Source organism: Esox lucius, chromosome 19 (genome assembly GCF_011004845.1).
Source record: "Esox lucius isolate fEsoLuc1 chromosome 19, fEsoLuc1.pri, whole genome shotgun sequence".
NCBI classification, from domain to species: Eukaryota; Metazoa; Chordata; class Actinopteri; order Esociformes; family Esocidae; genus Esox; species Esox lucius.
In genome coordinates this window covers 13313545-13385633 of record NC_047587.1, presented here as the reverse complement: position 1 = coordinate 13385633, position 72089 = coordinate 13313545, and the positions used below count along the sequence as shown (strand labels likewise).

The 72089-nt window shown below is 41.5% G+C and overlaps 4 protein-coding genes and 1 long non-coding RNA gene across 6 annotated transcripts in view; 3 read left to right on the top strand and 2 right to left on the bottom strand.

Annotated features, from left to right (window-relative positions):
• Positions 1 to 19402: 19402 nt before the first annotated feature.
• LOC105029716 (HMG box-containing protein 1) lies at positions 19403 to 28732 on the bottom strand. Of its 2 annotated transcripts, XM_010903221.4 has the most exons (11): positions 28689 to 28732; positions 27027 to 27181; positions 26394 to 26580; positions 26177 to 26300; positions 25398 to 25509; positions 24185 to 24300; positions 23633 to 23789; positions 23221 to 23365; positions 22483 to 22767; positions 21311 to 21452; positions 20680 to 20790 (listed from the first exon to the last, which is right to left on the bottom strand). In XM_010903221.4, exons 2-11 carry the CDS (start codon positions 27121 to 27123, stop codon positions 20773 to 20775), a joined length of 1383 nt encoding a protein of 460 aa, XP_010901523.1. In that variant the 5' UTR covers positions 27124 to 27181; positions 28689 to 28732; the 3' UTR covers positions 20680 to 20772. The 2 variants fall into 2 exon arrangements, with proteins under 2 accessions (XP_010901522.1, XP_010901523.1); XM_010903220.4 differs by lacking the exon at positions 28689 to 28732 and having other exon boundaries at positions 19403 to 20790; positions 27027 to 27426.
• A 477-nt stretch (positions 28733 to 29209) lies between these two features.
• On the bottom strand, positions 29210 to 45195 carry LOC105029719 (cAMP-dependent protein kinase type II-beta regulatory subunit). The gene is made up of 11 exons (XM_010903223.4): positions 44533 to 45195; positions 42345 to 42380; positions 38653 to 38705; positions 38385 to 38468; positions 37540 to 37646; positions 36398 to 36551; positions 33477 to 33578; positions 33173 to 33247; positions 32967 to 33035; positions 32710 to 32845; positions 29210 to 31263 (listed from the first exon to the last, which is right to left on the bottom strand). Exons 1-11 carry the CDS (start codon positions 44795 to 44797, stop codon positions 31127 to 31129), a joined length of 1218 nt encoding a protein of 405 aa, XP_010901525.1. The 5' UTR covers positions 44798 to 45195; the 3' UTR covers positions 29210 to 31126.
• LOC105029718 lies at positions 43740 to 44668 on the top strand. The gene is made up of 3 exons (XR_829514.3): positions 43740 to 44019; positions 44216 to 44354; positions 44575 to 44668. It is a non-coding gene; the product is annotated as an uncharacterized LOC105029718 (long non-coding RNA).
• An 8346-nt stretch (positions 45196 to 53541) lies between the features above and the next one.
• Positions 53542 to 67177, top strand: LOC105029720 (nicotinamide phosphoribosyltransferase). Its single transcript, XM_010903224.3, has 11 exons — positions 53542 to 53711; positions 61734 to 61890; positions 62333 to 62436; positions 62613 to 62741; positions 63106 to 63264; positions 63513 to 63649; positions 63859 to 64084; positions 65150 to 65269; positions 65672 to 65812; positions 66264 to 66398; positions 66544 to 67177. Exons 1-11 carry the CDS (start codon positions 53664 to 53666, stop codon positions 66655 to 66657), a joined length of 1470 nt encoding a protein of 489 aa, XP_010901526.1. The 5' UTR covers positions 53542 to 53663; the 3' UTR covers positions 66658 to 67177.
• A 4333-nt stretch (positions 67178 to 71510) lies between these two features.
• Positions 71511 to 72089, top strand: part of LOC105029725 (synaptophysin-like protein 2) — a 3894-nt gene continuing 3315 nt past the window's right edge. Inside the window, exons 1-2 of the mRNA XM_010903233.3 lie at positions 71511 to 71650; positions 71752 to 71870. Of these exons, the coding sequence (XP_010901535.3) occupies positions 71579 to 71650; positions 71752 to 71870 (191 nt within the window). The 5' untranslated portion in view covers positions 71511 to 71578. The remainder of the gene's footprint in view (positions 71651 to 71751; positions 71871 to 72089) is intronic.

Below are 72089 nucleotides of genomic sequence, written 5' to 3'. Positions count from 1 at the left end.
GGTCAGGTAGACTAAAAAAATATTTCAGCCAAACTGCCAGAAGAATTGTTCAGGATACAAAGAAAAACCCACAGGTAACCTCAAGGGGAATACAGGCTGCTCTGGAAAAAGATGATGTGGCTGTTTTAATAAGCAAAAAACGATGATACTTGAACAAAAATTAGGTGCATGGTTGAGTTGCCAGAAAGAAGCCTTTTTCTGAGCCAATGCCACAAAAAAGCCTGGTTACAATTCTGCCCGACAACACCATTAAATGCCTCACAGCTTTAGGCACGCTGTATTTTGGAGTGACGAGACCAAAATAAGTGCTGTGTTTGGAGAGGGGTCAACAAGGCCTATAGTGAACAGAATACCAACCCCACTGTGAAGCATGGTGGTGGCTCACTGATGTTTTGGGAGGGTGTGAGCTCTAAAGGCACAGGGAATCTGGTGAAAATTTATGGCAAGATGAATGCAGCATGTTAACAGAAAATTCTGTCCGATAATTTGCATTCTTCTGCACGAAAGCAGACAATCCAGCAGGACAATGTCCCTAAGCACAATGCGAAGTTGACCCTCCAGTGGTTACAGCAGAAAAAGGTAAAGGTTCTGGAGTGGCCATCACAGTCTCCTGACCTTAATATCATCCAGCCACTCTGGGAAGATCTCAAACGTGCCATTCATGCAAGACAACCAAAGACTTTGCATGACCTGGAGGCATTATGCCAAGACAAATGGACAGCTATACCACCTGCAAGAATTTGGGGCCTCATAGATAACTTTTACAAAAGACTGCACGCTGTCATTAATGCTAAAGGGGGCAATACACAGTATAAAGATCTAAGGGTATGCAGACTTTTGAACAGGGTTCAGTAAAAAAAATATCTTTGTTGTCATGTTCTATTTTAGGAGTGTGCCATTCTGTTATGACCTACAGTTGAATGTGAATCCCATAATAAATAAAAGATGTGTGTTGCCTGCTCACTCATGTTTTCTTTACAAATGGTACTTACAGCACCAGAAAAAATTAAGAGACCATTGCACCATTTTCTTTCCTTTCCAAAAAAGTTGAAAAGGAAGGTTTTGAGTGAGGAACAGAAGGGTTCAAATAAAGACACTTCTGTTCCTCACTCAAAACCATCCTTTTCAACTTTTTTGGAAAGGAAAAAATAATGTGCAGTTTTCTACGAAGCTATATATTACCTATTCAAAGGGTATGCAAACTTTTAAGCACAACTGTATGTTGCTTTGGTTTCACTCTCTTCGTTTCTCTTCATTCCTCTTTTTCTGTTGTCATTAAAATCCTGTTCTCTCACTCTTTCCTATACACTCTTTCTGAATTCTATTTCTCGCAGTGAGTGAAAAGTTATAGATTATATTTAATGTTAGTTATTTAGCAGATGCTCTTATCCAGAACAACTTACAGGCGTTAAGTTACATGCACAAGCGCAAGGCAGCAGTCTCTTTAGTTCTTTATCAATTTAGAAATTTTCCTGAAATGTTGTGTTTTCACTGGAACAGAAAGTTGCAGTAGTAAAATGAATCGACTGTAAGAATATGAAAAATGACTGCAGTTTCAGGTCATTGTTTTAAGACTGGTTCCCAGCCAGGTACCAAGCTACAGCTAATGCGAGCTATCCCGAATTCAACTCACAGATCATTCTATAATCGAATATTGTTACGTACACATCAAATTAAAAACCTTTTTGAGTTTTCACAAGCCAGCAGCTGTCTCTTTGTGCCACCTGCTGCAATGTGCACAGATGATCATAAGATATTGCAGAGCAAACATGCTGGAAGGAAGCCAGTAAGGCATTAGATCATTTTGGTGCAGCATTTTTACAACTTTATTATGAACAACAGGAAACGTCCTTGCCCCTTCTTAGAAACTGCTCAAGTATCAAGAATAAACACTTCTGACGCAGTGTCTTCACAATAAAGTGGTTTGTGAGTGGTGCCTATAGCAGAGGTGTCCCATGTTTTCACAGTACCACAGCTGCAGTGAGAGGACAGTAGTCTAGCTGCAGTGAGAGGTCAGTACCACAGCTGCAGTGAGAGGACAGTAGTACAGCTCCAGTGAGAGGACAGTAGTACAGCTGCAGTGAGAGGTCAGTACCACAGCTGCAGTGAGAGGACAGTAGTACAGCTCCAGTGAGAGGACAGTAGTACAGCTGCAGTGAGAGGACAATACAACAGCTGCGTGAAAGGACAGTAGTACAGCTGCAGTGAGAGGACAGTACAACAGCTGCAGTGAGAGGTCAGTATCACAGCTGCAGTGAGAGGACAGTAGTACTGCTGCAGTGAGAGGTCAGTACCACAGTTGCAGTGAGAGGACAGTAGTGCAGCTGCAGTGAGAGGTCAGTACAACAGCTTCAGTGAGAGGACAGTAGAGCAGCTGCAGGGAGTGGTCAGTTTCACAGCTGCAGTGAGAGGACAGTACCTCAGCTGCAGTGAGAGGACAGTAGTGCTGCTGCGGTGAGAGGTCAGTACATAATACAGAACACCCTCAGCCTCCTCTAGTCTTCATGTATACTCCTTAGCCGACATTTATCCAAAGTGAACTTTCAGTAAGCCACAGTGAGTGCATATATTTAACATGTTCTTGACTTAAGCAGGGATGAGCAGTAAAAATGAAGTGTGATGATTCAGCCAAGTATAAGAGAGGAATAAGAGGCTCACTTAAAAAGAGCAAGGTATTTGCACCGCCAGGGTTGCAGGTTTGATCCCACAGAGGCCAGTGCAAAAAAGTATGAAAACGTATGCACTCACTGCTGTAAGTCGCTCTTGATAACGGCCTCTGTAAAATGTTTAAAAAAAAAGTAAGAAGTTATGAGCAGTGACAAAGCCAATGTCCTGAAATGTACACCATGCTGACGGTGTCCTAAAAAGTACACCACATTCCCAGCGTCCTAAAATGAACCATACTGGGTAGGAGCATTGCGTCAGCTGTCATTCATCTATCTGTGTCCCAGACACTTCTATAATCCACCAGGGTGGATGGGGACCTAAACTCGCTGGCCTTTTCTGTATCACATCTGCAGACATCAAAAGAACCCAGTTGGGTAAATTTAACTTGATATCTTTGTGATGTTAATTATTTAATGATCTGAGAGAAGTAGAGCAGCAGTCCTCCTCTCAGCTATGTGGTCACGCACCACCAACTGCTAACCCAGTGTACCCCTCCCTTGGCCCTTCAGTCTTTTCAGATCGGTGTGGAGGCTCCACTATACCTATCCAGACTAGTAGAGATCTGCCAACATGGGCAACGGGAATAGGATGGGGAGAAGAAAATCCAACACGTATCAACATAAACAAGCCAGGTCAGTACAGCTTAGCGGTACTGAAACAGGTATGAGGACCTAGATTCTAGAGTTTACTGGCTGACGGAAATCTTTTTTTTTTTTTTTAAAGGGTGGTTAAAGCTATACAAAGGAAGTGAAACCTCTTGAGCTGACGGCGTTATTTCTCATGGTTTTTCACTGTTGATCTGGTAAACTGGGAAATATTTTGGGTAATGTTGTTTCAACAGGTGAATGTTTATGAAGAAATGTTCACACATTATAATATGTCCTCTATTTCCACAATCTGAGCCTCACACAAAATTAAAAGATAATTAGGTTATAGTACTCATTTTCTGGACTCACTTATAGTACTTTTAGGACATACTTTTTGTATTTGAACTGTGCAGCTTGGACGCGGCTAACAAACAAGGCGGCTATCTTTGGGTTTGTGAAGAGCCGTTTCTGGGGCACTACTGGAATGCGCCGCGGCTCGTCTGGTGGAATCACAAGCATGTGACTTAATCAGTGGCTCCGCGTCGGAGCCGGAACGCACCACAGAAGCACCCCGTGAAATCTAGGCATAATATTCACAGATTGACCCCAGGGGAGGCTTTACCCCTTAGACTTACAGATTGACCCCAGGGGAGGCTTTACCCCTTAGACTTACAGATTGACCCCAGGGGAGGCTTTACCCCTTAGACTTACAGATTGACCCCAGGGGAGGCTTTACCCCTTAGACTTACAGACTGACCCCAGGGGAGACTTGGGCCCTTGCCCTTTAAACCTAAGACTCAACAAGTGCCCTTTTTGTCCATCGGTCATCTGTGACCACATTCTATCTGCGGAACACTCATCATTCCGTCAGACTGGCATGCATTGTCTGTCTGTGCGACGTGAGTCAATTGGGCAGAAGCTGACAGTTGTGAGGAAGCCGAATGGCGCATGGCACCCAGAGTCCATTTTGCTGCCCGCATAACCAAGCAGACCTTTTTGGTCAATTTGGCCCATGCCCCTCTGAAGGTCTGTGCACGAACCGAGCTGACCCTTATTGTTTAGTAAATTCATGAGGACAAAATATTGGGTTTTCTTTTGGTCCATTACAGAGGTATAAGTTCCCATTTTATGTTTCTTTTGGTTATCCATAAATATTATCCTGCCAGGAACAAGACAAAAAAAGCATATATTCAAATTATAATCAAACAAAAATACTGGAAAACCCTTTAGTAAGCATCTTCTCTTGGTGTGCTGGTTTCTTTTAAACAGTGCGTGTGTGTTTGAACATTGTTGTTTGTTATGATGTGAGATGTTGTTAGAAAATAACAGAAAAGCTTGAGGCGCAATCTGAGTTGCTGTTTCCGGGTCTTGCTCTTTGTACCAAGTGGGCAGGGCCTGCCATATATAACCAATGGAATGGTCTCAAACTCTAAATGAGGTGAAAGGGGGAGGACTCCAGCCCAGCATAATGGGAGGGTAAAGCTGTGCAGTCATACAAAACAAAGAAGGTTATGATATGTGAAACAGGCACAATTTGTTACATTAAAAATGCATGGTCCGCTATTTCCGCCTGTAGCTTGACAAATCACTCAACGAATTGAAATACAGTCCCAGTGAAACACGGAATGGAGCAGGTTATCATTTCAATGTATGAACATGGAAGACAGATATTGCTGAGGAGTGGATCTTTATTTGAAGAGGGAGATGATGATGTCCTGTATGTGTGCGGGATGATATCTCAGGGCTGGCTGAACTCTCGGTGGCTCGGACACTGAGGAACGTTCTACTTTTGCACAAAGCACACATTTCTTCCCTGTGTAATGACCTGGAAAAAAGCCTTTACAATGAACCTTAAATATGCTGTAGCTGACCCTGTATTATTGCTATAATTTTTTATAATTGTTACCATAAACACTAAAGCCGTCGACATTGTTCTAAAAAAGGGGGTTTAAAAAATAAATTTTGAAATGTAATGATTGTCTTTACATTTCAAGTATTTCAGGCCTCAGCTTCTAAGGTTTCCAGTATGTCCAGCTCTTTCATGACTCAATAAAGACGATGCCTGACATACAGAGGTCACTTATTGAGACCACTGCCTTGTGTTATTGCATTGCACGTACTGTAGAACCTTAAAGTCTGTTATTTGTGTTATTGCATTGCACGTACTGTAGAACTTAAAGTCAGTTAGCGTCTTTAGGTTACTGAAGGTTGTTTTCCAAAATGCAATCCACTTTATTACCTGTGTCCGACACAACACCCAGCGTTCGGATCTCTGCGTTCCAGTTAAATGGCAATCGCTGCACACGTGAAGATAGACTTGGTGCCAGCTTATTTATAAGTCCCGCTGAGGTAAATTCCCACTTTAGCTCACTCCTCAATATCTCTCTATCCAATAGAATTCTGCACTCCAGACTGTCGCAGCATCATACTCAGGTCATTCCCAAAGGCAGTACTTCCAATGGCCGTCGTTCTGTCCAGTTTTCTGTAGCCAATGACTGTGATGAAGGCCAGGAAACTGTAAAACCTGAAACACTCATCACTTCTTAGTCCTTCACAAAACAATGGCCTGATGAGCTGCTCTCTGATCACTGTACCTGGTAATCAGCTTATTCCATCTGTTTGTATCAGCTTATATGGTGAACGCCTACCTGTCTTATCTCTCTGTAGAGACATACGACCCCACAGGGTGGATGTTATTAGTATCCTTTATTGATGTGACCCTATTGTTCTGCATATAGTATCTTGAGAGTACTCAATACATTATATACACACAGACATAGTATTGTGAGGAACAGATTTCAGATTATAGCCTGGGTATTTCTTAGATGACAGTTAACACCCTCTACCTATATATATACATATATCAAAATGTCAGACCGAACATTCTAGGTATCAAATTACAGTGAGAAAAAAGCATTACATATCTCTAATATCTGTCTTCTATAAAAGGTCAACACCATTATCTTTCATCTCTCAGAGTTGTAAAAGAAATAATAAGAATAGAAGTGCCCCACAGATATTTAAAACATTAATATGAATGAGTGTTATAGTGCCTATGTCCTGTGAGCTCCCCCAGCAGGCACATCAAAACCAACAGGAGTTAATGGAGGACACAGTGTTAACTGTCATCTAAGGAGAAATACCCAGGCTATAATCTGAAATCTATCTGTTCCTCACAATACCCTGGATTTACCCATGAGCACATACAAGCTTAGAGACAGCAGGCTATTAGGTTTACATTGAAAACACGAACAAACAGAAGTACACACATACACACAAACACATTCTCACACGAACACACACACCCACACAAACACACACACCCACACAAATTCTCACACAAACACACATAAGCATGCATACAGACACAAAAATCCACACATATTCACACACACACACACACTCACAGACCCTGCATTTCCAGTTACTTGCTACGGACTGGGGAATTGCTGGGACCTGGCTGATTAAGTCAGGATTTAGATAAGGGAATTAAAGTACAAAAATGATTCATTTCTGAAATGGTAATAGGTTTTCCTGAGTGCCTCAGAGTTAGTGTGTAGTCGGCCCCAGAGAGTGTACCACAGTTTTAGCGTGTGAGAGAGATAAAAGAGAAAGAGAAAAGAAAGAAACAGAGAAAAGAGAAAAGAAAAAGTAAGAAAACTGCTTGGGAAAAAAGAGAAAACGGATGAAAGACGAGAAAGCAAAGGACAGAGAGACGAAACAACACGGACAGAAGACATAGAATTAGAGAAGAGAGGAGCCGAGTGAGCCGAAGGGGAAAAGTGGCATAGCAGAAGAAGGATCCCAGTGAGTCCTCCTTTAGGTCTGTCACATTGTTCCTCCAAGATCCACAAAGGCCTTTCTGAGACCGTGTGGCATCCAGAGCTTTTCAATCAGCACTACAGCAGGTCGCTAACTGCAAATGAATGAATGGGCCTTGGTGTTGTTCATCAGTTTAGCACCGTGGACGAGGTTCTAGTCACAGTACAGATGTTCAGAGTCACGTGAACCCTTTGCCTTTCATTATCTCAGCCCCAGGAAGAACAATTTGTAAAAATTCAAACATCCATTATTGTTTCTTTTTTTTAAACATCAATTTTGTGAAAGCCTATTCATTACAGTGACTCTCAAAGGTGTTCACCCCCCATATGGACTTCTAGAAATGTTTTGATGTTTCAGCATAAAATCTAAATGGACTCAATTGAGTATTTCTACCACTGATCAACAGCAGAAAATAAATCTAAATGTTAAAGTCAAAAGTCAAATCCACAAATTGTTGTAAATTTCAAAAACCAAACATTAAAGAATTCATAAGAAATGCCTTATCTGTTATTATCTAATAATGACAAAATGCATCAGAAAATCACAATACGTTGCTTTTTGTAAGTATTCAGACTCTGTCACTTTCTCCGCAATTTCTTGTGTTATATATTAAAATCGTAATTGATTAAACATTTCTGTTTAGCCATAAACCTACAAACAACCCTGCATAATGACGTAGCAAAAACAGGTTTATAGAAACCTTTTGTTTAAAATGCAATAGATCAGACACTTAGCCATGACTCTACATTCAACCCAGACACATCCTGTTCCTTCTGATCATCACTGATGATTATTGGAGTCAATCTGTGGTCCGTTTTATCAACTGGACATGATTTGGAAAGGACCCACACTTCACAGAGCATGTCAGAGAAAAAGACAAGCCGGGGAACTCTCCGTAGTGCAGCAAGCTAGAATTTTGTCAAGGCATAAATCTAGGTTATGAAAATCATCCTAAAGCATGTTAGTTCTCAGGGGCCTGAAATGGAGAATCTGATGCCCAGGCGATCAGCTTTAGAGTTTCTCTGCAGAACTTCATCAATCAGCATTTTATGGTGGAGTGGCTGGACAGAAGCCACTCCTTAGCAAAAGGCATATGACAGGTCACCTGAGAGCCTGAGGAATAACATTCTTTGGTCTGATGACACCAAAATATTAGGCGTGAATGCTAAGATGAGTTGACAAAATGTGGAGAAAGTAAAGTGAAATCATATAAATGATGTGGTATTGGTTAGATTGCCCTTTGAACTAGGAAGGAGTTGAAGCGTCTGCCGTGCCAGTCTGTAAACTCTGCTAACCCCAACAATGTCTGACGTGTTTTCCTTCATTTGAAATTCATCTTCACAGACTGAGCATCTCTGGTAGAAACTGACAGGTTATGGCTTCTCCTCTGTGGTGTCAGTTTTACCGGTCTACCGATCCTGCCTGAGGCTGACTGCTACTGTCAAACCTAATAACTCTGGTTTATAATCAAAACACTCCAGCCAATCATAATGAGGCATAATTAGAGCCAATCATAATGAACCAATAACAGTGGATGGGTATGCGTCCACAGTGACTGAACAATGAAATCCAATCATCAGATATAATTCCCCCCAGAAGCTTTCAATCATGGCACAATTACCTGTAACTATCCATAAGCCATGATTACAGTGGGCTTACGTGACTTGAGATAATGAGAAGGCCATGCCTTTATGCATATGTAAACACATCCATTTGTGCACACTTGTGTTTGTGTGATGATCCTATCTTCATTTGTGTGTGTGTGTCCTATGTCCATTTGTGTGTGTGTGTGTGTGTATGTGTGTGTGTGTATGTCCAGTGTCCATTTGTATGAGTGTGTGTGTGGGGATGTCATATGTCCATTTGAGCATTTATTTGTGTGTGTGTGTGTGTGTATGTGTGTGTGGGTGTCCTATGTCCATTTGTGTGTGTGGGGGTGTCCTATGTCCATTTGTGTGTGTATGTGTCCTATGTCCATTTGTGTGTGTATGTGTCCTATGTCCATTTGTGTGTGTGTGTCCTATGTCCATTTGTTAGTGTGTGTGTATGTGTCCTATGTCCATTTGTGAGTGTGTGTGTATGTGTCCTATGTCCATTTGTGTGTGTGTGTGTGTGTGTGTGTGTGTATGTGTCCTATGTACATTTGGGTGTGTGTGTATGTGTCCTATGTCCATTTGTGTGTGTGTGTGTGTGTGTGTGTGTATGTGTCCTATGTCCATTTGGGTGTGTGTGTGTGTATGTGTCCTGTGTCCATTTGGGTGTGTGTGTGTATGTGTCTTGTGTCCATTTGGGTGTGTGTGTGTGTATGTGTCCTATGTCCATTTGTGTGTGTGTGTGTGTGTGTGTGTGTATGTGTCCTATATCCATTTGGGGGTGTGTGTGTGTCCTATGTCCATTTATGTGTAAACCAAGACCACCCTTCTCCTGTCATTGATGACTTGCTGTTAGCATTAGCGTTAGCGTCGTAGCTCACTGGAGGGTTACTGATCACTTCTCATGTAACAGACGTGGCTGTGAACCTTCTTCCTTGTGTTTTGTATTTTTAAATGATCCAGCCAGACAGCGATCCCAGTAGTTCTTACATGTTTGTTCTGATGAAAGACACAATGGTTGCAATTAAATGCTGTGCAAGGCAACATGCGTGGATGGACTTAGATGCAGCCGGAGCTGACACTTGCATAGCAATATCAGACTGGGCTTAGTAATTATAAACTAGAATCATATAGGTACCTGATGAAAGACCCAATGGACACAATTAAATGCTGTATAGGGCAACATGCATGGATGCAGCTCAAGCTACCTGTATGTTAACAGGAAGCCAATGTGACCATTGCAATGCTAACGAACAGACAACATATCTACACACACCAAATGTCATCCTGTATGCCACATTATTGTGTAGCAAGTACCAAACACTTAATTATCTCTACATATAACATACATATGAGTATGTTCATAATGCATAATAATGAAATGCCAACAAATTACATGTGAAAATTATAAGTAGCATTTTATAACTTGACCTACTACTTGCAAAGCAATGTCAGACTGGGTAGATTACTACCCCATCTGCAAGCGCGGCCAAAAACAATACGCCTTATTGACATCTGACCTAACCCAGCCAATAACAATGTACACGTTTGTACAGTGAAAAGTGGAAACATAATCAACCCTGTAAAACCCACACACAGGAAGCATTTTGGCGACATCTCCAGCGGTAAACACAGGAAATGACCAGTTTCCTCTGATATTATCGTAGTCGTTGATCTGTCTGACGTTCTTGCAAATTTACACACTCCTGTTCGCAAATCAGCAAGACAAAATGGCTCAGCACTGTCTGACTCAATTATATAAGGGATCGCCTGGAGCAAAACTCTAGGACCCATTTTACAATATCAAAAATTTACTTCATCCAGATACTCACCCATCTTAATGTATTGTTACCAAGTACCTAGCCTTCTAAACAATATGAAAATCAATCTACCAGATACCGTCCTTATAAAACTACTTAAAAAATACATCTTTACCAGACACCAACCCTTCTTGAACTATCAACACCAACCCATGTTACAACATCTTTACCAGACAACCACCCAACTTAATTGGTTTAGCCAAACCCAGGTCTGATTTGGAACTAGGTATGGGACTGCTAGCCAGAGTCTTTCTTAAAATGAGTGTTAGATTGACAGCCATCATCCTTTCTGGCCTCATCTGACCCTATGGCTTGTTAGCTCATAGTTTTCTCTGTGATTTCTTTCTTTCCTCCTGGCTGGTCCAGCTGCCACACAACAAAGGCCATCTTTTTGCGAGGGGAGGTGAGTTATATTCAATAATGCCAGGTGGAGGTAGACCTGTGGACCTGGAAAATTGAAAAATGCTTTCCCCCTCTTTCTCAGTGTTCGCACAGTATCCAATTAGGGCCTACCGAGACGTGAGGGACAGAGGTTGGGACGGGTGGAGGGGGCAGGAAGGCAGAGACATAATAGAAGGCCAGATAGACAGGTATTATGATGGGACAGTCTAGGATTAATATAAAGAGACAAGCTATTAAAGCAGAGAACTAAAAAAAGCAGGGAAGAAACATTTGAATTTGACTCCACTTAAACCTTCTTTCTGCTCTCCTTCAATCATCTCTCTTTCTCCTTCCATCCTCACCTCTCCCTCTCTTTCCTGCATTCTACACCTCTCTAGCTCTCTCTCTTTACATCCCCCCCTCCTTCATCTCTTCCTCTCTCTCCACCTCTTTCTCTTTTCTCTTTCTCTCTTTCTACCATGTTTCATTATTTTCAGTGACTTAGTTTTGTCCCTTTGTATCCCATAACCGACACCTCTGTGCTTTTTGTCAGCAAAGACCCCTGAACCCACTGCAATTTGCAGCCCAGCTGAAATGTCAGACTGGACAAGCAGAGACGTGACACTCTGATGATTTCTAAGACGTTCCCTGAGAGCAAAGAGAATTCACTTCAGATATCTCTCTGTCTGAAGTGCTCTCCAGAATATGAACCGGATGTTTTTTGGGGGGAAACATGTATGGGACTAGGATGGTCTCTGTTAAATGACAAATGAAATGGATGAGATAGGATAAAATTAGTCATGGACAGAGATCTACAATAATCTTCATTAGATTCAGATGTGACAGAAATGTATTAATGTGACAAAAATGTATCTGCTGGAATAGTATAGTTTGAATAAACCTGTTAAGACCAGATGTCAGTTTTGGTTGGTGAAAAGGTTCAAATGACATTCCCTCTGAATGCTCAGCAGATGCAAAGCTCCAAAAACACTTCAACCTTATGGATTTTCAAATAGCTTGTTGCAAGTTGCATTTTACAACAACATCTGCACACATAGCTAGTAAATATCAAAGCATACTGTACACATAAACACACTGACATGCACACACACTCACACACACACACACACACACATACACACACCAAGAGGATATACATACTGAATAACCTCTGGGTGGCCCTTTAAAATTCAGCTGGATTAGCGAGGGTTGGTTTGAAAGCAATCTGATGTTCAATTCACCTAGCATCAATGTATCCTGTAAAATAAAACAAACTTGACATGCAATTATAGGCACTTCAGAAAGTTAAAGGCATCCAAATAATGAAGAGTTACAGCTCTTCCTTATGATACAGAAGAGTGCTCATCATTGCCGCTAGAATAAAGATAAAACAGCGACAAGATTTGTAGGCATAAAAAAAGATTTGCCAACTTGTGAAAAAGTTTGCAAATGTGTGATTAATTCTGTATTTGTAAAGCTGATTTGCATATACAGTTGTGCTCAAAGGTTTGCATACCCTTGGAGAATTGGTAATATATGTACCATTTGTAAAGAAAACAGGAGTGAGCAGGCAAAACACATGTCTTTTATTTCTTATTGGATTCTCATTCACCTGTTGGTCATAACAGAATGGCACAATTATAAAACAAAACATGGCAACAATGAAAAAAATGAACTGACTCCTGTTCAAAAGTCTTTATACCCTTAGTTTTTAATACTGTATTGCCCACATCAATGACAGCGTGCAGTCTTTTGTAATAGTTGTCTATGAGGCCCCGAACTCTTGCAGGTGAACTCTTGCAGGTGGCCCATTCGTCTTGGCAAAATGCCTCCAGGTCATGCAAAATTTGGTCGTCTTCCATGAACCGCACGTTTGAGATCTCCCCAGAGTGGCTCGATGATATTACGGACAGGAGACTGTGATGGCCTCTCCAGAACCTTCACCTTTTCCTGCTGTAACCACTGGAGGGTCAACTTGGCCTTGGGTCATTGTCATGCTGGAAAGTCCAAGAGCGTCCCATGAGCAGTCTTTGTGCAGAAGAATGCAAATTGTCTGCCAGTATTTTCTGATAACATGCTACGTTCATCCTGCCATCAATTTTCACAAGACTCCCTGTGCCATTAGAGCTCACCCCCCACCCCAAATATCAGTGAGCCACCACCATGCTTCACAGTGGGGACGGTATTCTGTTCGCTATAGGCCTTGTTGACCCCTCTCCAAACATAGCACTTATGGTTGTGACCATAAAGCTCTATTTTGGTCTCGTCACTCCAAATTACAGTGTGCCAGAGGATGTGAGGCATGTCGAGGTGTTATATTGTAACCAGGCTTTTTTGTGGCATTGGCGCAATGAATGCTTCTTTCTGGCAACTAGAACATGCAGCTAATTTTTTTTCAAGTATCATCGTATTGTGCTCCTTGAAACAACCACACCATCTTTTTCCAGAGTACCCTGAATTTCTCTTCAGGTTACCTGTGGGTTTTTCTTGGTAACAACTCTTCTGGCAGTTTTGGCTGAAATCTTTCTTGGTCTACCTGACCTTGGCTTGGTATCAAGAGACTTTGGCTTTAGATATCTTTTTATATCTTTTTCCATCTTTATAAAGATCTATTACCTTGTTACGCAGGTCTTTTGACAGTTCTTTTCTGCTCCCCATGGCTCAGTATCTAGCCTGCTCAGTGCATCCACATGAGAGCTAACAAACTTATCAACTATTATTAACACAGACACTAATTGCGATTTTAAAAGCCACAGGTGTGGGAAATTCACCTTTAGTTGACATTTTCACCTGTGTGCGTCACCTTGTGTGTCTGTAACAAGGCCAAACATTCAAGGGTATTTACAATTTTGATCAGGGCCATCTAGGTGATTTCTGTTATCATTAGGATATACAAAGGAGCTAAACAACTATGTGATAATAAATGGCTTCATATGATCAGTCATAATTGCCGGAAGTTCTTAGTAAAGGTAGTTCATCTTTCATCACAAAACAAACATTAAAAATACCTTATGTTTCACGGCCTATGTAATCCTCAATGCTCCTCATCAAGTCAAGTCCAGAAGACAAGGGACGGTGTAGCAACACGGGAACTCAAGAGACCATCAGTCTGGTCACTTCGATATACCTATGTGTATGTGCCTATATCAGTTCTCATAAGTGCCCATAATGTGTAGGTCATTTAACATGAACCATACAGTGAAATGGCGTGTGTTCCCGGGTCTAATAGAAAGTGTATTAAGCCCTACGACTCAGGGATGACTAGAATGTCATGTGTTCCTGGGCCTAAAACTGCTTTGAGAATCCCAGGACTCAGGGACTCCAAGTCTGGTCACTTAGACTTACTTATGTGTGTGTAATTACCAGCAGCCCTGCAAGCTTGAGTATGGAGATGAACGAGGAATGCCGTAGTAATCTGTATTCCAAAGTAATACAATTTATTCCAATCAAATAATAAAGTTACAATACAAAACATAGTTCCATACCAACACGATTCAACGTCCTCCCAGCTAGCCTAACGGTCTACTAATTATACCATAAGTATTTCAGACACTATAGCATGAAGGTATATGCTAGGAGCTTCTGTTAAAGATAAACTCCTGAATATGATTACAACACAACGTGTCGGGAGGTCTCTTTAACGATGACAAACTCCTAAATATGAATACAACATGACGTGTTGGGAGGTCTCTTTCATGAAGACAAACTCAAATACACTTTTGGAGACATGGCTATTTATCCTAAAATCAGACATATCTAAAACACTCCAAATAGTCATTAGCATTACTTTACCTTGGCAAACACAATGAAAACAAAGGACAGGAACTGTCCCACTTAATCAATGCAAAATTATCGAATGGACGGGGTGTTGCTGCCAGTTGTTGTCTGACATGCAACAAGGACAATCATTTCTACAATGTTCTTGTGAAGTTTGACCCATAACCCGTACAGTACAATGGGGAACAGGGAAAATCCAAACACAACAGATAAATGTTCACAATCTCATGCATTTATTTACACTCCAGTTTGCTCAGTTTCACACATCTCCAGGTGAGCTCAAGAAGGTGGGGCTGACAGCTGGTTTTCCAGATCTTTGGAGAAGCAAATGTTACCCAGGATACTGATTAACAATTTGCTATGCAACATTTTTTATACACAGCTTTATTGCGGTTATGACGGTAGCTCACCCGAGGCCTCGATCAGACCTGCTTTAAGTTAAAAAAAAGTTCAACATTCATTGTTCGCTACTACTTCCGCCCTGCTTCCAGGCATCCAATTTGAGGCATACAAGACCAGACGTTCTGCAAGCCAATCGCAGCTTTCCATTTGAAATGAATTAACTTCCAGTGTATCACAGCGCATTGACGCTGTGTCTGATCAAGGCTTTAATGTCAAATGACAATTTCAAAATTAAGGGTGCAGTAATGACACCGTGGATGTTCGTCTGTCGTGTGATTTTAGCTTTAAATGCGTAAAAATTCAGAGAGCGAGAAAAACATGTCCGCACTTGCATTTCAGCTGGTAAATGCTCTTGTTTTACATTTTAATATAAATAATGCTTGCAGTTCTAGTTGAATTCATACAAACGTTTGGTCAGAGAATTTCAATTTTGTAAAATGTTTTCAAATGGCCAATGTACAAACTTGCAAACATAAGCTTGCAAGTGCGTGCCTAAATTTAGGCTACAAGCTTGCAAAATGTAATTACAGATTGGAACATCCGACTTGCGACCATGGTCCTCAATTAACAACCATGAAATTTCTACATTTCGGCGCAGAAATTTTACATGGTTTATATTCCATATTAATTAGGAACTTTGCTTAGTTTTACCCAGGCCAAGCTGTAATATCAAAGCACCCCGCACCCTGCACACACGCGCATCGCACATACACCTTTAAATGTCACCAACAAGGAGTGTTCACGATCTGTCAGTTACCATGGCTAATTAGACCTAACCAAGAATCATTCACAGTGCACGTTGTGATTTACAAAGAAGCCGACGTTGACATTCACTGTCTGACATTATCATGTCCCTACTGAGTGTCAGTGTCTATGCTCCCCTGATGGTTCTTCCCATCATGCGTTTGCGTGACGCATTGTCTCCCCTCAATGCGTTACGCTGGTGTCTTGACTCTGGGGTCGTTGATGATCCCCTTAACCGCGGTGTCATGGACAAATTGTTAACATGGTCCTCGTACCAGCGTGGCTATCTAATCATCGGCAGCTTCTAATTGTCTCACTCTCATTCATCCGCTGTCCGGCCCCTGTAAATAGGCTATTCACCACAAACGTGTTCTAAATTACAATACAAACTTGTTGTAAATACAAACACACAGGAACGTGTTGTAAATTAGAATAATCAAATTGCCTGGTAAATACTAATACAAATAAAGATTAATAATTAGATAAAGCCTTATGTCTTTAGGATCTCTAGACCAGATGTGCCAAGGCCCTAAGAGGAAAAGTAGCATTTGACATGTAGCTGATTGTACTTCGCTAACCTAGAATGCATCACAGAATGACCTTTCAACACATCTTGTTTCTGTCACAAAAACTGAACGACTGTTGACACTAATGACAGTGGTGTTTTTCCCTCGAGTCCCCTTTGCATTACGTCAGTCAGGCACAGTTGGCTTACATGCTCCGTGCTCAGCGCTCAGCTATTCACTGCAAGACGAACCAGTCACACGACAGTGGAGCTGAGCAGTGGTAGCTGGTTCAGTGTGTGTGTGTGTGTGTGGTCTTCTGATACACACACAAACACAAAACATACAGACCCACACAAGCAAGCACACTGACATACAAACACACATGCAGTGTGCCTGGTATTCCTGAAAACCCTGCTTTAGGAAACATGTCTGGATTGCATGATTGTACAACAGAACCAGCTTGTTTACCATATTTGGTGCAGAAAGCCTCAAAAGCTTCCTCTTCACCAGAACTTTTGTTGTTAAAGTGCTTTCATCCTATCCTGTCCTAAGTCTGGCATTAGGGATGTTGAGTCTGAATGGGCTTTTAGAGTGCAGTTCAGTTCATTTTTATTTCATGAGTCTTTAGAGCATGTGAACAGGGTTGCCAGATTTTATTGGCAGCATAACGAACATTCACCCACAGACTTCATAACAAACCTGCCCAAATGCTACTGGACGATAAAAGGTATACAAACTGAGGTGAACCTAAACCCACGGCCCAACTCGGTCAAGAAGTGGAAATCACTGTGTCACTCTCATATCGACAGTTATTTTTCTAATTCATAATCTGTTTCCATGCTGTTATCACAGTCTAATCAACGAACATCATAGCCATCCGACTGGGCCGTTAGCGTGTCATTGCATTGTTTTGTAATCACTGCCTCTTCAGCACAATTACTGTGTTAGAGTCACAGCCAGATTCATGTACCCTTTATCAACCTGTCATGATATTCACCGCTAATTTGGAAAAGACAGGATGTGGCCTGAGGTAGGCCTACAAGATGCAAAGCCGATTGAGGAGATGACGGACAGCCAGCTCCGTCATTCACCGTGCACTGGGGCAAAGTAGGGTGTGAGCACCCCCTGGCGGTGAGAATGAAACATGCATTACCAACACAATAACAGGCCATTACATTAGAAGCCAATCAAATCAACCACCTATTTACAGATGGAGCTCGTGTGATCTGTTGTGGGGGTGGAAGACCTGTGACCTCCGGTGTTGCCAGGTTTGTCCAAAAAACGTCACCAGATAGGTTCAGGGGAGGGGTTAGTGAGCAAACACCTTAGCACTTCTCACCACCACTTAACAGGTTACAGTTTTTCTATCCATAGTTGTGTGGTGTCACTTAAGTTGAAAAGGCACAATGCATATTGTTCTCTACTGATGATGTCTCTATCGTATTTATTCACTTTTAGCTTCTATTTTCTTTATGAACACGTCTATATAGACTTAATACACAGCGAATTCACAAAATCAATCCTTTTGACGACACAGAGGTCTGAATAACTATAGGGGAGATGCCCAGTGTGCAACTCTTTGTGGTGACATTAGGGTCTGCATGGGTGCATTTTGATTTAATGGACCTAAGACAACAGGGGGTCTGAATAAACCTCAATGGGTGGTAGCTAGCAGGTTTCTAGAGTAACATATTGTACTAGGAACATGGTTCAGCTAGTTGTGAAATTATGTGTGTGAAAACAATGGAGATCACCATCTACTGAGCCTTAACCACCTGGGAGATCAGAGAGAAATATTTAGCGCGGCATAGATAATCCTTTAAATGAAATAGCCAGCTTCAGTATAAACACACACGAAAAAAGGCACAAAAAAGGTGAATCAGATTGCAAGTTTCAACTTTTTATTTATAATATGATACAAGGATATTTTGTGCAAGAGTTTGGCAAGGCATCGACCTGTACAATATGAACAAAACAAAAAAACTATATAAACTCAACGCATAGCAACCCGCAAGTAGAACTCCACATGCCCTGTTCTAGCATGGGAGACAGTATCTTTCCAGATCTGTCCCTCAGTCTCACCATAGACCGGAGGGCCCCGAAGGGCCCCTGTGCTCCTCAGGGGTCATTTAGGAATCACTGCCCTAGAGCTAAGACGGGCACTCAGGCTAAACCTGTACAGTTTAGGCATGGTTGTGTCCAAGTCCACACTGATAAGTCTCATCAAGATATAACATACGTCAAGTTATTATTACACTCATAGTTTCTACTAGTATACATTTAATTAACTGTACTGAATAAGATTACATATGTATATAAAGTGCAAAAAAAAAAAAAAAAAGAAATTAAAACAGTGAAGGCTTGGCCCTGAAGTGCTGTTTGGACGAGTGTGCACAATTTCCACGTGCACAAAAATGCCTTCACCGGCACACAGCTACTGTAGTGGAAAGAAATTTCCACTACAGGGCCAAACCAAGCCAAGCCTGTAGCCGAGCTTTATGAGACGGCCTGGTTTTACAGCCAGAAAATGTCGGGTCAGCCCGGCTAAATGATTTATACACCACAGACGACGGAAATCTCAGGCCAACACAAAGCAAGCCAGGTACTCAACTGTAAAACAGATTTGCGCGTGTTAGAAAAAGGCATTTATGAAAAGCATTTGCCACACCTATTCTGTTAACGTACAACCTGGTTGCATACTCTGAAATCAGATTACGTGCCGCTAAATATAAAATTTCTTACACATTTTAGATGAACGTCACTGTTCCCAGTGCCACTGATCCTGGAAACTTGGGACTTGAAATACCATAATAACCTATTCATCGCCATGATGGACTGACCTGGCAGGGAGGGCCACCACTTAAACGGTGGCTTCAAAGTCTGAGCCATAGAATCAGAAGCCTATATTGGCAGGTCCAACAGTGTCAATCAGGCAACAATGTATGAGTGATGGTCATTAGGGCACAGAACAACAAGCCAAAAAGAGGGTTTTGTTATTGGACAGTTCTGGGAGGTCTTTCTCTGTTTCTGACCGCTTTACTAGGTTTTTGTGCCATAATGAACACTACCAGATGAACTGCATGGCCTCAGATAGGCAGTATGTACTTCAAACTGTATTCCCCCCCCCCCATGTTACAGCCAATATGATGCAACATATGAAAGGCTTTATCTGTGCAATATATTGAGTTGTAAAAACATAATCAACGCCTAAGAGAAAATGAAAATAAAATAAAAGAAAGCTTTTTAAAATTCCCCTTATTCTTTCACAATTAAAAACAGACGTTTTGTATCACTGCTCCTTCTTTCTTCACCAAACATAGCACCACTGGGTCTCAAGTAGGGTAGAATAATTCAAGAAACTCTCCCAAAAGTCTATGCTTTTCCAGAAAACCTGGTTGGAGGACTTCAGATTTCCTTCTTATTCCCCTCTAAATCCAGCAGTCTTCCAATTGGTGTTTCCGGAAAACTATAACCTTTTTTTTTGGAAAGATACAAGAATATTGCAACCCTGATTTCAAGATTTTAAGCCTTGAAATATGAAATTACCTGAAGAAATAAAAACTGAGCTATTCCTTAATTATATAGGAACAATAAGGCATCTCTTGTATGTCATTTAAAGTATAACAAAATATAAGCACTGTTAATTACACTACATTAGATGCTTTCTAGTATATAGTTCATAGTTGTTGGCTTTGTCTTAAAACGTGTGTAGGCCTGTCTGTAAGGTCACTAAGTTGTAAAAGTGAAGGTATATTCAGCATCACAGTTAAGTTTCATCAATTGGACAGAAAGAGAAAGAGCAAGCGCTAATAGATGGCCAAGTTTCAGATCAGTTTGCGCTGTCTTATAGTCCAAAGACAATAAGGATTTGGCAGTACAGTACAAACAAACCTAGCACCAGGCTAGAGAGATAGTGGGTTTGCCTGGTTGGTCAGTTCACTTTTGACCTCTCTGCACGCACACACATACACACGCACGCACGCACCCACACCCTTGTATTTCTGTCCTTTTGGAGACCAGAAAAATTCCATAGCTTTTTCCTCTTAGGGACTGGCAGAAGGTGCTAGTAAGGGCAGATTGTTCATGTTTTACTATCCATGGTGGTCCTAGTTCGATATGTGAAACAGAAACAGATGTTTAATTAGCCAACTGGGACAACAATGTTCATTTCCCTTGAAAAATGATTCACAAATCCTTACCCTAATATTAACCTCAACAACCGAACATTTATGCCTAAACGTAACCTAGCCCTGGCGCTTGAACCTTACCAGTAATGCTTAACCCTAGCGATAGTTGTAATTTTGCCTTACACCTAGCACTTAAGCCAAAACATTACCTTCTTCAAAATGGGGACCAGAATAAATGTCCTCATAGTGAACTTTTTCAGATTTAACCACAGTTTGGGGGACATTTTAGTCCCTGTAACATAAAGTCAGAAACACACACACACACATTTCTGTAGGTCAAAGGTCATCTAGGGCTGCTGGGACCCCTGAGGAGAAATAAAGAATAGACAGAGGTTAAAACACACTCAACTTTGAAGGCCTACCATCTGTATCTGTATGTTTTGAATTAAGTTGGATTTTGGCACCAATTGTTCCTATATGAGTTTGTACAGGCTGACTGAGCTACAGAAAACAGGAAGTGCACAGTATTTTAAAATTCTCTACCATTCTATCCCAAAGCATCACAAGTAAGCATAAATCGAGATGCATATCTCTGGGACAGTGTATGTAACAGGCAGGGTCGGTTGTGGCTGTAAGCCTGCCTTCAAATTTAAAAGCTGTGGTCATCAAGGTTAGCCTGCCTTCAGAACTTCAATACTACAGTCTACAAGGTTAGCCCCGACGTCAAACTTCAAAGCCACGGTCAACGAGGTTAGCCCCACCCTCAAACCTCCAAGCCATGGTCAACAAAGTCAGCCCCGCCCTCAAACCGCTAAGCCACAGTCAGCAAATTTACCCCTCCCTCAAACATCCAAGCCATGGTGAACTCCAGCAGTGGCTCCTTACCGAGTTGGTTCTCTTGCGTTTCCAGCAGTCGGGATTGAGCCTCTTCTGCTCGTCTGCCAGGGCCTTGGCCTCCATCGTGTACATCCTCCGCTCCTCGTTCTTCATCTTCTTCCACTTATCGCCCAAGATGACGCTGATGGCTCTGCACGGGGGCACAGTTGGGACAGGGTGGGGGTTATATTGTTCTGGGTGCATTGGTGTGATTTAGCATACATGGTAGAGCCTCCGAGCTTAACTACAGTTCATCAAATGAGTCCAGAAGAGTGAATACCCATGGCATATTTACTGTTTTGTTTGACTACAGTTCCAGACAGGGGCTGTCTTGTCACCCCTAGGTGGGCCTGTGAGGTTTTTTAAACGAGCAGTGCAAAGTGACAAAGGGATTGACTACATTGGAGGGTGTGTGTTGATATTTGATCTTTCCACACAGGATGTAGTTGCAAGAGGCAAGGCTATTAAAAAGAAAGATTTTGTAGAGACTCAATTCAACTACAATTCCCAGAGTGCTTTTGCTCGAAAGTCTTACTTGATAGGTGTACTTATACTTCAGTGGTTGTTAGAACACTCACAGTAAATAACAGTACAATATCAGCTTATGAGGTTGTCAGTTAGTGGTTACATTTCATGTTATCTTGGTGGAAATTGTGTTTTTGAATAAAACTATGAATCAGGTCGCTGTGACAATGTGGGTCTACAAGCAGGGAGAAAGTGAGTGACACAGGAACCACTTTGCTTTATGGCAGTGGAGCGATGGACGAATATTAATCAGATCAATACTACATGGGGGATTTCATCTTTATTTCACCCGCTGATGAAATAACGATGAAACTTTCCATGAATTGATTAGATGAGACTACCCCTCTAAATATCATGAGGGCCTCAGGCTTTGGTCCGGTTCTCCTGCCCAGGGCTCTAGTTGGTCTGAAGGCACAGTCAGCTTAGACACATTCCTGACATAGCGCTGGGTGTGGATTTTGTATACAGTCTCAGAAAAGCACAGCCTGTACTGCTGACTCCCACACACACACACACGCACACCCACTCCTTATTCCTGTTCCAGCTCTGTAATAATGTCAGGTCATTTCATGGCAGCAGACATTCTACAAGACTCTGGAATCTGCATGCACAACCGCACACAACCTCGCAGAACCTCGTTGAGGCACCCTTCGCACCTGTTGTCTTTCCCAGGGTACATTTGCGTGTACTCCACTCTGTACTTCTTGGCGAAGAGCATGAAGGCATTCATTGGCCGCTTGCATTTGGTGGGCGGGGCCCCGCCAGGGGCTGTCGCTGAGGTAATGCTCCGGTTGGACTTGCTGGCAGAGGACTGGTGGGAGCCGGATAGTTTCTCTGGATCGGGGGAGACAGCACCTCCGCTAGACTGGGAGGTCCTTCGTTGCCTAGCCATGCTGCTCAGGACATAAACTGCTGACGAGTCCAGAGGAGTGAAGTCATAGCTGGAGATGAAGGGACAGAGAGACTAAAGTTGTATATTTAAAATACCCTGACCGTCAACACATTATACTTATATACACTGAGGCAATGTGTGTGTGTGAAACAAAGGAATTTGTGTTAACGTCAATGACAAATGTCACTTTTAGAAGTGAATATTTGGTCAACTCCAACCAAAATAGTGTTATGGACTCATTACACTATATAAAAGAGATTTTGTAGACAAAGCAAGAATTTGCCTTTGGGTTTTTCAACAGACTGTTTACACAGAGGGCTGACATTTTGTACCACCATTATACACCCAAACCACTCCAACATAGAAAATCAGCTTTATAACACTTAATGAAAAAGAAAATTCTGAATGAAAACCATTTCCTTCATATTTGAATAATTTCTGAAAATCAAAACACACCGGACAGTTACTTCATGCCTGTATTCTTCATTGTCGTTCTACCTACCTCCTGAAGGTGTCAAAGACAACGGAGTCATCACAGTTAATGGCGTCTCGGTGGCCTGGGGGAAGACAGAGGTCCCCCACCTGCATCTCGTAGCAGGGGATGCCGTGCTGTACCACCGTGAGGCAGGGGTAGAACGAAGACCAGCCTGGGAAGACAGGAAGTCACACGGAGATGGAAACACAACCGCAAACACACACTAACGAACGCGTCGACCTGGCCGGTTCTACAAAGGCCTGTCCCATTGATCCTCAAACACCATCATCAGTAGGCCTGACCACTTACATGGAAAATCCATCAAGGACTAAACATCTGTTTGATCATTTCTCATGATAGAAATTCCAGACAATCCAATTGTGCCTCAGTGTCCTTGACCATGTGCCTTACATTCTGTTTACATGTTGTTTCAGTGTACCTTTGTTTTTCACAAAGAAGGGGTGATCAAATCTGCACTCTGCTGTTAGGAGGCCGTCTTCTGGCGAGCCGGGATCAAAGGTGAGTTTGAGGACAGCCTGGCCGTACGAGACGTTCTCCTCATGGGCCACCAGCTTCAGACCTTCAGAACCGTAGCCCTGAAAACCAATTAACACCCAGGGAAAGACGTGTCAGAGCAGCTCAGCATGGACTGGTTCATCAACACGGTCATGTTCATTAGACATTAAACAACCAAAATGAGAAAGCACTACCTGGTCTAATAACCAAACAGTAATCCTTTATCTAAGCTATAAGGGGTGTGCTATATTGGCCAATATACCACAGCTAAAAGCTATTCATAGGCACGACGTATTCCTGAGTGCCCCGATATGCCTAATAGCATTTAAAAACCAGATACAAACAAATTTAGAGCAGGAAAAACTGACGTGATGTTATACACGTGGTTTACAGTCTCAGACACCACAGCTATCAGCCAATCGGCATTCAGGATTCAAACCACCCAGGTGATATTCCGTTGTAAAGGTTTTCCCACCTTGCGGGAGGTGGACGGCATCATTCTCTCGTCATCTGACTCATCACCGGAGTCCCCAAGGTCCTCTGCCTCCTGCCACTCCTTGTTAGGGCCCTTGTGAAACCGTAGCCGGGTGCCTGGGTAAGATGACCGTCACATGGAAACACACTGTTAACACTAATGGCTAAAGAGAGAGCAAGAGTGAGATGGAAAGAGAAAACCAGTGAGAGAGAGAATAAGAAAAGGAGAAGGCTACATACTGAGCAAGCTTGGACTTCAGAGATGTATTGAAACACCCTTATTCACCACACACAGAGAAGACCGGCTAACAAGAGTGTGACGACATTCCCAGTCGACAGTGCTGTCATACTGGCACCTTTACACCTGAAGCCGTTTCCTTAGGAACGCACTACACTGTCTACGAGGTCATCAGCCCACAGTGAGACAACAAGGAAGTGGAAGAAACCGGATTCGCCGACTCAGGACAGTTGTCACGTTCCAACCATCTGATTGGACCAGGCATCAGCCGGCCTCTATGGAGGAGACACAGGCTCAACGCGGTTCTCTGCACTGGTGTTCTGGCGCCTGATACGGTTCTAACTGCTGACTTGTTATCAATGTGTTATCTTTTCCCACAGCCAACCGGGAAAGGGGACCTGCTGTACTCAAGGCCAATTTCCCTGTCTAGACCACACACCCCCCCAGGGCTATTGTGCAGAAGAAAATGCAGCCAAAGTAGATGCAGGATGTTCAACTTTACAGAGCACACCATATTAGTTGACACCACATGGAACAAATATTTTCTCCCACGGGATTGAATCAACATAATCATCAGACTCTTTTTAATGCACCAAACAAGGAAAATGTACAAAGGTGTTGGGGGATTTTGTTGTAGACAAACCTAGAGTGCACTGGAGTATACTTATATTCACTGTAGCCCAAAAGCGTTCATTCTTCACATTTCTTGATATTTTTGCTGCCCCGAGAGTAATCAGCAGTGTTTAAAGTACGATATTGGTCAGCAATGGAAAGACAACGGCTTCTACAACAGCACCAAGGTCTACAAAATATCAAGGCCGTCTTTGAAACATGAACGATAAAGTAAATATGAATGAATATTAAAGTCAATATTAAAAGTATGACTGAATTCCTCTGAACTCCTGGTGCAATCAACACGGCGGATGGAAGCTCATTAGTCACGTCTGTGTGTGCGTGTGTTCCTGCACATAAACACCTTTCAGGAAGCAGTTCCACGCAGTTGTGGGCCAGGAGTGGGACCAGCCCATGTCCTCGTCATCGGAGAAGGAAGACATGGAGAACACTCCAGATTCAGACTCACTGCTGGCCTGAAAGACGTTCAAACAGAGATGAAAACAGCACAAAACAACAGTCACTAAAGTATGAACAACAGTACAATGTAATGGATTGCAGTGTTAGTGCAGTATAACAAACCAGTTGAATTACACATGTAATTAACCTGTTTCCAATGTTATAATACAACTGCACTGCACATGTTATCCGTCACTAGTGTTGTTGCAGTGTTACAGAAACGGACAAATTTGCACTTAGAATTTTACCACAGAAACGTGGGTTTAGACTTGACTCGAAAGTTAATTCAGCCAATTTACGAAGCCACTTGGAATTCCTCAACTAAGTTTCATTCAACTGAGAAAGAACAGAAAGCGAAAACATGGAGTCATTTAGTTACTTCCTGGACCGCACTGTCTTCTAGAACCAGCTGGGAAGCCTTAACTTCCTCAACCTGTCACTAAACTCTAATGGAATTCTTCACAGCTCCGATGATAATAAATTAGGTCCAAACAATGAATTGAATTGTACCAGATTGTCCACAACCTTGTTTTCAGATACTTCATCTCATTACATGATCGACTCAATGGCAGACAAATATTGTAACGGGTAACAAGGAGACACAGTTCCACCGGCCTATGTAATAATAAAATACAGCTGTGGAGGGTCACAGGGACCACTGAGGTCAAAGGTGAAAGATCATACCCTAACACGTCTGCTGCGCTCCCTGAGGTGACCCCTAGATGGACTGGGGGCACTGCTGGCCAGGGGGGGCCGGGCATAGGAATGTAAACTACGGCTGGTGGCAAAGATGTGTACAGGAGATGACCTGGGAGAGAAACACAGAGAAGAACAATAATCTAGTCACTCTAACATCCTACAACACATACACGTGCGTGTGTTGATAAGCGTTACAGCCAACCTCTGGATGGGAGATGGCTCCTGCAGTAGGGGGCTCTGAGGGCTGGTGGCGATGTTGGCCAGCTCAGTCAGCCAGTTGGTGTCCGGGGATCCGGCTATGCAGTCCTGATGGGATACCCCAGGACCCACGTGGAACACTACTGGGGATGAGTGGCCCTCCTCCACCTCCTGTAGCTCAGGCAGGTCATCTGGAGAGGTCACGAGGGAGTAGAATACCGTAACATTTAATACCAGAACAACACCAGTGTGTGTGTGTGTGTGTGTGTGTGTTTGTATGAGAAATCCAGGTGTCTGTGCACATGCAGGGACCAAATGTCCCCACAAATATAGTAAAACCTGGCCATTTTCCTCCACAAGGTTTTTTTGGCTGGCCTTCACTGGTTATTTCCAGCTAAGGGGTTAGGTTTAGGCAACAAAAGTGGGCATAGTGCTAGAATTAGCGTTAATTCAAGCTATGACAATAGAGGGTTAAAATGTAGGGTTAGGCGTTAGGACTAGGTTAAGTTTAGGCTCTGGTGAAGATTACTTTTACTGCTAGGTTAGAATTAGAACATAGGGAATATGGTTCTCTGGCAAGAAAAAAAAATGTGCGTGTGTTTGTGTGTGCTTGTATTGCATAACAGCAGATATTTACCATACTCCATGGGAATGGGGTGGCAGTCAGGTGAGGAAGGTGGGGCCTCACTGCACTTGATTAGATCAAAGGAGTCTTCCATTCTACTAGCATCCATCTATTGCTCTCTGGTTGTCGTGACTCTCCACAGCACACTACGCCATGTCACACAGACACTGCAATCATGAGGATGTTGTGAAAGGACTAGCTCAGGATTTTGACAATGATGCCCTCAACCGACTTCTCCAAATTATGATGAACTCATTGATAAAAGAAAAACAGTCTGTACGTGTCATACAATTTAGCCTTTGTGCTAATTAGCTTAAGTGCCACCACTGGAAATCTCGTGTAGACTTCCAGTCTTTTGGCTGAGCTAGTTAGCATTTCTGACAAGAATTCTAACATTTTAAAGGTAATATTAATTTAACCAGGTTAAACAGAGAACAAATGTAATTATTATTATTAATTTATTTTAAGTTATATACTATTTAATTTACACAAGTACTGAATATTTAAATAAGAGAAAATATAAGTTGCATTGGTTAAATGTTTTACTGTCAGATTTTTGTCAACATGATGTGTATTATTATACAATCATGACCTCTCATGTAAATAATTATACTGCAATCTTTATAACAATTAATGGGCATAATCAAACTTCGCAGGTAACAATTTCATGAAAGATTTAATTCCTCTGTATGAACTACAAAGAACTGGCATGTGACTTTCTGCATGTAGACCAGTTAATAAACTTTGGAAGCTTTGCGCATGCGCACCAGAGCTCATTCATTCATAAGTGCGTAACACTGGTTTATGACAATAATGTGATCACACAAAAATAACACCCAAAAATCTATTATCAGGGAAGTGCTCAACTTTTTGATACATAACATGGATCATAACTTGCATTGAAAACGTTCTATAAAGCGTCATGGGACGGACATCAATGTTTTTTTCACAACAGAAAACAATAAAGAAGCCTTCTTCTACAATGTAGACGTCGTCGTTACGATGCATTATTTAATAACTTTTATTGCTGAAGTTAATTTAAGACAAAATTATAACAAACTGCTGAACGGTAAAGCGAATGAATGGTTTTTCTAATGTCCGATCTTGCGTAATATTTATTGTCATTTTGAATACTGGAAACTAAAACACAGAATTAAAAAAGATTACTGTCCTATTACTTTCATTTTAGATGTTAACTAACTCTGTTGTCGTTTTGACCGCTGTCACAAGGGAATAGTCCTCGATATAGAAAGGAACCTGCTCACTTGTAAACAAAAGAATGTCAACAAGTTGAAACACGACCGTGCTCGCGCTTCAGTGTTTGCTAATGTCAAATGAATGAAGCGAAACTTGTAAATTATATTAGTTGGAAGTTCTTTACCAAACCTATTTTTGTAAATTATTGTTAGTCTATCTACTTCAAAAAAATTCAGTTTTTGAACACTATCGATGAAACGCGAACAAAGCTGCTAGCCTAGGAAGCTAATGGTACAACCAAAACAACAAACGTCACAATGAAAAAATCTATGAAGAATAAGTTGTCATTCGACATCGAACGGTCGAATGACAACCGTAACACTCCACAAAACTACACGCACCCAAATAAAAGAAATACACAGCATATTTTTCAAGATTAGTTAAATTACTTTGTTTCGTAGAAATCTAGTAACTTACCAATCCTGTCGCCATCAAATAACTCTGGCATTTACTAAAGGGTGGGAATTAATGCTTCCAAACACGGTCATCTATTGGTGAATAGAGACATCAGTCTGGAGAATCACTTCTTGTGATTGGTGAATTTACAGAATTCTTAAAAAGGGCTTGGTTTACTTTGTTGATCAACCTCATATTGGCTGAACATGCACGCCCGTTACTTCCCAGAAACAGCTGATTGGTCATAACAAGAAGAGCACAATAAATTATTTTGTTATTGAAACTCACATTCATCTTCTCACGTCAGCTGTGTTGAATAACATTGTAATATCCGCCTTGACTGAGTTCCTTTGACAAAAGCGTCGTCCATATAATGTGACATACACTTATGCCCTGCTGGGTTGCTGTGGGCTACAAGTTTGAAAGCTTAAAGACCCACTCGTGCACACCTTGGATGAACAGCGCTGTTGCGTACAAATGCGTAACATTATTTCCGTCTTGAGGGATGTTTGTGTCTGGAAATGAGCATAGCAGTTGCTTAATTAAAAAAAAACGTCTTTATTGTGATGAACCAACAACAGACAATTATACTGGAATTAAATGTCCACATGTCCATATTCTGTTATGGCCATTATTTAAAACAATCAACAGCACTGCCAGCACAAAGCTATGATGAGGGTTACGGCATGGTTTCAGAAAGAAAAACGGCTGTGTACAAAACAAATTGTGAGCGGAGCTCAATTTTGTACACAGGAAACAAAAACACAATGGAAAGCAAACAACATGAAATGAGCCTGCCACTGACAGAGAGAATGAGAAAGAAAGAGAATTACAAAGCGACCGAAAGAGAGGGGAGACTCAGAAAAGAGGCAGATCGAACAAGAAGTGAGAAATAGAGAAGCATGAGTTAATGAGAGATAATGAGGCAAAGAGAGGCAGATAGAGGAAAAAGGGGAGATTCATAGATCCATTGTGCACTGCTTCCAGAGATACAGGTTCTTTCTTATTCATCATGTAGAGGTAGACAGCTGGATCCCAAATGACACCCAGTCCTCACACAGAGCACCACTTTTGACCATTGGCCACAGTACTCCGGCGAAAAGTAGTGCCCCGTTGGGGAGGTAATAGGATGACATTCGGGACAGAATATGACCAATTATGGCAAAATAATGCATATATTGTTACACTGGTGCGTGAGTTGAATACCCAAACATTTTAAATTTAAATTACATATGAAAAACATGGTTATGAACTAGCCCAACAAAGGCAGTAATATGTAGGAATATACCTTTTAAGGTGACTAGGATCTACGTGTGCTGCAGTTCTGCGGAATCAGGAGCTTGAAGGTCTAATTCTTGCCTAATATCAAATACTTACATGGTCAGCCAACAGTGTGTACCCTTACAAAACTATTAGCCATGTTTTTTTCATGTATTTGTCATGTACAAAAGTATGCCATTTATAATGTCTTATTCTCACACATTAGAGAATATATTACATTTAGCAATAGATATGTTATTGGGATTAAAATCAAATGTATGTGGAAAAAACACAAAAAATGATATAAGAACAATGGGTATGTCAGGATTAATCGTTGCTCTCTTATTTTCAAATCATTTCTTTTTTCAAAACAGCCATAGAGTGCAACACTAGGAAATCAGCATGCATTTCCAATTCATCCCTTGAATGGCATGGTCATTGGTTTGCACCACTGTTTCCTAGTGGTGATCGCAAAGCCAGGAAGAACAAAGTCTGTTCCCTTTCATCCTTTAGACTACACTTTTATAAACAACATCCTTACGGCAAGTGACTGGAAGTCAACATGAACACATCAAATTACGAACACTTTTAATGTGCAAATGCATAAATGGCAGATTTGTTCACACAGTCATATTTTAACAATGAGGGGATTACCTTTGGCACATGATTTTAAAAGAAACATGGTATTATCAAATGAAGGCCAATACATAAGTTATCAATAACAAGCAAACAAGTGACTTAAAATGTCAATGATAGATTCGATAAAAAGCACAGCAGTGAAAAATACACAGAGGAACATTGAGAGGACAGAAAATATGAACATTAAAGTGGTGGACTAACACATATCTTTGCTTAAAAAAAAATATTACTCCAAGTCCAAACCTCTTTAAAACATACCGTTGTATGTCCTCTGGTTACATCAGCCCAGGTTACTGCACACATCTGGGCAGAAGTGTCTGGGAATGAGATTCGTCATCCGGAATCAACCCTATGCATTTCGCCTCAACCGATTTAAAGCCCTAACGGTAACACACTGCTCTTCCCATCTCCAAAAACAAAATACTCAATAAAATGTGGTCATGAAAAAGACTCATCTTCCATACAGTGGCATGTTTCTCAATTTTCCGGCAGCCGATTTACAACGTCGTCATCTTTTTAGTGCATCCGTCTCAGTCTGCCTACCCGTGCTGGTACAGTAGTCATGGGGTTTTCTCCTCAGTGTCAGTGATGGTACTGTGAAACAGAGTAACCAGCTGTTCTTCATAATTAGCAATGTTCCTCTTCATGATGTCCATGCATGGCCCCAGCAACCTCTCAAATGCTTGTATGTCCATAACTGCCGGCAGAAATGTAAATAAGTGTCACTAATAAAAAAAAACACAAAGTTTGGATGCCAAGTGACTTTTAACCAAGCCCCCGATCCCCATTGATTTGTCAGTACTGGCTTAAAACATATCAACGAGGATAGAAAAAAAATCCCCTTAATGATGATGTGTTTTTACCCTCTCCGGTTTGTACATTAATGTAAAGTGCCGTCACGTCACTTTACAGCTGGCTTTAACGTACAGTGGAGCTTCTCTCAAAAGCGGGTGTTTTCACTAGCTATTATGCATGTCATGGACAATAACAGAAAGTCAAACAAGCCAGCTTGTTGCTTTGCAACCTACACTGCCCTCCTAAAGCATTGAGACGGAAAGCATTTTTCTTCTTTTGGCTGTATACTGTGAAGTGAGGTTACTTTTATTTCAGGGTATTAGTGTACATATTGGTTTCAAAATGCATAAATGATAACACCTTTTTTAATATAGTCCCTCATTCAGGGCACCGACAGAATCGTAAACCATTAGCTTGACACGCGGTTCTGTTTAGTCAAATATGTTCCATCACATCATCCGTGCAGGCAAAGCTGTCATGTCTAGACAGCTTTGCAAATTAACAATTAAATGAATGCCGTCAGGTGCAAAACACAAGCCTCAAAATCAGGAAGGCGAGGTAATACTTTGAGTACAAAAAAAGAGACTCACAGAAATATAGTGGATGGATGAGACAAAGATTAACCTGGACCAGAGTAATGGCAAGACGGAAGTGTGAAGAAAAAAGGGATTCAGTGCATATCACCTCCTCAAATGGTGGAGGGGTTGTTACTGTATATCCGGGCAAGTATGGCTGCCACTCGAAATGGCTCACTTGTCCTCATTGAGAGCAGAAGCAGAATTATTTCTGAAGTGTACAGAAACACCTTGTGTTTACAGCAAGACAATGACTTAAACGTACTGCCACTGCAACTATGGTGGCCACAAAGTGGAAAGTTATCGACTGGTCAAATCTAGATATTTAGTACACAAATACACTGAAATAAGGAGATTGTTTATTTTAATCACCTATCAACAGTTTGACATCAAATACAAAATTGTTTAAGATAGAGCCAAAATTAAAATGAATGCCAACTGTCCCAATAATTGGGACTGTAGTGAATACCGGCTCTCATTATGTCAACTCCCTTGTACTCCAGCCTGTGAAGCCACTTCCAGAACTCCCTGTACTATAGCCAATATAGTGAAAGTCCTTATTGTTGCTGATCGTTTTATGTAACGCTTGTGTTAAAATGTTTCTGACGTGTGTATCGTATATTGTCTATTTCCAATCCCTTTCTCACACACCTGAAGTCGGCAAAGTCACCCAGCATTTCACCGTGAGGCCACACGCGTTGTTTGCGAAGCATGTGACGAACACAGTTTGAATCATTTTGAGAACATTAAGTAAAGAGCGTGAAAAGTGGTACCTAAACACTTGACGGTTCCCACAGCGTAAGCCGAAGCAGCTCGGGGTTTGTTTGTGACCAGGGCCAGTTCTCCAAAGTACTGCCCTCTGGAGCAACTAGCTATTTCCACCTCCTCCTCGTCTTGGTCTTTTTTCGTCTTGGTAGAAAAATAAAGTGTGCATTTTAATGAAAATCCCTCAAATTTATCTCATGGATTTTCTAGGAAAAGGTGGGGCCTTTTAAGCATTTTTCAAAGCATTCTTCCGACGTACACTTACCTTGGTTCTCTTCATGGTGATTCTAACTTGACCAGATTCTACTATATAAAAACAATCTGCTAGATCACCCTGTAACAGCAGAGAAATGTACTGTTGTAGTAACATCAAATATTTATTACAACAAAGAAATGACAAAGAATGACACGAGGTCTAACTCCTAGTTAACTGAATGTAATTTAAATGGAATCAACCCACAACCCCGTCACCTGAGCGATAATCTGTTCTCTGTCACTGAAGGCTTTGGAGGACAGCACATCCACCACCTTCATTCTCTCAGAAAGCTGTAGAAAATGAGGTTTTAAACTGGTTTAAAATTTGTTTTAATGGATCGTTCCAATTTCAAAATGCTCTTTTGATTCAACTGGTAAAATAGAAAGGAAGAAAGTAGCCCAGTCTAAGACTTGGTTGTGCCAAATCCGAGGGTCATTGATATTATAAACAATCAAAGACAACACAAACAGATCAGGGACCAGCCTACAGGAACACACCAGGAAGAGATCTGTACTGTACCTCTAACGATGTCAGCAGTGGAAGTGATTGAATAAACTCCTCATAAAGTCTTCTCTTCAACGCGTTATTCTTCACAATGATCCTCCTGAACGTCAGACGATCCTGAAGAAGAATAAATCCTGTTAAATATCTCCGATGGCATGATAAGTAACGTCAATGTCTAGCAATGGTGAAATATATATTCACGAATGAATAACGACTGTGGTTCTGCATTCACATAAATTTTTTTTTACTAATTGGTCTTTTGAATACATTTTTGTAACTAATTGGGCTTTTAACTAATTGGTCTCTTAATTTGTCTTTTGACCATTATGATTAGCTCTGAAAAAAAGCTGAGGTGAAAAGATTTAATTTGATTGGTCAAAAAACCAATTAGTGGAAACAATCCAGATTGGTCCAAAGCACACCTCTCCTCCGGGACACCCAGGCTGCAGTCCAATCAACCAGTTTTTAGCCCCTAAGCCCTCACCACTTTCCCTTGGGGGAATCCCAATCAAAACTGGATGCCCCTCGCCCCTGACAACTCGTGTCACCCACAATTCAATGCAAAGTGTGGTAACGTGTCTCACGTCTGTGGCCGCAAAGCGTAACATTTTAACAGTAAGACTTAGATATCTGTGTCGGATTCATACCTCAGTGGCTAGACCCCTCATGAGGAGTAACTAGTTGGCCAAATCTGTCGCAAGTTAGCTAACACTGTTGGTCATTCTCCTTAGCATGGGCAAGTGCACTCCCAAGTACACTGGGATGTGCATATGTGAAACGTCATTCACAGGCTTAGGGTGCACTGTAGGGTGTACTGTAGGGTGTAGTGCTGAGGGTGTATGATTTAGGGCGGTCTACTTTGCGTTTGGAGTGAAGCCCCAGACGTTACTCAACTCTGTTGTAACCCTGAATTATGTTAACTGATTCAACTTATTAAGGGCTTGATGATTAGTTGCCAAATTGAATCAGGTGAATCAGGTGTGCTCGCTCTGGGATTGATAAAACAGATAGGAGGGCTGAGGTCGAGGGGAGGTTTGAGAAACACTACCAGTTCAGAACTCAGTTTTCAGCTCATGTGATTTCATCCAACATAATACTTTCCAGCAGAGGGAGCTGTAAACCAATGTCAAGATGTTCCACAAAAAGCAGCAGATGGCTCCACATAGAGCATCTTAACGCAATCCCCTGTGAGGGAACTCATAGTGTCTTACACCTCAGAAAATATGGATACAAATACAAAGAACGTTTTTTCCACAAATTAATGCACTGAGAAAGAATTCTGGCACAGCACCAATGGAGCATTATGCACATTTAAGACCTGCAGGTCATTACTGACAATATTTGCACGTCTCCACCATTTTGTGGGAATTCTGGGTAACCCATCTTAGCCACGCTGCCAGACACCTGCCACCCGGTCATACAGTTTGGTGCTCTGTGAACTGATGTCTGAGACTGACTGAACTATGAGGAGCAATTTAGGGAGGCGAAGAGCATCCACTCACCGGACCGTTAAGAGTGGTGTGGTGGTGATTGTAGCAGCAATCAGGGCGTGTGTGTGTGTGTGTGTGCATGCCTCCACGGGGGCGAAGATTCATCTTTGAGCTCAACAATGACCCAAAGCACACGGCCAAGACAACACTGGAGTGGCTTTGGGAAAAGTCTGAGTGTCCTTGAGTTTCAAACCTATTAAAAATCTGAGGAGAGACCTGAAGATCGCAGGGCTCCCCACAGATATCCAATAGGAGTTCACACTGCACCTTAGCCTAGGACTGAGAGCTTTCTAAGACCTGGGCTAAGGGCCCTTAGCCTGGGGCTAGCTGGCCCTGCTCCAGGGGCAGGGTTAGCACCGACTTTTCGGGGCTAGCCCCAGAAATACGGTGCCAAAATAACCAGTGTGAAACGGGGTCAAGAATAAAACCATAGAACATTTATTGTCCAATCACAAAACCTGCCCTTTCACTTAATTTACATATGCTTGTCGTTATTAACAGCTGCGTCTGTTGTGGTCCTTTCACTCTGCAAACTTTTGTCATTTCATTATACCATTATATAATAGTTATTATAGTGTGAATCCTTAGCCTAGGGTTAAACCTTAGCTCAGGCTTAAAAAACTTGTGTGAACACAGGCTAAGCTAGCTGGGGCTAAGATAGCCCTGGGCTTAGAACAATGCAGTATTCATTCATTCATTCATCTTCTTTCGCTAATCCGGGGCCGGGTCGCGGGGGCAGCAGTCTAAGCAGAGATGCCCTGACTTCCCTCTCCCTAGACACTTCCTCTAGATCTTCCGGGGGGACACAGAGGCGTTCCCAGGCCAGCTGGGAGACATAGTCCCTCCAGCGTGTCCTAGGTCTTCCCAGGGGTCTCCTCCCGGTGGGACGGGCCCGGAACACCTTCCCGGGAAGGCGTCCAGGAGGCATCCGGAACAGATGCCCAAGTCACCTCAGCTGAGCCCTCTCGATGTGTAGGAGCAGCGGCTCTACTCTGAGCTCCTCCCGGGTGACCGAGCTTCTCACCCGATCTCTAAGGGATCGCCCAGCCACCCTGCGGAGAAAGCTCATTTCGGCCGCCTGTATCCAGGATCTTGTCCTTTCGGTCATGACCCAAAGCTCATGACCATAGGTGAGAGTACGAACGTAGATTGACCGGTAAAGCCTTGCGGCTCAGCTCTTTGTTCACCACGACAGACCGATACATCGACCACATTACTGCAGAAGCTGCACCGATCCATCTGTGCAGTATGAAAAGGCCTAATGGGTATTTTTACTTTCAATTCATTTTCACATATTTCTAAAAACATGTTTTTTATTACTTCGTCATCAAAGTAAATAAATGTAATAAATAATAAATTCAGTCTATACATATTCAAAGATATGTGGAGAAAGTGAAAGGTTCTGAATACTTTCTGAAGGCACTGCATGTGTGCGTTTTAACCCACCAAGCACCACAGGGCTCCTGGCGAGGTGGCAATGATGGTGGCGGCCCTGGGAGTGTTGTACATCAGGGCCAGTTCACCAAAGCTCCCCTTGTTGTCATAAGACCCCACCATCTTCTCCACACCATCAACTCGCATACAGATGTCAAAGGTCCCTCTGAGAGAGAGAAAAGGAAGAGAGAAAGCCAGAGGGGGAGAGAGAGAGAGAGAGAGAGAAAGAGAGAGAGAGAGAAAGAGAGAGAAAGAAGGACATACAGACAGAGAGAGAAAAAAGAGACGAGAGAGAACAGAGAAAGAGAAGGACCGAAAAAAGACAGAGGGAGGGAGAAATTAAACGACCACATTGCATTTTAGTAGTCCTTTCATGAACAGAAATAAAGCTATGGATGAATATACTGTGAGGTAATGTAGTACATGTGGAGAGTAATCCTGAACAGCCTACATTCTAGTTCAACACTATAACCGTTATGCCAAGACGTCCGAAAGTCCTGATGAAGGTGCAACTCTGGGAATACCTTTCTATGACATAGAAGGTGTAACTCCAGTACATCAAGGAATACCTTTCTATGATATAGAAGGTGTAACTCCAGTACATCAAGGAATACCTTTCTATGATATAGAAGGTGTAACTCCAGTACATCAAGGATTACCTTTCTATGAAATAGAAGATGTAACTCCAGTACATCAGGCGTTACCTTTCTATGATACAGAATGTGTCACTCCGGTTCATCAGGGATTACCTTTCTATGACATAAAAGGTGTAACTCCAGTACATCAGGCATTACCTTTCTATAACTTAAAAGGTGTAAATCCGGTACGTCAGGGATTACCTTTCTATAACTTAAAAGGTGTAAATCCGGTACGTCAGGGATTACCTTTCTATAACTTAAAAGGTGTAAATCCGGTACGTCAGGGATTACCTTTCTATAACTTAAAAGGTGTAAATCCGGTACGTCAGGGATTACCTTTCTATAACTTAAAAGGTGTAAATCCGGTACGTCAGGGATTACCTTTCTATAACTTAAAAGGTGTAAATCCGGTACGTCAGGGATTACCTTTCTATAACTTAAAAGGTGTAAATCCGGTACGTCAGGGATTACCTTTCTATAACTTAAAAGGTGTAAATCCGGTACGTCAGGGATTACCTTTCAATGACGTAGAAGTTGTCCCCGTCGTCATCCTGGTCTATGATGTGCTCTCCCACCTCAAAGAACTTTTCAAACATGGCGTCAAGTACTTGGGAAAACTGTTCCTGCAATAAAAGCAAACAAATGTTGATTATATTAAACTGGATGTGTATGACATTAGAAAACCCAAACTATTTTAACAGACACAACATTTGTGCCCCAAGTTCCAAAATACAGTAAGGTGCGAGGATACATCAAGACATAGAGTTGATTTGTCTGGTGCCAGAAAGTCCCACAGTGCATCGTGCCACGGCAGAAAGCTCCAGCCAAGGGCTACAGTCTGTTCTCCATTCTGAGCAGTTTGTGTGTGTGGGTGTGCAGGTCGACATGTGTGTGCGTATGTCTGTGCATTCATGCGCAAATGCGTGTGTGTTTCTTCAGTCTGTGTGTCTGTGTGTGTGTGTGTGTGTTTCTTCAGTCTGTGTGTCTGTGTGTGTGTGTGTGTTTCTTTAGTCTGTGTGTCTGTGTGTGTGTTTCTTCAGTCTGTGTGTCTCTGTGTGTGTGTGTGTTTCTTCAGTCTGTGTGTCTCTGTGTGTGTGTGTGTGTGTTTCTTCAGTCGTTGTGTCTCTTTGTGTGTTTCTTCAGTCTGTGTGTGTGTGTGTGTGTATGTGTGTGTGTGCAGACGGTAGGTAAAGGGAACAGTGGTTGGACAGGAAGTACCGGATCAGCGTACCGGATCAGCGTACCGGGTCTACGTACCGGGTCTACGTACCGGGTCAGCGTACCGGGTCTACGTACCGGGTCAGCGTACCGGGTCAGCGTACCGGGTCTACGTACCGGGTCAGCATACCGGGTCTACGTACCGGGTCTAGGTTTTTAAACAGCAGGATGTCTCTGCAAGCCTCCTGGAGCCTCTGCCTCTGCTCGTCGGTTTTAGGATGGGTGACCTGGGAAAAACCGACACATGGTTTTCAGAAGGTCATTCTGAGCAATCATAACTCATGCAGGTACTAACTCCTGTAATAACAGCAGGGCATCTGGCTCGTCTTTTCTCTCAGTAGCTCTAAAGCAGGTTAATGCTTGTTTTTTTCAGTTGTCTGATGCCATTGTTTAACATTAAATCCATCTTACCCTCTGTTCCTTTTCTTCATCATCTTCATCAGGGTTGAAGGCCTCAGCACAAACTGTAAATAATACATATAGGGTTGCTTTCAGGCATTTTTGTCATGCTTTTTTGGACAAAGTGGAGAAAGGCAGAATGTTTTGCTAAAAGAAGGTGGAGAGATTCAAACCCCTGCCACAGCAGTACACATGCACTGAAGGCAGTGGCTTAGGTGGCTGGAAAACCCTGTGTCTCAGGTTTGAAAAGATTAGTGCACAATCACTCACTGACAGACAATACACAGACCTAAAACGCTCCATTACAGACATACACCCATCAGCCACAACATTATGACCACTGACAGGTGAAGTGAATAACACTGATAATCTGGTTATCATGGCACCGGTCAGTGGGTGGGATAAATTAGGCAGCAAGTGAACAGTCTGTCCTCAAAGTTGATGTGTTAGAATCAGGAAAAATGGGCAAGTGTAAGGATCTGAGCGACTTTTACAAGGGCCAAATTGTGATGGCTAGACCACTGGGTCAGAGCATCTCAAAAACTGCAGCCCTTGTGGGGTGTTCCCGGTCTGCATGTGTCAGTACCTATTAAAAGTGGTCCTAGGAAGGGAAAGTGTTAAACCAGCAACAGGGTCATGGGCTGCCAAGACTCATTGATGCACGTGGGGAGTGAAATCTGGCCCGTGTGTTCCCATCCAACAGATGAGCTACTGTGGCTCAAATTGCTGAAAAAGTTAATGCTGGTACTGATAGAAAGGTGTAAGAACACGCCGCAGACCAGTCTGGGTGCCCATGCTGACCGCTGTTCACTGCCAAAGGGGCATGTGAGCATCAAAATTGGACCCCGAAGAAATGGATCACATGGATGGTCAGGTGCATGTGTGTTGAATACCTGGAGAACACATGGCACCAGGATGAACTATGGGAAGGAGGCAAGCCGGCAGAGACAGTGTGATGCTTTGGACAATGTTCTGCTGGGAAACCTTGGGTCCTGCCATTCATGTGGATGTTACTTTGACACGTACCACCTACCTGAGCATTGTTGCAGACCATGTGCACCCTTTCATGGCAACGGTATTCCCTGATGGCATTGGTCTCTTTCAGCAGGATAATGCACCATGCTACAAAGCAAAAATGGTTCAGGAATGGTTTGAGGAACACAACGAGTTCAAAGTGTTGACTTGGCCTCCAATTCCCCAGATCTCAATCCAATGGAGCATTTGTGGGATGTGCTGGACAAAGAAGTCCGATCCATGGAGGCCCCACCTCGCAACTTACAGGACTTAAATGACCTGCTGCTAATATTTTGGTGCCACATATCACTGCATACCTTCAGAGGTCTAGTGGAGTCCATGCCTCGATGGGTCAGGGGAGTATTGGCAGCAAAAGGGGAACATACACAATATTATGCAGGTGGTCATAAAGTTATGGCTGATCGGTTTACATATACTACACAGATCCTGCCTGACAGGCATATGGTAAACAAAGAATGAACAGTAATAGTCCATGTTGGAAAAACCAAGCCAGGTTTTAGCTGTTCTTCCTTTACAGACTCCAGTTGTATAAGCAAATGTCTGATTATGGTGAGATTTACAGTGGAGTCTTCATGTAATATTCTTTGAGTAAAAATCATCATCATGTTTTAAAATGTGCTGAAAAAGTCCCCTCTCTGTCAGAGATTCATCAGTGATGATCCTGTCCAAGATTCATGGTGCAAGAAAGGCAGATATCATACACATGTGTAGATATTCCTTTCCAGTGAACTTCCTGCTCCATGACATCAAAGAGAATTGTGGTAGTCATAACAACCCCTTCCTCATAAGCAGATCAGTGTAGGGCGGCCCAGTGGTCACAGGCTGCTGCCTCTGGTTTGAAAGTACCTCTGCATTTCAGCGGAAAAAAATGACTCTCCTTATCTTTCACCACTGTCAAGAGCACAGCTATTCAAATTCTATAGTCCGTGATGGGGCATCATGGTTTATCTATTCCTCGTTTAATGTGAACTGGGAGCTGCATAGGCTGCATGTTGTAGGGTCAAATAAATTAATCGGAAAGCAGAAACTGTCTGAAGACATGACTGAGGTCTAGCTCTTTCGCTTGTAGAGGGATCCATTCAACCATCAGCAAATGATGGTTCATGGGGTTATGAAGCCTGTCTGTAATAATAACTTTAACCTTTTGCATAACTGTTTAGGGCGATCCTAAGAACTCAGGACATGCACTCGTTTCATCTCATTTTACCCAACATTCTTCAGTGACATAGTTCCTTCCGCGGTGTGCTAAGACAAGGTTGAGTCACCGGGGCTAGTTTATCTCTACTGTAAGCAGGAGCCGGTGAAATGAAGCCCAGTGGCGGAAGAGATCTGATTTATGGCCTTTTTGAGTGTGAATGCGTCAAAACTTCCCAAAGCGACGCTTGCTTTTAACTACTTCCCTACAAGTGATGCGATACTGGAGATTTTCATCCTTGTTTAAACTGTCCAACGTGTTAATTCCTACCGTAAACAAAATCCCCCCAAAATTATTCTGTAATGGTTACAACAGAGTTGAAGTAAATAAGTAACCAACTAATGAAATGGGGGCATATTGTTAAAGATGAAGTGCTGACTGACTGTCTCTTGGCTCTGATAGTCCGTTTTGTCTCCTGGCACAGCCTGTCTGGCACCTAGTTATATCAAGGTTTTATAATAATCATATATTTTGTATTTTTTTTATTTATTCATTTTATTTAACAGTCTCATAGAAAGAGACCATGTATGTGTAGGGTAGGATAGCAAAAATATTTACTGAGATACTGATATAGCACACTATCCTGACCTTCTGAGCTACATATACAACACACTCTCCTAATCTTCTGAACTACAAATACAGCACACTCTCCTAATCTTCTGAACTACAAATACAGCACACTCTCCTAATCTTCTGAACTACAAATACAGCACACTCTCCTAATCTTCTGAGCTACAAATACAGCACACTCTCCTAATCTTCTGAACTACAAATACAGCACACTCTCCTAATCTTCTAAACTACAAATACAGCACACTCTCCTAATCTTCTGAACTACAAATACAGCACACTCTCCTAATCTTCTGAACTACAAATACAGCACACTCTCCTAATCTTCTGAACTACAAATACAGCACACTCTCCTAATCTTCTGAACTACAAATACAGCACACTCTCCTAATCTTCTGAGCTACATATATAACACACTCCCCAGACACTCTGAACTACAGATATAACACACTCCCCAGACACTCAGAACTACATATATAACACACTCCCCAGACACTCTGAACTACAGATATAACACACTCCCCCGACACTCTGAACTACAGATATAACACACTCCCCCGACACTCTGAACTACAGATAAAACACACTCTCCTGACACTCTGAACTACAGATATAACGCACTCCCCCGACACTCTGAACTACAGATGTAACACACTCCCCAGACACTCTGAACTACAGATATAACACACTCCCCAGACACTCTGAACTACAGATATAACACACTCCCCCGACACTCTGAACTACAGACATAACACAATCCCCCGACACTCTGAACTACAGATATAACACACTCCCCCGACACTCTGAACTACAGACATAACACACTCCCTCGACACTCTGAACTAGAGATATTACACAATCCCCTGACGCTCGGCAGCCCGAGATACAAACGTGACACACTTACCTGATGCTCTTCGAATGAATCGACTCATCACAGGAGCTGAAACAGAAAAGAAGGATTTTAAGGACAGGATTGAAATCAATTAATCCCAAACAAAAACGGAATACTTATTTGCTGCAGCTCAAACATAACATGGAGTTGAGGCACGATAGTTCTGCAGACTTGCAGCCATATAAAAAACGAAATCCACTCCCTGGAAAGCAGTCTTTTTACACATATTTGGACACAGGGATATCTGAACTAAATCCCAACCACATTCATTGACAAAGGTGAATAATTTAACAAATCACATTAAACCATTTATGCAATAAAAATAGAAATGTATGCAATTTCATTGTGTGGAGAACGTTAGTACAACCCTACCTTTCCTGTCAAATAAAATGGCACCAAAAAAAGGGCAAATGATTAGACAACTGTGAGAGAATAATTTGGGACAGTCCTGCCCTCGCTAAAGATTAGAAACATGGTCTGGTTTGGTCTTAATCACATGGCTATGTGATAACACATCATGCCAAGATCAAACATACCTATCTGAGACCAACTTGCCATCATTGAGTCAAATATATTTGGTTCTTCACAATGACAAAAGGTAAGTTGTCCTTATTAGCTTATTTTGGTCCCCATCAGCTCCTACTGAAGTACAGTAGCAACTTCACAACAAAACACAAAAAAAAAAAAACACTGATAAATGGATCGGCAAAAACAGTTACATACATATGTGTTTGCTATCCTAAAACTCCTAATAAGGAACTGCAGTTGAGTCCTTTTGAAGTGTATTTTGCTTCTCTGAACATTTAAATATGAAATCTCAGTAAACCAGGCAATATGAAGTGCTTAGCTAGAACAATACCTCCACATGAAATATGCATGAGGTAGAAGGTCTCATCTCATCCATGAATAGCTAAGTAGGTAGCCCTTCTTTCCCTTCCTCTCTCCTCTCCCCTCTCTCCATCATCTTGCTCTCTCACCCGTCTCTCTCCCTCTCTTCCCTGTTTCTATACCTCTGTCTCACCCCCATCTCTCTCTCTCTGTCAGACTGAATATCGTTATGAGCTGAGGGTTTAGTAATATTGTGTTGTGTAACGCAGAATTATAGGCCATGAAATGTGCAGTCAAGGCCAAAAAAATAACAGAAAGACTAAATGCACCTGACTGCACTCCTCAAACAAACATCTCTCAGAGCTTGTGAAGGCTAAAGGGCAAGTGTTGGGTTGTGCCCCCACTTGTTTACAATATAAATATCAGGGCATGTTGACAAGACACAGAACTCTGAATGTTTACTTTAGATGCCCAGACTACGGAAGCCCTTGAGGTTCAGCTTCCCACATCATTTGCATTTCACACTGACATGGAGACACAAAGGGCATGACATATTGTTTTGTTACACTAGTAATGCTGCCATGTGGTGATGCTGGGCTAGGGTCAAAGGGCAACAGACGGGAGTCAGGTGGTTACATCATTGGCTGGATAGAGGTCTGCAAAGGCCCTGGTCCTGTGTGATATTACTGACTGATAATGTAACCACCTGACCATGGGTGGCCCCATTAGTTGCCATCCGGACTTCCTCTTTGTCAGGCCCCATAACCGCTGAGAAATGGAAAGCTAGCCTTTCACAAACAGGCTTTTCCCCGATGTTTAGCCTTCAGACCTACCTACTCCGCAGCATATTGGCCTGAAGGTATATGTGAGGTTTTTCCTCATTAATTTGACTTATCAACATCTATTTGCATTCTTCATTTTTATTCTGTAGCCTGTCTAACAATGTAAAGACCTACGGGATTTTCGGACGACTTCACTGTAGGCTGTAAGGCTATTTTTCCGCGTAGCCTACATACATGCTTTGTGGCACTAATGAGGTCTAACGAATTCTCAAGAATTAGGCATGTGGATAAACTGTCGGCTGGAGATCAAAGGCTACAGCTGCAGTATGTTAATTACACCTCACTCATTCACCACCACCACCATGCCCATACATGGCGAACGATAGCCCGGAAGCATCAATGCCAAGATGAGGTTAGTAGGAATTCGAATCCTCGTCACACATCACTGGGCAAAGAGGCTACAGCCGCTAAGAAGCAAACATTACTGATTCATTCAATTCCAACATTCCACGAGCTAAGTAGTAAAGTACACAACTGAATACAACCGAATACAATTGAACTCAGCGTTGTAGGTATTCATGTTTAATTACCTATGAATTCCTCGTCGTCACTCTCCTCCTCTCCATTCTCAGAATCGATCTGCATGGCCTCGTCGATGAAATTGACCGCTTTCCCACTGGATCGCGTGGCCGAAATTTGGTCATTGCCAAATGCGGCCCCCCTGGTCTCACTGTCCTTCAGTTGGGTGAAATACTGCAAAGCGAACTCGAGCAAATCCCCTGGCTGATTTCTCAACACTTCCACGGTAAAGCTCTGCAATAGCTCCGTCAATCCTTCAGGAATTTCTATACTCATTCCTGATCCCAATTCAATGAGAAATATGAGTAAAATGTAAACGATGGTGCTTCCCAAAAACAAGAAATGTATTCAGTATCAAATACGAGAGAGAGAGAAATAAGACTGCCAGCGCTATAATGCCGGATAAATGTTTTCCAACGCGAATTATCCGTTTAATTTGCTGAATGAAAATGGCTATGAATTGTTTGAGCCAGCATCTTCTGCTGCTGCTGCTGCTTTCTGGCTACAGGAAACCCACGCATGTGACCCAAGAAACCATGGCAACCACCCACCCCGGGATTGCGTACGAGAGCAAACCGCAGCAATGTTATGGATAGCGAAAACCGCAGTGGCATAATGTTGATGGAAGCGTTCAATCCAGTAGTGTAACCAAACCGAATAGCCTGCCCAGAGATGGTCGCATCGAAAATGCAAAATCAAGGAAAATAATACCATTAAAGGACAGGCCTCGAATAAAAATGACGTTTTTGTAGGCCTAATTCAAATGACAGCGGAGGTAGCTATTAATGTATGCAATATGAGGCTATACTCTCTTCTAATCAGTTCCATTCCGCTCTGTTCTGTTCTATCATTTGTTAAAATTGCAGCACAAAAAAACCTGTAATACTTTACAGTACACGGGCTATATTATGTGTACTGTCCATATGTGAAACGTGTTCTCATGTAAAGATAATTCTAGATAAATTTTAAGGGAGTAAAATTAGCCTGGCTCTTCCTGTTCTTTTCTGAACCTCTTCCTGTCCGTCTTTGGAGAGGAAATATAAATCCATCAGACCCATTTGTCAGAGTTATTGTCAAGGGGTTGATAGGGGCTAGGCTACTGTGTAGAATGAATTAAAGGCCTTTCCCTATTTCTCTCAGAACCATTTTACTGGGTTATTGTTAAGGGACCAGTCAGTGGTGCTAAAGGCTGTGACCTGTTCGTAACACTGAAGTATCAGACCAGTTTACTGTGGCTAACCTTAGTTTACCCAAAACTGAAGTCTTACATGGTGGTCATATGGTATTTTAAGTTCTGTTTATACTGTGTATGTGTCAATTGATTGGAACGTGCCAGAACAACCTCTCTCTCTCTTTCAAAAATTAAATAAAAGCAAGTATGTAGGTTAAACATCTATGACCACTTAAGAAGATTGAAAGCTAACACCCGTACAAATGGTACATTCACCTTAAATGGTGGAACTAATACTGCTTGTTATTACTTTACATCCTGTTGAAACCTGCCAATCAATCAAATGTATTTATAAAGCCCTTTTTACATCATCAGATGTCACAAAGTGCTTTTACAGAACACCTGGCCTTAAACTCCAAGGAGCAAACAACAGCAGTGTTGAATTTCAGTGGCTAGGAAAACCTCCTTTCAGTGGCTAGGAATGCCAAAATGTAGGAAGAAACCTAGAGAGGACACAGGCTCAGAGGGGTGACCAGTCTTCTGGCTGTGCCAGGTGAACATATTAAGATATAAATTGTAATAATTAATATATGCGTGTGGGCTGGGTCTAGAGTCTATTTAAACTTACTCCAGGTCAGAATCATGACCAGATGGACAAGGAAAGGGACAACACATGCGGGGGAGGTGTCAGATCTGCAATACCCGTTTTCTTTTGTTTACAGTACATCGTTTTTCCATGAGAAATTACAAAAGCACAAAAAGTTTGGTCCTTCCCAGGGACAAGACTACTGGGCTATACTGCACTTGGGTCTTTCCCTCTTAGGCCATTTTCACTGTGTGACGTCAAGGGGACTTGTGGCCAGGCCTCAACCGGGGACCACTTACATGGTGTAGATATGCATGATGGGGCTTTCCCTCTAGTTTCATTGTGTATCCATTACCATCCATCTCTTTCCATTGAAATTGAAGCGATAATTGTCCAGAGACTACAAGCTAATGTTGTCCTACAGGACCTGTTAGACACACACACACACACACACACACACACACACACACATGGGACTTTCCATTGCTTTCTTTACATCTTGTGTGTGTGCATGCGAGTGTGTGTCCATAGTCATCCCACAGTTTCTATCCCTAGGATTCAAGTAACACAATTGTATAAGCCGAGCACAACTACCATTTGAAGTTAGCCTTATTTGGAATGACCGTATCATTCTATAGGTGCGCACTTACTAAGTAAAATATCTGTCACCAATTGATTTTAGCTCATCAAAACTCTGCAAGGAGTCAGGCTTCAACTGGATTTTTTAAGTTACATCCAGTACCAGACACTTTCTTTAGTTACCCAGTTCAATTAGCTAAATAAATTGTTCAATTTTGCAACTGTAATTACATTATTTTATCACAATGCACAGGTTTTAATGAAGCAGTAACTACCTTGTTTTGCTCCAAGTCAGTGTTGTATATACACGGATGAGCCAAAGCACAGGTGAAGCGAACGTGGATTATCTCCTAGCAAGGGCACATGTCAGGGTCTGGGTAGATTAGATGGTAAGTGAACAATCAGTTCTCATAGTCAACGTGTTGGAAAAAGGAGTACAGACCTGAGCGACTTTGACCAGCTCCAAATTGTTATGGCCAGACGACTGGGTCAGAGCATCTCTGAAACGTCAAGGCTTGTGGGGTGTTTCTGGTCAGCAGTGGGGAGTACCTTCCAACAGTTGTCCGAGGAGGGACAAACCACAACCGGTGACAGATTGTTGGCCGCCCAAGGTTCATCGATGCACCAGGGCAACAAGGGCTATCCAGTCTTGTAAGTCACAGAAAAATGGATTGATGGTTACGGGAGGAAACTGTCACAACACAGTGTGGGGCTGTGTAGCTGCACACCGGTCAGAGTGCCCATGAAGAACCCTGTCCAGCGTATAAGGGGCCTGCAATGGGCACACAAGTGTCGGAACTGGACCTTGAAGGAATGGAATGAGGTCACCTGGTCCAATGAGTCCACGTGGACGGCCGTGTACATGTTCACCGTTTACCTGGGAAAGGGATGGTACCAGGATGCACTGTGGGAAGATGACCAGCTGGTGGAGGGGGCGTGAGGGCAACGATCTGCTGGGAAACCTTGGGTCCATGCCTTCATGTGGACATCAAATTGACACATTGTTGCAGACCCAGGGGCCTCATGTATCAATCTTGCATACGTTTCTAACAAAATTCGGGTGTATGTGGAAATCCTACGATTTGCGTGTGTAAAAAGATATTGGGATTTATCAAAGTGGCGTACACAACACATGCGCATGCTTCCTTTGATAAATCAGACCCATACTATACTTCTGTGTACGTGAATGAGCTTAGAGTCTCAAAGAATGGCCACAATTACCTGTATAACATATCCAAATTTGCCCTATTGACTATGTAATTTTAGTCGATACACGAAGCAAGATGGAGACTGGTGAGAAAAAACTTACAAGAAAATAAATCTCCCATAATGTGAACTTAAAATAATATCTGATATAGAATCTAAAAACAAATTCTTTATCGAAACGTATCAAGGAGCCCGACAAGCAGTATAAATATTCCGCATTGCAAGACGTGGCTGTTGTTGTAAATGAAATAAAGTGGTCACCGATCAGTCAAGGTGGATGGGAGAAAGCTGGCATCATTGGGGAGGTCTGAATGGAAAAGTCCTGGATGGGGACACCGACGTTGCTGTGGGAGGGTTGCAATAAATGATCATTTGCCATTACGATAATAATAACATTTCAACTTCACATTCAAGAAACATGGCATGCAATTAAAGTGAATTGATCAAGCCCATTTCAAGTCACGTGGGCCTAGGGCTTCGCTGTTATTTTCGCTACAGAACAAGTAGGCCTATCTGTAGTGGCACACCAGAGAGGGGTTGCCGGGCTCTGCAGTTTGGCAGCTTTCTGTATGGTTTCCAGTGAGGACTACCGGGCCGAGGCTGTCTAGCAAACGAAGATCTGTTAAGAGAAATAGTAGCCTTGAGGATGTGGCCAAGAAAGTATATAACATTTCAGAAGTTTTATTGACGATCAATGACTCTTGGAAAGAACTTGTGTTAACATCATTCTTATTTCGTTTAGTGCAGCATAGCCTATAACCTTTATTTTGGTTATAGGCTATGCTGTCGTGATAGTGGATTGTACAACAGTGATAGTGGATCATAAAGTATTGGATCATTCAGTAGTGATAGTGGATTGTTCATTAGTAATAGTAGATCGTTCAGTAGTGGTTGTGGATTGTTCATTAGTTGTTCATTAGACTGTACGATCCACTATAACTAATGAACAATCAAATATCACTACTGTACCATCCACTATCACTACTGCAGATCCAATATCACTACTGCATGGTCCACTATAACTAATGAACGATCAAATATCACTACTGCATGATTAACTATAACTAATGAACAATCAAATATCACTACTGCATGATTCACTATAACTAATGAACAATCAAATATCACTACTGCATGATTCACTATAACTAATGAACAATCAAATATCACTACTGCATGATTCACTATAACTAATGAACAATCAAATATCACTACTGCATGATTCACTATAACTAATGAACAATCAAATATCACTACTGCATGATTCACTATAACTAACGAAAAATCCAGTATCACTACTGTACCATCCACTATCCTTACTTTAGATCCAATATCACTACTGCATGATCCATTTTAACTAATGAACGATCCACTACCACTACCATCACCATGATGACGTTGGTTTCATTCCATTTGTGATTCTCTTTTGCAATTTCTGCCAGTCTCAGGAACCCCCCCCCCCCTTATGGTTGGCCCATATCTGTCAGTATACATCTTGTGGATGAGTGTTCCCTCCCAGGCAGGGCATAAAGGAGAGCGTGGTGCAGAGTGGCAGAGTGCAGATGCCAGGGAACAGGCCAGTGGAGTGCCCAGTAATGTGCCACAACACTACGGAACGGATGAGGAACTGCACCCTGCGTCCGTTTCAGGAATTACTTCTCACTGAAGCAAGATTCTCCTGCGCCAAGTCTCCAGACTCAACCAGTCTAAACCAAAAGGGAGAGAAAACACAGGGACACTGAGACACTGTGTGATCAACTTATCATAACTCACACTTTCCAATTGTCTTGTTCACTTGCACTGTATCCTAGCTTTTCTGCTCAGCTGCTACCACTCCTGCTACCATTTGTTCAGGGGAAACACAAACATTGGACAAACAAGCTATTTCATTTTATTATGTTATACACTCACCTAAAGGATTATTAGGAACACCTGTTAAATTTCTCATGAATGCAATTATCTAATCAACCAATCACATGGCAGTTGCTTCACTGCATTTAGGGGTGTGGTCCAGGTCAAGACAATCTCCTGAATTCCAAACTGAATGTCAGAATGGGAAAGAAAGGTGATTTAAACAATTTTGAGCGTGGAATGGTTGTTGGTGTCAGACGGGCCGGTCTGAGTATTTCACAATCTGCTCAGTTACTGGGATTTTCACGCACAACCCATTTCTAGGGTTTACAAAGAATGGTGTGAACAGGGATAAACATCCAGTATGCGGCAGTCCTGTGGGGGGGAAAATGCCTTGTTGATGCTAGAGGTCAGAGGAGAATGGGCCGACTGATTCAAGCTGATAGAAGAGCAACTTTGACTGAAATAACCACTCGTTAAAACCGAGGTATGCAGCAAAGCATTTGTGAAGCCACAACACGCACATCCTTGAGGCGGATGGGCTACAACAGCAGAAGACCCCCCCGGTACCACTCATCTCCACTACAAATAGGAAAAAGAGGCTACAATTTGCACAAGTTCGCCAAAATTGGACAGTTGAAGACTGGAATAATGTTGCCTGGTCTGATGAATCTCGATTTCTGTTGAGACATTCAGATGGTAGAGTCAGAATTTGGCATAAACAGAATGAGAACAAGGATCCATCATACCTTGTTACCACTGTGCAGGCTGGTGGTGGTGGTGTAATGGTGTGGGGGATGTTTTCTTGGCACACTTTAGGCCCCTTAGTGCCAATCGGGCATCGTTTAAATGCCACGGCCTACCTGAGCATTGTTTCTGACCATGTCCATCCCTTTATGACCACCATGTACCCATCCTCTGATGGCTACTTCCAGCAGGATAATGCACCATGTCACAAAGCTCGAATCATTTCAAATTGGTTTCTTGAACATGACAATGAGTTCACTGTACTGAAATGGCCCCCACAGTCACCAGATCTCAACCCAATAGAGCATCTTTGGGATGTGGTGGAATGGGAGCTTGGTGCCCTGGATGTGCATCCCACAAATCTCCATCAACTGCAAGATGCTATCCTATCAATATGGGCCAACATTTCTAAAGAATGCTTTCAGCACCTTGTTGAATCAATGCCACGTAGAATTAAGGCAGTTCTGAAGGCGAAAGGGGGTCAAACACAGTATTAGTATGGTGTTCCTAATAATCCTTTAGGTGAGTGTATACTCTCTCATTTTATTTCATGATGTTTTATTGTATTTATTTGCATTGTGTTCAATTGAAAAACATATAAGAACGATGATCTTTCATTCTCAGCCCTGAATATTGTACAGTACTGGCTGCTGGCGTGATGCTACAGGGTCGTATGATGGGCACATGTATGGGAAGTGGTCCATGCGGTTGGCAGGCTATTGAAATCACCCCAAGCCACCTGGAACTGATTTCCATATTACAGGTTTTTTTGTCACTGTTGTACCATTGTCACCAGTACGTTGTGGTCTTTCCAAACTCATAGCAGGAAAACTCAAATTTCCGTCATTTTTATCCCATAATCAAAAAATGTGATCGATGAAAACATCTATTATCATTGATGTAAAAACATTACACAGGTTTTGTGTCTAATCAATGGTAAGAGATGATATCAGAAAGAAATGAAAGAAATGTCAATTTTTAGCACACACTTCAGTAATTTGTGTCAATTCTGTAATGGCATTTGGCCTTGATATCTTGTCAATGAATATCTAAATTTTTCATGCACTGCGGGAAAAACCTTTTTGAATGGCAAATCCAAACCTGACACTGGTCACCAGTGATGTCATGACATTATCCATTGCCTGAAGGAGGGTGACATGTTCATGGGGATGGCTGTCATTGACCTCCATAATGAAAGGGAGATTATAGGGGCAGGTCTAGGATCAGGAATCGGGTATTGGCCCAAAACCATTCATGAGTAGAACTGTAACATTGTTTCTGCTTAACCTGCCACCAGAGGGCAGTGCCCCCACAGTTTTAGACATGCAACAGACTGCAGAAGCAGGGTTGAAATAACGAAAGTGGACTGTTTATAGAGAGCCAATGAGCTAAGGTCATGAGCATGCACGCGTCATCTGCGTAAAGACTCATGGTGTTGAGCAAATAACAGCGCTAAAAGTAGTCACTACAATATGTTGCATAATAATAGCTGTTATGTTGCAAATACGACATTTAAAATGTTCAGCTTAAAGGTTTACATCCCCGATGTAATAACAACACCGACACAAAGGGCTTTAATGCACCATAGCCAGAGACACACTAAACTAGTGTTTAGTGTCTTGGAAGACACACTAGTACTCTCCCAGTAGGAGTATACTAAAAGCATGTGCAGGTGATTCTCAATGAATGAACTTTGTTGTCACATCCATCTGTTGACTCCCCGGGCCCTTGTGCTGAAGCAGTGACTTCTGATGGTACCTCCCCGCATGGCCCCGGCCCGTGTTCATCGCACACTAGGGAACGCTGCTTTACCACGCCACCCTGTAGCATTGACTGACCATGACCATGGAGACAACCAAGAGTCCCCACCCCACTGGGGACATGCCAGGGTCACTGTATCTGAATGTCAGGACAATGTGTTATGTAAAACAGTCTTTATGTGCCTCCGCCCTTGTTTTATGCTATTCTACAACTGACGTAGGTTCAGTAGTAGCTACGTGGACAGGAGGGCTGTACATGCTGTATAATAAAAGCACAAAGATACTGCCATCTGCTGTTGTGGATAGATATTGTCAAGTGCTGCATGATGTGATGAAGTTAAACACGTATTTAAAGAGATCCAGTTTATGTTCTACTAAGCTCAGATAGCCTACATAAAGTATTGTAATTCCAGGAATGATTAGTAATAAAAGATACAATGTCACTCTTTTTATTTACAAATCTATTATGTCTCTCTGCTCACAGTATGTTAATGTCATTCAGAGCAGTCAAAACACTTACATGGATTTGAATCAATTCATCTTATATCCTGAGAAGCCACCAACAACCTCAAGTAGCTGGAGATTTTGAGTAAAGCATTTTAAATGATCTGATAAGAAATGTAGAACATGAGCATAACAGTAGTTGGGGCAGCTGCCATCTCTGGTTGTTGCCCTGAGAATGCCTTCTCCTCCAACATGTGTGTGCCAACAAATCCGTACTGGTTGTGCTGGCAGTGTCATGAGACAACTTGACAAGATATGCATCAGATGATCCATCAGATCAGAAACAGTTGTCAGTATTTCAAGATTTAGGATATTTTAAAGAAACAAAAAAGTAAAACTTTTTCAGAAATGTGAAATCCCCTAAAGACTAAATGGAATGGTTGATGATTGCTGGTTAAGGAGTGGTCGTTTTCTTAAAGATAGATTACCGGCTCGCAGTGTACAAAATAAAAATACAATTAAAAAGTAATTTCATAAGTAAATTGTCATTTAACACAAACACTGAGTTAAGACGTGAGATTTATAAAATGATTGACGTACTTAAAGAATAGTGCTGACATCATAACTAAATCCACAAGACAACTCCTCCCCGACTTGTTTTACTTGTCGTTCAGCACGTAAAAACGAACAGCAGCTCTGCTGTCAATTCCTAGATCACCCTGGATTCAACAAGAGCGCTGTGTCCCCGCTATCAGCGCGCAGACTGAACCACTGACTGACACCTGCGACCTCAGTAACATGGAGCACGGAGACTTCAACTTTCTGCTTGCCACAGATTCGTACAAGGTGAGAGAATTTAACCACTGGTTTTACGCACTAATTAATAACGGTAGGATATTGAGCCACTTTGTCTATTTAAATAAGATTATTAATGTTTATGCGTCATATCGACTATAATGGGAAGCAACCAAACTAGTCAAATAGTCAATGATATAGTCCTTTCTTTCCATACAGCATAGTGTAGGCTAAATGGACAGCCTAAAATGGGCATTAAATCTGATCACAGATTTTTCCTGTATAACTGATTTCCAATTAAACCAAGTTATCCCTCAGAAATGAAAGCGAAAGTGACAACATGGCTTTCTGTTTTCAGTGAAACGCAATATTGGAAATCTATACAATAAAACAGTTGCTCTCAAATGGTTTTCCCGGACACATTATCTCACCTAGATTACTCTAGATTAACTAGATTATCTCACCCAAGGCTTAATATTTGATCTTCGACTCTTTTTTCTGAGCGAAGTTCATTGCTATAGTCTACATGGGGACTACTTCAGCTAATTTTCCTTGTCATTCATTCCCAATTATTTCTATTATTCATGACGAAGGTGAACAAATGGCAGCAATATCTGCTAAAAACATGTCTGTGTAAAAGCGAATTTTACGTACCTGAGTGATGTTGGCGAAAGGTTTATTTAGAGATTTATTGTCTTCGGTGCATGACTTGGGACATTTTGTGTTGCTTTATATAAATACTGTTGTGCTCAAAAGTTTGGAGAATTGGGAATATATGTACCATTTTTAAAGAAAACATGAGTGAGCAGGCAAAACACATGGCTTTTATTTCTTATGGGATTCACATTCAACTGTAGGTCATAACAGAATGGCACAATCATAAAACAAAACATGGCAACAAAGGGAAAAAATGAACTGACCCCTACTCAAAGGTCTGCATACCCTTAGTTCTTAATACTGTGGTTTGCCCCCTTTAGCATCAATGACAGCATGCAGTCTTTTGTAATAGTTGTTTGTGAAAACCTGAATTCTTGCAGGTGGTATAGCTGCCCATTTTTCTTGGCAAAAGGCCTCCAAGTCATGCAAAGTCTTTGGTTGTCTTCCATGAACCACACATTTGAGATCTACCAGAGTGGCTCGGTGATATTAAGGTCAGGAGACTCGGATGGCCACTCCAGAACCTTCACCTTTTTCTGCTATAACCACTGGAGGGTCAACTTGGCCCTGTGCTTAGGGTAATTGTCTGGAAAGTCCAAGAGTGTCCCATGCGCAGCTTTCGTGCTGAAGAATGCTAATTGTCTGCCAGTATTTTCCGATAACATGCTGCATTAATCTTGCCATACATTTTCACAAGATTCCCAGTGCCTTTAGAGCTCACACACCCCCAAAACATCAGTGAGCCAACACCATGCTTCACAGTGAGGATGGTATTCGTATTGTGCTCCTTGAAACACCCACACCGTCTTTTTCCAAAGCAGCCTGTATTTTTCCTGATGTTACCTGTGGCTTTTTCTTTGTATCCCAAACAATTCTTCTGTCAGTTTTGGCTGAAATCTTTCTTGGTCTACCTGACCTTGACTTGGTATCTAGAGATCCCTGAATTTTCCACTTCTTAATAAGTGATTGAACAGTACTGATTGGCATTTGCTAGGCTTTGGATATCTTTTTATATCCCTTTCCATCTTTATAAAGTTCCATTACCTTGTTACGCAGGTCTTTTGACAGGTCTTTTCTGCTCCCCATGGCTCAGTATCTAGCCTGCTCAGTGCATCCACATGAGAGCTAACAAACTCATTGACTATTCATACGCAGACATTAATTGCAATTTAAAAAGTCACAGTTGTGGGAAATTCACCTTTAGTTTACATTTTCACCTGTGTGTGTCACCTTGTGTGTCTGTAACAAGGCCAAACATTCAAGGGGATGTAAACTTTTGATCAAGGCCATTTGGGTGATTTCTGTTATCATTATGATTTAAAATGGAGCCAAACAACTATGTGATAATAAATGGCTTTATATGATCATTGTCCTTAAATAAAATAAAAAAATAAAAGTTATTTGTCATATTTTCAAAATCAATGCCAAAACTTCACATTTTCTGCCAGGGTATGCACAACTGTGAAATACGCATTATGAATTATTGCGCTTAGACTTTGCTGGCAAAACCTCCAGTGACTACATTATAGTAAGCCTGAAATAAAACAGTTTACGGTTCTAGTGCGACTGTTTCTGGTGGATTTTCGAAGTACGCATCCGTGCATGCGTTTTGGGTCAGGATAGACAAACACATTTGCTGGCTAATATATAGACTACAGTAGTTACGTTGCAATGAGCCTTAACTAAAACTGTATACGGTTATATTGCGACTGTTTCTGGCATGGAAAAGTTCCTCTTCAGTCTCACTAGCAATTGCTCAATTCTTATGATTATTCCTAAGAAGTTTGTAGATACCAGTAACCCTATTACAGTCTAATGAGCTGTTCAAACGGCCAGTGGCAAAAGCTAACAGTTCATAGACGCTATTTGTGGTGGAGGTAAACTTAATAAGAAACATTAGTCAGTTTAACGCAATGCTCAATAGTGTTTAGCGACTGGTGAAATGCGTAATGCAGAGACAGTGCCTCTCACGTGGAAGGCTCAAGTTCAAATCTATTGTGAACAACGATAATTTATTTATTTTATTACCACGACTCTCTTGTCGTTTCACTTGATGAAAAAGTTAGTTATCGTTATCTTTAGTCAGTTTAACTAAAGTTATCTTTAGTCAGTTTAACTGTATCAATATGATTAACGAATGGCCAATTAGCTGTTAAAACGGCCAGTGGCCAGTGGCCGTTTTCTTGTGTCTATTTTCTCATAGACACAAGAGGCTTTACTGACACCCATCGAACGTAGAGCTCTGTGGTGTACTTTCTATTGTGGCCTGGCTAAACTAGGCTTGCCTATTTTCTTGTTTTACTCTGACAGCAGCGCCCCATTCAAAACTTCCCACGACAAACACGTAGGCTGCCTAACTGAAAACCCATTATAATGAGAGAGTTTTTAAAATGATTATTTTCTTTAAATGTTACAATTTTTTACGTTGTAAAGTCACATTTGCTTTTAGAAACATTACTCACATTTCCTACTGAATGTAAAACTAAAATAACGAAAGCCACCTCCTGATATATATGAGCTAAATTCCTGCCAGATTCATTAATGGTGACCAAATTTAACAAATTACAAAATTAAACTTTAAAACCAATAATGCAATTACAAAACTTGGGAGGGTTCAGCCTTCCATAAAGATGAGAAACTTGGTCTGGTTTGGTCTTAATCATATGAGTGTGTAGTAACACATCATGCCAAGATCATCAGACTTGTCCAAGGCTCTCAGAAGAAAATGTATTTGCCCATTTCCAAGCAATTCAAAGTACATCATTCCACTGTCCAATAGTCATCTAGAAATGGACATAGGACAGGTCATCCCCTTAAACTCAGGCCAAAACCGTTCCAAAGATGCTCATACAAGTCTCTGAACCCCAGAGAAACAACAGGGGAGCTACAGGCCTCTCTTGCCACAAAGTGCATCAGTCAGCTGTCAGAAAGAGACTGAACAAACCTACATGTGAGGTCAGGAAGGAAGATGCCCAAAAAAAGTGTCAAGACATGACTGATGCTTGTCAGACAATGCCTGGGTAAAGACCAAAACTACTGGAACAAGGAGCCCTGGACAGATAAGTCAAAGGTGAAGTTGTTCGGCGGCAATCCCAGGCACCAAATTTGGCAAAAATGAAAACATATTGCCCACAGAAAACAATAAACAAAACATAGCAAATAATAGAACGGTGAAATTTTCTCTGTTGCAGGCCTACTCTGCCCGTTAAGTCTTCTCTTCTCATTACACAGCTCTTCAAGGTCCCTTAACCTCCAATGGGGTTTGATGGGGAGACAAAGAGAGATGATGAAAATGTTATTGAACTGACAGTTTTTTGAGAGATTTGAGACAATGTGTTTTTTCCATTTGCTTGTATTTATTTAAAAAAATGTTGTAGCCTCTATAAACATTTAGCAAACATAGTCTTTATCAATGATATTAACAACCCCTGCCGTGGCGCCGGGCCTGCCAGGCATCCTGACACAATCTATATTACTCTGATATATTATTATTAATTGCGTTCTTGGCCCTGTATTGGCACTAGTTTAACTCAGAGTCAGGAACTGTACTAACTTGTGTTGCTCATTTGAACTCTTGTATTAATCATCAATTAATAATTAATTGCTTTGGTAAAAAAGGTTAAAGAAATTGTATTAGTACTATGCAAGACTACTGTTATAATTTTGGAAAGTATCCAGAAAAGTATCCACAGAATCCAGATATAAACACGGAATTTAGCTAAATATATATTTTTTTAATTGTCCAGTAGCCTACATGAAAATATAATTGCAATATAGTTCCATAGTATTAGTAATAGTTACCAGTGCATTTTGCCTGCTCTAAAGAGCCATATTCAGCAATAATTGAGGTATATTTAGTGTCAAATCAGGATTGCCCGGTGGTAGTGAAATTCAACACTACTGTTGCTCCTTGGGGTTTAAGGCCGGGTATCTCTGTAAAGCACTTTGTGACAACTGCTGTTGTAAAAAGGGCTTTATAAATAAATTTGATTGATTGATTGATAAGAACATTGCATTAGTCTAATCTTGAAGCAGTGTAGATTAGCTTTACTGCCCTATTTTTCAACAAATTGTTTAATTTTTTTTGCTTTGTTTCAGAGATGGAAAAGAGTTATTGAAATATATCTTATTTGTTCATCAAAAAGAGATAAGGGTCCAGAGATCCGCCAAGTTCCCTTACAGTGGTTTGGTTTTTGAAATGACCGGACAAACGTCAAGATTTTTTGTTAGAGGATGAGAAAGTAGATCCTGTGGAACACTAAAGCATACCTTTGTTTTGTCAGAGGACTGACCATCCACACATACAAACTATCTTTCTGATGGATACTACCCAGGAATTAAGCTGTATAAAGAAACATGGCTACCCAGCTACTCGCATATTTCCACAAATCGTTTAGTAATGACTATACACTGATGAGCCAAAATATTATGACCACTCACAGGTGAATCATTATGACCACTCACAGGTGAATCATTATGACCCCTCCCTTGTTAAGCGAATTACATTATTTCCTTGCATGGGCACATGTGGTCTGAGTAGAATAGATGGTAAGCAAACAATCAGTCCTTTTAGTCAATGTGTTGGATGCAGGAGAAATGGACAGGATGATTGCAGAAGGAATGTGTCCCAACACACAATGCATCGCACCCTGCTGCGTATGGTGTTGCGAAGACGCAGACGATACATCATGTATCTATACCTGTAACTATATACACCATGTACTACACACATACTGTATCTATACCTGTAACTATATACACCATGTACTACACACATACTGTATCTATACCTGTAACTATATACACCATACACTACACACATACTGTATCTATACCTGTAACTATATACACCATATACCACACACATACTGTATCTATACCTGTAACTATATACACCATGTACTACACACATACTGTATCTATACCTGTAACTATATACACCATGTACTACACACATACTGTATCTATACCTGTAACTATATACACCATATACCACACACATACTGTATCTATACCTGTAACTATATACACCATGTACCACACACATACTGTATCTATACCTGTAACTATATACACCATATACCACACACATACTGTATCTATACCTGTAACTATATACACCATATACCACACACATACTGTATCTATACCTGTACCTATATACACCATATACCACACACATACTGTATCTATACCTGTAACTATATACACCATATACCACACACATACTGTATCTATACCTGTAACTATATACACCATATACCACACACATACTGTATCTATCCCTGTAACTATATACACCATATACCACACACATACTGTATCTATACCTGTAACTATATACACCATATACCACACACATACTGTATCTATACCTGTAACTATATACACCATGTACTACACACATACTGTATCTATACCTGTAACTATATACACCATGTACTACACACATACTGTATCTATACCTGTAACTATATACACCATATACCACACACATACTGTATCTATACCTGTAACTATATACACCATGTACCACACACATACTGTATCTATACCTGTAACTATATACACCATATACCACACACATACTGTATCTATACCTGTAACTATATACACCATATACCACACACATACTGTATCTATACCTGTAACTATATACACCATACACTACACACATACTGTATCTATACCTGTAACTATATACACCATGCACTACACACATACTGTATCTATACCTGTAACTATATACACCATGCACTACACACATACTGTATCTATACCTGTAACTATATACACCATACACTACACACATACTGTATCTATACCTGTAACTATATACACCATGTACTACACACATACTGTATCTATACCTGTAACTATATACACCATGTACTACACACATACTGTATCTATACCTGTAACTATATACACCATGTACTACACACATACTGTATCTATACCTGTAACTATATACACCATGTTCTACATACATACTGTATCTATACCTGTAACTATATACACCATGCACTACACACATACTGTATCTATACCTGTAACTATATACACCATACACTACACACATATTTTATCTATACCTGTAACTATATACACCATATACCACACACATACTGTATCTATAACTGTAACTACATAAACCATATACTACACACATACTTTATCTATACCTGTAACTATATACACCATATACCACTCACATACTGTATCTGTAACTGTAACTACATAAACCATATACTACACACATACTGTATAACTGTAACTACATACACTACATATTTTACATATACTGTATCCATACCTGTAACAATATACACCTTATACCGCACACATACTTTATCTACAACTGAAACTACATACACCATATACTACACACACACTGAATCTATACCTGCAACTACACCATACCACACATACTGTATCTACCTGTAAGGACATAGAATAAACTACACCAACTCTGTAATCTTTCTAAATAACCCAGTTATTATTATTCATGTAATCTTACATTTATCCTTTGTAATTGTTTGTGGTACCGCAATGTTTCACATTTCTGCCTTGAAGGGTGGTCAAGGAAGGTTGACTTAACCTGACCCCCTTGCCACCTCTATCTCCCCCAACAAGAATCACCATTCCCCATCAGTCTGTTGTCTTCCTCCTGGTGTTGTAGTTGCAGCGGTGGTTCCACTCTCACAGGACGGTCCTCAGTCAGGCACCAAAGGGTAGGAGTAGATCAGTGGCAGAGTATAGCTGCGTGACATTTACAGTTGGAATTCCTCAGGGTGAGAAGGGGTGAAGGGTAGAACACAACGGCTGCCAGTGATACCAAAGGTCAGTAGCACAGAGCGCGCAGATGAAGAGAAGCATGGTTATGTCAGGAAGGAGAGACCATTACGTAGCCGAGAATGTTTATCCACTTAGCCAGGTTATTTGCACACTGCAGGGTTAGTTTCTTCTGGGCAAAAGAGAGCACTATTGTTTTGAGCCGATTAGCCAGAATTGTTAATAAAAGAATGAGTATGCAGCCGGAGAACATTCAGAGTGGGCCACATTCTCCCCCATAGCCATTTCTAAATGACGATTCACGCTGATTGAAATTGGAACAGTGACACTGAAATGTCTGTTCTTCTTCCCTGAGAAAAAAAGGCACTAAAATAAATACATGATAAAATATAAATTAATATATAATACAATGATTGTTTGGGATGCATTATACAAATGTTATAGGATACATTTCTTTTTGGTGTTTTTTAATGTTTCAAATGAATTTAACATAAATTCAGTATGGGCAAGTTTGCCGTCATGATCCACACAGTACCTAAAAACACAGGTGAGATGGACTCTCTAGTAAATGTGTGAAACCGTGAAGTGTAATGCAATGTGTCATTATCTGTGTCTTTGCAGGTCACACATTATAAGCAGTACCCACCCAACACCACCAAGGTCTACTCCTACTTCGAGTGTCGTGAGAAGAAGACCGAATCCAGTAAAAGCTGGAAAGTGAAGTATGACACAACTGTGTTTTATGGACTCCAGTATATACTTCACAAGTATCTGAAAGGTAACAGCTGTGTATCTAACATTGATGGACAAACTCAGAGAATAGTCTTGATCTGAAGTCGTATTTCGCTATAGTTTAGCTTCAGAATGGTGCCAGATAATGGGAGCGTTTTAATCTTTAATGTACAAACCCCTTGAACCAACTTTGCCCGACTCAAACTTGTTGGATTGGTTCCACCATTCTGACTGGTTGGGTTGGTTGGAACCTTGGTCTCGGAGTACCATGTAGGCTTGACACATGCCTTGGCATGCTCATCTTTAGGTACCAAACATTGGTCGGGTCGTCATTCTCCAAAACCATTATACTCTGCTGGACTCCAGGCGGTTGGGTTGGTTAGACCATTTGGCATGAAGGACCATGTGAAAGATTGTTTTCTATCGTTGCCAGCTTTCTCTCTCTGTTGCACTGTTTTATCACATTTCCTACATTCCCCGTCTCATAGGGAAGGTGGTGACTCTAGCAAAGATCCAAGAAGCAAAGGAAGTTTACCGGGAACACTTTCAAGACGATGTGTTCAATGAAAAGGGCTGGAAGTACATACTAGAGGTACATGGAAGTGGCTGCAGGTGTGTGTGTGTGAGTGTCCATGTGCGGACAAGTGTGTGTGTGTGTGTGTGTGTATGGGCATGTGGGCGTGGACTTGTGTGTGTACGTGGGTGTGTGTAAACATACTCTGCATTGCTGATCATTGTGCCTACCTGTCTTTGTGTAATTCTTTCCAGAAGTATGATGGTCATCTGCCTATTGAGATCAAGGCGGTCCCAGAGGGCAGTGTCATTCCCAGGGGTAATGTCCTCTTCACTGTGGAAAGCACAGACCCAGAGTGCTACTGGCTCACCAACTGGGTGGAGGTCAGTCACAGCTGTGGAACACCCCTCTCTAAGCCTGGTTACAGATCTGTTTTTTGCTCTTTTGCTAAATCTTCACGCAACAGCGTCAATAGCAGTTGGTGAGCACACACAGGTCTTGGACCTGTCTACTGGCCTCTACCCTGGGCATATTTTATATTTTGCTTGTGATAGAAAGGGTCAGGACAGTGACTCAGGAACGACATCAATAAGATGGAAGGTTTCTAAAGGAGCCTGCAGAAGCTAAACACAAAATGAATGTGCACGTGTACTGAAGAGACAACCTTTCCCAGCATTGCAAACTCCTCTCTCTTTCTCCGCCAGACTGGTTATACGATTAACCACAGCTCTCGTCTCTCCCTACCAGACTATTCTAGTGCAGGTCTGGTACCCCATCACGGTAGCCACTAACTCCAGAGAACAGAAGAAGATCCTAGCCAGATATCTACTGGAGACATCAGGGAACCTGGACAAACTGGAGTACAAGCTGCATGACTTCGGCTACCGGGGAGTCTCCTCTCAAGAAGTAACCACCGATGCCTGTGATATGACAGTTAACAGTTTAGCCCCTTTAGCAGACACTCTAATCCAGTGTGATGTGAAGTTTATCATGTTCGGTTAAACTTGCACACTTTCATTTACTTCCTACATGCACGTTGTATGTCCTTGTCTATTTCCCAAACTGCATAACAACTGCAGGAAAAAGCTGTATGAAAAACCTGTTAATTTCACACCCGTTTTACATTAAATACAATGCTGTGGGTTCTTTTTCAGACTGCTGGCATTGGAGCATCTGCTCACCTGGTAAACTTCAAAGGCACGGACACAGTGGCTGGTATTGGTGTCATTAAGAAGTACTATGGAACAAAAGACCCTGTGCCTGGCTACTCAGTGCCCGCTGCAGAGCACAGGTAACAGAGAAACACAGAGTCGCTCACTTAGCCAGTTTTCCTTCTCATTCGTTCCAGAGAAACCTGAATATTTGATCTCTTGAACCCTCTGTGTGATTACGTGATTTAGAACTCGGTCCAGTGCAAATTCAGTCAGTATCTGTCCAGTCATTCTTCAGCTGTGACATCTGCCCCCTGCAACTGATGTGGTTTCCATCTCTTATTTCCAGTACCATCACGGCGTGGGGTAAGGATCATGAGAGAGATGCCTTTGAGCACATCGTGAGGCAGTTCCCCAAAGTGCCGGTGTCCATCGTCAGCGACAGCTACGACATCTTCAACGCCTGCGAGAAGATCTGGGGTGAGGACCTCAGGAGCCTCATCGAGCTGCGCAGTGCAGACGCACCCCTGATCATCAGGCCGGACTCAGGGGACCCCTTAGATACAGTTCTGAAGGTACCTTCTCAGATAACAGGAAGTCCTGTGGACATTGAGGGGATTTTTTCTTTCCGGTGTTAAGCTTTTTTGACAGACCATTCACATTTTGAATCATTCAAATCTAGTAGACACTGCACCACTAAACTTCAAGGACAAACAAAAATATATGAATGTTTATCTTTGACTGAGTGTCGGACCATTATAATGGTAATTCAACAGTCAACTACATCAGTCATTATAATGGCTATTCAACAGTCAACTACATCAGTCATTATAATGGTAATTCAACAGTCAACTACATCAGTCATTATAATGGCTATTCAACAGTCAACTACATCAGTCATTATAATGGCTATTCAACAGTCAACTACATCAGTCATTATAATGGTAATTCAACAGTCAACTACATCAGTCATTATAATGGCTATTCAACAGTCAACTACATCAGTCATTATAATGGTAATTCAACAGTCAACTACATCAGTCATTATAATGGCTATTCAACAGTCAACTACATCAGTCATTATAATGGTAATTCAACAGTCAACTACATCAGTCATTATAATGGCTATTCAACAGTCAACTACATCAGTCATTATAATGGCGTTTCAACAGTCAACTACATCAGTCATTACAATGGCATTTCAACAGTCAACTACATCAGTCATTATAATGGTAATTCAACACTCAACTACATCAGTCATTATAATGGCGTTTCAACAGTCAACTACATCAGTCATTACAATGGCATTTCAACAGTCAACTACATCAGTCATTATAATGGTAATTCAACAGTCAACTACATCAGTCATTACAATGGATATTCAACTGTCAACAACATCAGTAATTGTAATGTCAGTTTAACTGTCAACAACATCAGTCATTATAGTGGTAGTTTAATTTAAATGTAAATAATGTTAGTCATTATAGTGGTAGTTTAATTTAAACATAAACAACATTAGTCTTTATAATTTCAGTTTAATTGTCCACGACTGACCAGGTTAAAATCGTTCATTATGATTGTATTTTAACAACCTGCATATGAGCACTGCTTATGAATGTGTCTGTTTTGCCTGTTACAAGGTTCTGGAGATCTTGGGTAAGAAGTTCACCACCACAGAGAACTGTAAAGGGTACAAGGTCCTGCCACCATACCTCAGAGTAATTCAGGGAGATGGGGTGGATATCAACACTCTCCAAAACGTATGTCCACACTAGCCTTCACAGCCTGCTATCCAACAAAGCCCAATCCCCTCTGCAAAGAGCCAGACTGGGTCCAAGCTGTCATTTCAACTAGTAATCCAATGATCAAAGTCTCCATTCCAGACTTTGACTTGTTGAATCAGGCCTTTATTGGGTCAGTGTACGGACTAGTGGTTAGTGTCGGACCAGTACCCAAATGGTTGCTGGTTCAAATTCAGTCATCATAGTCCAGTTCTTCTTAGTGGCTCTGGATAAGATTCTGCTAAACAACTGAAATGTCAAACGAAAAGACTAGTTGGTGTGAGAGCTTGGCACCACACTATAGCCACAATTGAATGTGAATCAGCTTCAGGTTCGGTACCATATGTTACATGTATATTCTGGGGTTTTCTCCCTCATCAGATTGTGGAGGGGATGAAGAAACACAGATGGAGTGTGGAGAACGTTAGCTTTGGTTCAGGCGGTGCCCTGCTCCAGAAACTCACACGGGACCTTCTCAGTTGCTGCTTCAAGTGCAGCTTTGTGGTGACCAATGGATTGGGGGTGAGTCTGTGATTGTCCAATCATTGGCTGAGAAGACGCTTTTGTGAATAAATGGCTTTTTCTCAGTTAGTCTATCCTCAATTTCTTGTTACCCTCTCCTTGCCTTATTGAAACCGTATGGGAGAACAATGCTTCAGAGCCCTCCCCGGAGTCTGAAACATTTTGAAGAGGCGAGAAGAGAGGATGCAAGGAAGGATCAATTGAGAAAAATAACAAATCTTTGTTAACTTTTACTTAAATTGAGCTTATAGATGTGTAGTAACACTGTAATTACCTTAAAGCTCTTAATAACTGACTAAGAGCTATGTCATAATCTCTCAATTCCAGAATTGGAAAGAATGGCAGCCATTTTGTTTTCATAGCATTGTAAGAAGGCTTATGTTCATTCCAGTGTTTTGATTTTGTGGTAATGTCTATTAATGACAGCTGTATTATGTTCTTTTGAGTGCAGCTGAATGTGTTCAAGGACCCAGTGGCCGACCCCAATAAAAGGTCAAAGAAAGGTCGTCTGTCACTACACAGGACATCAACTGGAGACTTTCAGACACTAGAAGAGGGGAAGGGAGACCTGGAGAAGTATGGTCCGGTGAGTTAGAGTTTTTTTGTTTTCTATTTATTTTTTACTTCTGTTTCAAAAGATATATGAACTTTTGTCCTTAACCTCAGCTGTGGTTACTCTTAAATACATTCAAATGAATAAAGTGTGATTTTTGTTCCTTTCTGATCCCCAGGACCTGCTTCGGACAGTTTTCAGAAACGGTTTGATAACGAAGACTTATACCTTCGATGAAGTCCGCGACAATGCCAAGATCAGGAACTGTGATGTGGAAGAGTTTGTAAACTGAGGTTAATACAGTATTGAATACAATATGCAGAAATGACTGGATCCCATCTACCTCCATTCAAAGCTCTAATCGCTAAGGATGAGAGCCAACTACAGGTTGAATAGAGAGAAAGAGCGCGGGGGGGGGGGGGGGTTAGAAGCTCTTCGTTACTGTAACTGGTGTGTTTGTAACAGTTTTTGTCTTCTAAGGTTTTGGAAGATATTCATGGTATTATTTTAATTGTTCCAAACAGTGTAAATGATCTATGAGGTCAGAACTTTAATTGAGGTTTATAACTTTAAATGACTTGATAAATACTTTATATTGAAATAGATATAGGGACTGAGAACCATTTGACAGAACAACGCAGAGATCAACAATTCTGTGTAGGAAGTTGTATGTGAGTTTATATGCTTCTCTGTTTCAAAAATAAATAGGACACAATTTATTAAACTTCAGTAGTTTTATTGTAACATGGCTTTTTCTTTCTTATCCATTACAATTTATAAATTGTATCCGGTTGAAGCTGAAGAAAGCCAGGAATAAATGGTATGTTTCTTTGTCTTTTCTTTTTTAACTTTCTTAGTCAAGTGTTTTGGGTTAAATGTGGAATCACTATGATTGATCAAATGCACAGGTAAGACTTTCTGTCCTTTGAAAATAGGAGTTCACCCAACTTTATTCCATTAACCACAGAGGTCGATTGCCTTGGCCATGAGACATGTGACATCATCACTTTTGGTTATAAATAGCTTTGCGTGTGTGTTTACAGTAGACACTGTCACATGCCCCATAGGGGAAGGCTATGTTTGATCAAATTAAGCTCAAATGCAGGAGTCCTAAAACTGTCTGTAGAACTCTAGTATCATTAAGTGACATATTCCAGAAGTCGTATCAAGACCCTTTTTTCATTTCAGGTGTGAACATTACACCTGATACGACGTAGGAATTGGTTTTGTTAGAACCTCAGCCTTATTTTTCCATGATAACTGAGGTTGTATGGAATGTTTGGAGTTATAACTAAAACATACCTAATGCTAAGTGGAATCTCACAAACAAACCAGTGTTTGTGGTTTTGATGTTTGACAAACATGAGCTTAAACAGTGTGACGTCTGCTCGGCGTGGCACCGCGGCTCCTCTTCCTCCCCAGCGCTCCACCTCGCCAGTGTACTAACCACCAGCCGGAGAGTGATGGCAGCAGCGCATCCCGAGGACACACCTGTTTCCGCTTGGTCATTAGTTCAGTGTATATTCACCTAAAGGATTATTAGGAACACCTGTTAAATTTCTCATTAATGCAATTCTCTAATCAACCAATCACATGGCAGTTGCTTCAATGCATTCAGGGGTTTGATCCTGGTCAAGGCAATCTCCTGAACTCCAAAAGTGAAAAGTGATTTAAGCAATTTTGAGCGTGGCATGGTTGTTGGTGCCAGACGGGCCGGTCTGAGTATTTCACAATCTGCTCAGTTACTGGGATTTTCACGCACAACCATTTCTAGGGTTTACAAAGAATGGTGTGAAAAGGGAAAAACATCCAGTATGCGGCAGTCCTGTGGGCGAAAATGCCTTGTTGATGCTAGAGGTCAGAGGAGAATGGGCCGACTGATTCAAGCTGATAGAAGAGCAACTTTGACTGAAATAACCACTTGTTACAACTGAGGTATGCAGCAAAGCATTTGTGAAGCCGCAACACGCACAACCTTGAGGCGGATGGGCTACAACAGCAGAAGACCCCACTGGGTACCACTCATCTCCACTACAAATAGCAAAAAGAGGCTACAATTTACATGAGCTCACCAAAATTGGACAGTTGAAGACTGGAAGAATGTTGCCTGGTCTGATGAGTCTCGATTTCTGTTGAGACATTCAGATGGTAGAGTCAGGATTTGGCGTAAACAGAATGAGAACATGGATCCATCATGCCTTGTTACCACTGTGCAGGCTGGTGGTGGTGTAATGATGTGGGGGATATTTTCTTGGCACACTTTAGGCCCCTTAGTGCCAATTGGGCATTGTTTAAATGCCACGGCCTACCTGAGCATTGTTTCTGACCATGTCCATCCCTTTATGACCACCATGTACCCATCCTCTGATGGCTACTTCCAGCAGGATAATGCACCATGTCACAAAGGTCGAATCATTTCAAATTGGTTTCTTGAACATGACAATGAGTTCACTGTACTGAAATGGCCCCCACAGTCACCAGATCTCAACCCAATAGAGCATCTTTGGGATGTGGTAGAACGGGATCTTCGTGCCCCGGATGTGCATCCCACAAATCTCCATCAACTGTAAGATGCTATCCTATCAATATGGGCCAACATTTCTAAAGAATGCTTTCAGCACCTTGATGAATCAATGCCACGTAGGATTAAGGCAGTTCTGGGATAATTAGTGCAAGCCAATGGGATAATTAGTGCAAGCCAATGGGATAATTATTGCAAGCCAATGGGATAATTAGTGCAAGCCAACGGGATAATTAGTGCAAGCCAATGGTATAATTAGTGCAGGCCAAAGGTAAAGTGGTGCTAAATGAGTCCAAAAAAAACATGCACACAGACTTTTTTGTTTTTTGTTTTCATACACAAGTTTTAATCGGTTATAAAAACAATTTTTTTGTTTAGATGGTAATACGCTAAACATGTTTTTCCTCATGAACACAAATTAACCAACATATGTAGATACATACAGGGGGTGGAGAAAAAATGAATCACAATGACAACGCTAGAATTTATGACAGCTGCTGCCATTCGGAAACCACTTGTATCCAAGGCCAACGGACAGAGATGCATAACTTGGTGTAAGGAGCACAAATCCTGGTCGTCTGAGCAATGGTAATACAGTCATTTTTCACGCTATTTCTCACACCTGGATGGGTTTATGTTTAGAGAAAGCCAAAGGATGCCTCGAGCCTACAATGCCGCCATCTGTTGAACATGGTGCGGGTTCAGTAACGATATGGAGTGCCTTGTTGTGGGAGTCACTGGGTCTGATGATTGCTCTGCATGGTCCTATGAAGGCCAAGGAACATGAGGTCATTATACAGGATCAGGTGCAACATATGGGGCAAACACAGTTCCCTTATTAAGTTCCTAATTACAGGATGAAAACGCCCCAATTCAAACTCCTAAATTAATTCAAGAGGATTTTATCAACATCAGAAGGACATGAAACACCTTCCATGGCCTCTCCAATCACCAGATCCAAACGTCATTGAACTTTCATGGGAAGTTCTGGAACAAAGTGTGAAAAGTAGATTTCCACCTCCTTCATCCCACAAATAACTGGAGGCTTTTGTTCTTGAATAAAGTTGCAATATCCCACTACACAGAGTTTAGGATTTGTATGACAGCATTCCGAGAATTGGAGCGGTTCTGAAGGCAAACGGTGGCCTAATCCTTATTTGATCCTTGATATTTATATACTTTTAGGTGTTTCTGTTATTTTCTCCACCCCCTCGTATTTACCCCCACTCACCAAATTGAAATAGCATTCCCGTCTCAGTGTTTCTAGGTGGGAGAAAGTAATAGGTGAACATTATAACAGCAAAATACAATATTGCAGGTACAGTACTATAAGACTGCAAAACACCATCATTACAGAGCTAAATTCTGTCAATAAGAATCCCACACACAGCCCCTTCAAAACTACAACATGTCAATTGCATTATTATAAATGGACATCCGTTACAGTGAAATGTTAGATAATTGATACATCCCAACTCTGTTGTTACAAATTAGTATTCTGAGCATTGTACATAAGCATTGTATATAAATTCTTTAAGATGTGTAATTTCAGAATTAGGGCTGCTGCAGTTTTGCTGCTTTTACTCTTCTGTCTGTTTAGGGAATTGTCTGAGGCTAGGAGATGAGGGATCAGAGAATAACATAATTCAAAAACGATGAAGAGATAGCAATATCAAACTCTGAGCATGACCAACTAGGCCACATCTAATACCGTCCTCTCCCACCCCACTTCCTGCTTGCCACATACTCACACCTGAATGCATCAAAGTGTCTCAGCGTCACTGCTGATCTAGCATTACCGACTAGGTCCTCTATGTAATCAGAATCTGCTGTTTCAGAATCAGAATCTGCTGTTTAAGAATCTGCAGTTTCAGCCACGTTGTCATATTAGACGGCATCCTCAGGTTCTCTGTCTTAACTGGCCACCATTTATTTAATTAATAATTACATAAACAATTTTTAATTAATACATTTTGAGCATTTTATAATCTTAATGCAACTTCCCAGTGTTTCCAGATTTCATTTACATATGCACTTAATATAAGTATGTCAACTTACGCTATAAAGCAGTGTTTCATTATAGGAATGTTTACTTTTTGTGTGTGTGTGTGTGTGTGTGGGGGGGGTATTTTTCAGTATTTCTACCTTTTAGAAGTTAGAACTTAATGATTATAATGATTATAGCTATATACATACAGGGCACCTGAAAAAAACATTAAAACCTAAGAAATTGGGCATTATTTGTATTTAATGAGAATAAATACAATAAACATTACGACAAATGAAAGTAATAAAGATGCATTGTGTTGTCAAAAATGCAGTTGCAATCTTGTGAGATGACAGGAAGAAATATCTTGAAGAAATTAGGCATACTAGAACATAGTGGAAACCCAAAAAGCTGACATAAAAACAAAAAAAATGTTTTGCTACTTTTCACTGTAAATGTATTTTTATTTAATGCCATGTAGTGTTTTGTCTTTGAACAATGAAAGCCTTATTGTTCAAAGACATGGCTTTAAACGATCCAGTTTTTTGACTGTTGGATGAGGGGCAGATCTTTTCCTGTAACATTAGCCTCCTCTACGTCATGTCTAAAGCATCACAAGGAGTGGCAATAAGCAGTCGTGAGGCTATAACAGTTTCTCATCACAACTTCAGATAACGTCCAGCAGCTTCAGCAGAGGCCGGCAAAATGGTCACCCAAAGCAGGATGGATTTTGCTCCTGTTAAAGAGCCCCTTGGCTTCATCAAAATCTTGGAATGGGTATATTTTAACTGTGTTTTTGTTGTTACAATGTCTCTCACTGCCGACCGACTCACAAACTGAGTTTCCCGTTTGTGATCATCCGATCTTGTTCTTTGCAGTTGACTGCGGCTTTGGCCTTCGGGAGCTGTGGGGGATACAGTGGGACAAATGCTGTGACCATTTCCTGTGGAGAAAACAGAAGTGAAACTCTGATAGCTACAGTTAACTATCCATTCCGGTAGGTGGTCCACTTGTATGTTCAATCCATTTGACTGACGTAAGAGATATCATTGATATTAAAAAGAGCTTACAATAACTTGGACCTCTGCAGTTTAAATATTGTCCCATTATATACATATAGAACCTACTGATATTGTATCAACAAAGAAAACATATACAACTGCTATATATTTGCAAGATTACAAATCAGATGGCAGATGGCATTTTAACTGCAATA

Bases quoted from the DNA above. Each gene is read 5' to 3' on its own strand.
- LOC105029716 (XM_010903221.4), bottom strand. From the start codon at position 27,123: ATGGATGCTAGTAGAATGGAAGACTCCTTTGATCTAATCAAGTGCAGT. The intron at 25,510-26,176 runs GTATGATCTTTC...AACGTCTTTCAG, and splicing joins AGCGCAGCAGACGTGTTAGG to GCCAGCAGTGAGTCTGAATC. The intron at 23,790-24,184 runs GTGGGAAAACCT...ATTGGTTTTCAG, and splicing joins TGCCGTCCACCTCCCGCAAG to GGCTACGGTTCTGAAGGTCT.
- LOC105029719 (XM_010903223.4), bottom strand. From the start codon at position 44,797: ATGAGTATAGAAATTCCTGAAGGATTGACGGAGCTATTGCAGAGCTTT. The intron at 37,647-38,384 runs GTACGTAGACCC...CTTTTATTGCAG, and splicing joins TGTTTAAAAACCTAGACCCG to GAACAGTTTTCCCAAGTACT. The intron at 31,264-32,709 runs GTACCACTTTTC...TTCTGCCGGCAG, and splicing joins GGGAACCGTCAAGTGTTTAG to TTATGGACATACAAGCATTT.
- LOC105029720 (XM_010903224.3), top strand. From the start codon at position 53,664: ATGGAGCACGGAGACTTCAACTTTCTGCTTGCCACAGATTCGTACAAG. The intron at 65,270-65,671 runs GTATGTCCACAC...CTCCCTCATCAG, and splicing joins ATATCAACACTCTCCAAAAC to ATTGTGGAGGGGATGAAGAA. The intron at 65,813-66,263 runs GTGAGTCTGTGA...TTTTGAGTGCAG, and splicing joins TGGTGACCAATGGATTGGGG to CTGAATGTGTTCAAGGACCC.